Below are 57,155 nucleotides of genomic sequence, written 5' to 3' on the forward strand. Positions count from 1 at the left end.
AATTATGCCACATACATCCTTAAAGATATGCTATGACCTTGTAGTTTTATTTCTATTTTATTTTATTCTATTGCAAGTTTGTGTGAAATGTAGCACATGCTGGGCTGCTGGCAAAGTTGTTAGCTGTGTTGCTATGCAACAAGGAGCTCCTGGGATTGAATCCCAGCAGGATTATTACACACAGAAAACTGTTACAATAATCTGGTCAACTTACTTACCTCACAGAAACTCATTTTTACTCATTCGTAAGAAAACAATTCATATTTTTTGGCTTCCATCTTTAATTTTGTCATTAGCAAGTTGTGGTGAATTTACAGTGAGTGGAGTTTTAATATTTTATGCATCACATTTTCAGAATCAGGGCTGCACAGTGGCGCAGTTGGTAGAGCTGTTGCCTTGCAGCAAGAAGGTCCTGGGTTCGATTCCCGGCCCGGGGTCTTTCTGCATGGAGTTTGCATGTTCTCCCTGTGCATGGTGGGTTCTCTCTGGGTTCTCCGGCTTCCTCCCACAGTCCAAAAACATGACTGTCAGGTTAATTGGTTTCTCTAAATTCTCCCTAGGTGTGAGTGTGTGTGTGAATGCTTGTATGTCTCTGTGTTGCCCTGCGACAGACTGGCGACCTGTCCAGGGTGACCCCGCCTCTCGCCTGGAATATTAGCTGGGGATTGGCACCAGCAACCCTCCCGACCCCATTAGGGACGAACGGTGTAAGAAAATGGATGGATTTTCAGAATCTGATTTGTTTTACCCACATCACATATGTGTAACAATGCTGCTAAAATGGTGTTCAATGGAAACACAATAATCTTCATCTCATCTAAAATGGAGTCCAACATCTAAATCTTAAAATTTAAACGTTGTAAAACAGTTAAATTACGTGTTTGAGTCTAATCTTTTTATATTATTATTATTTGTTTATGTGTGAATATTGGAGTGTTTTAGATACAGAAAAACAGAACGTTGTGCTCCGAAGCAGAAATCTCATCTCTTCATCTCCTCCTGCAGTTATTAGTTGGTACAAACATTAAATCTTCCACTAAAATCCTGGTTAAAAACCAGCAAGTGAGTCTGGAGCTCATTATCAGCCAGTTACTTTGTATTGCTTTGGTGTGGAGTTCTTTAGAAAGTAGCTGGGTTTTTTTAAAGTTTTTTTTTAAATGAAACTAGTGATGAATTCAGATTGAGGTTTGAAGTTAGAATTTCACGGTTGGAATATTGAAATAAAACAATCTGATTTTGTTGATGCCAGAACAGTTCTTGAGTTCAAACTGACCTTTAGGAGCCTTTTCTGTATAAAACCAGTCGTTAAGTGACATCCTACTGGTCAGAATGGATAAATGTGTCCACACACTTCTAGCAATCAGTTTCTAATTAAAACATGAAGCTGGATAAAAGTTACAAATGTGTATTTTTATTAACTTCTGTGCCTGATGTTTCTCTGAAGTTGTGCTCTTGATGTTTTCGCCTTGGCAAAGCCATAATTAGCGGCTCCTGGTGGGAAACATCAATTAGCTTTTTTAGCAGGTTTGCATGGAGCTGTAAAAAGAAAACTGGACATATACACGGCTTTTAAGTGTAAAGGGGCATTACAGAGGTGAGCAAATTAGCCCCAGGTCTCAGTGTGACGGTGAAAAAACCGTTACAAGCTGCTTTTGGAAGAAAATGGAGGGAAATACGAAGAGGAGGAGGAGGAGACAGGGAGGGCAAATCACTTTCCCTGCTGACTTCTCGGGAGGGAGGAGGCAAAGATCACAGCTCCAGCAGCCGTCCGCCTCTCCTCCCGGCCTTTTGAAAGAGGACCTGGGGTGCCTGGTTCCCTCCTTTAACCCTCTGGCTGTTAAAGGCACTGATGGATGGCTTAATAAAACCAAATCCATCCTTCATTCACTCTACTCCTCATTTCTTGAAGGAGTTTAGTTTATCTGCCGGTATCTCTTTAAAATAAGAATGCCAATTTGATTTTTTTGGTTCTGATGTTTTCTGTCTCTGTGTCCATCAGGGGACAGATGTGGAGGCCTTCCTTTCCCAGGATTCCCCAGGGAGGGCGTGGACAGGTTTTACACCCTGCAGCAGAAGGGAGGAGGCAGAGGGACGGGCGGCTCGCTGTCCAAAGGGTCAAGTATTAGGAGTTAAGTGATGCATAAGTAACGCTTTGTTTGGACTGATCTGAGGGAAGGAAATTTACTTCGTTATTCTGTAATGAAGTTATTTTTTTTTCCTTTGAAACTGAATTTTTAAATAAAGATTAAAGGCAGAAAAGGCTGAAGGTTCATGGGAAACGAGCTGAGAGTCATAAAGACAAAAAAAATCTCCAGATGAAGAGAAATAATCAGCAGATTAATGCAGAACATTGTTTTAATGACTGAAACTGAGAGAGTGAGAAGATCTTCGGGAGGCTGGAGAAACCAGGTCAGACAGAAACATCAGACATCAGGTCATTAGTCAAACATAAACCTGATTTTTGGACACGTTGTTGTCCGTCTTTATGTGTCAGTCATGCAGATTTCTAAAGGTTTACTTTCTGCTCAGGAGCTTTATTCAATATTCCTCACAAAATAACACATTTTTACTGGAAGTTAAGTGGAAAGTCCATCTAAATAAATTCACAACATTTATGTTTATTGTAGAAATAAAAATATTAGTTTTATTTTTAAGTTGAAATCAGCCGAACATACAGTACTTAAAATATACTTTTTTTTTTGTCTAGCTCTCTGAAGGTTCATTACCCAAATATTTTTAACTATATTTGAAGCATTTTACTCTGAGTCACTCAGAGAAACAATCTGATTCTATTTTTATGCTCGTCTATTTGCTGTTTGTAAAATACAAAATGATTCCTAAAGGAAAATGTTCAGCATCTCTTCCAGCTCTGTCTTTCATTTCTTTGCTCTTTGTGAGACTTTTACACGGTTTGTCCACTGTAAATAGATTTATTGCCCCGATTTTCATTTTTGTTGCTACTTTCAACACAGTGTTGTCATGGTAACAGGTAAACTCTAGACTTTGGCCTTTTCTGGACTGCCAGCTTACCTACAGTGTCCCTCACTGGTACGCACGTTTTTATTAGACTCAGGTCACATTTTGGACGTTTCTTTACTGTTCAAATATTATGTCTTGATTCCTGTCTCTTTGCTGCCGATACACCTGAATTTTCCTCCCACTTTGTGGGACAACAAAGGGTATTTGTACTATATTTTATTATATTTGTTTGTTTTAAGTACAAACAATCTATTGCAGTTTTTCCATGATGGAAAATGTCACTTGGTCTTTGATTCTTCAGTCAAAACCAGGTGGAAGGAAAAAGCCTGGTGGACATTAATTTTGGAGAAAACTTTCCAAATATAATCTCAAATTCAGAGATGCTGGTTGGACTTGTAGTGATAAAAATTACAAACTTATGCTGCTGCAACAAAATGTCACAATGAATGTTTATAAACGTCTTCCAGGATTGGTGATAGATTCCCCAGTTGATCACTTTTTATTTTTCCTGCACCCACTTCCAGTCAGCTTGTCTTTTGTTTTGGACAGAAATTTCCCGGTCTTCATAAGGAGTTTAAAATATTTACCTCCCAGCTGCTAAACTCAGAGAAACCTGCTGGTCATTAGCTCTTTCCCTCGTCAGCCGGCTGCACTGGCAGCTCTCTGTGGTCGCGCTCACAGAGGCCTTTCAGACCTTTTGGCTTCCATAGCACAGGCGTGAAAATCGGCTACATTTAATCAGCCATGGTGGAGAATTTAAAGAAAAGGATCAAGAGAGCTTTGTCCTAATGGATTGGCTACAGTTTGGGGGACCAGCACACCAACTCATACCTTGTTAAAGGCACATCACTGCGACAGTGTAACTCAAAACACATGGTGTTGCCTTTAAGCGTTCCCTCTCTCTCTCTGGATAAAGGAAGAAATTGATTTTGATATGTTTTTGTGGTTCTTTTTGACATTTGAGGGCCAAATTTGTGCAACAGTGATTTCGATTGACTGTCAAGGGAACCACTTCAACTGCACTCCAAAAAAACAGAAAATTAAAGAATAAGTCTGCTTTTGTTTTTAGGAAGTACATAAGTGACTCACGTATACAGAGGGTCAATTCTTTCAGGCTGTCTGTACATTAAAATTTCAAGCTTACGGCCATGGCAATTCTTACCAATACAGTAAGGCCATAGAAGACGTAGGCGACATTCAGAAAGGACCCGCGCAGTCAAACAAAGCAGTAAATCAAGTGCCTTGACACATGCTCACCAGACAGTTTGCCGTTTGTCACAGAGGCTGAATGGAACTAAAAGCAAAGTTGTGGACGCATCGGGGTGATCGGCATTGCTCAGATACAGCACAAGGGGCCTTTTCAGACAGCTGCAACACTGATTACATTGTGTGAAGGCCAATCAAAAGGGGAAAATGACGAGAGCAGCCATGCCGGACACACACAATGCACAAATGGTGGCAGGGAGAGGAACATTTTGGGATGCAGAGTCTCACAAATGGGAAACTCTCAGGAAGCGTTAGCAGCTTTGTAAAGTTGAAATCAACATGTTTTTTTTTTTAAAAAGGTGACAAATAACAACCTCTTGCTGCCACAAAAAGAAATAAATCAATCAATTACATCATAAATTAAACTCAATAATTTCTACCAAAAACAATCTTTTTACAGAGACTTTATTATTAATCTTATTTGTTGCTTCGATTATTTGTTTATCTATTATTGGAAATATTCAGTGTTAAATGTTCATTTGAATTTAAAGTTTATTGATCTTTGAGAATGTTCTTGCATTTTTATGCCATCACCACAAAATCAGCTTAAAACAACAATATTATTATTTTTTGCAATGACTTCTGCACAATTTATCATCCAGGAAAATTTGTTTTTGTTCCTTTTTATCAGCAAAAACAATCCCTACTGCTTAATAAAAAATATTCTCATGTGCACTTGTCATTATTTTTAACGGTTTTTATCAATCAGTCTGCTGTACTACAAAAGAAAGACAAAATCTTGATTTGCATGGAAATTATAGTTTAAAAAAGGCGCCAGAATAAGTGAGAATTGTTATTTACATGTGTAAAACATAAAACAGTGGAGAACCTTTCTTTGAGCGACTGGCCAACTAAAATTACTCCAAGAGAGCATCAGTGCCTCATGCTGGAGGTCACAGGAGCCCAGATAGTATTATCTAAGCTACAACAGCTCTCAGGTGACTCAGTTAGGGTCAAAGTTCATGCTTTAACAGAAAGAGAGAGAACACAATGGCACATCTCACACCCATCAAAAAACATCTCGATAATCCTTCACGACTTTTGGTGAAGGTGGAACATTCAGAAGCTGTAACATCTGGCGTAAAACTAGTGGAGCATTTCAGATAAAGAGCATCAGACCAGCAGTCAAACATGGAGAAAACGGTGAAATGGTCTGGAGCCGGTTTGTTCCTTCAGCACTCAGATCAGCATCAGGTTGAATCAGTGAAGCAGCAGCAGTGAGCAAGCAGAACAGAAAACAGGAAAAGTAATCGAAACCGATGTAAAGACAAAGAAAAATGTATTCAGTAGTTATCCAACCCAAACTAATAGCTTTGATACCTAAAACAAAGGACAGATAAATAAAAAGGAAATGAAATGAGTCTCAGTCTCTTCTTTAAAATCACTTTACTTTGGTATTTTAGGATTTTGAGATTACATTGTATGCAGATGACAAAGTCATTTATGTTTAAATATACAAGCACAGACCTCTGTTTGCCCAAAGACGTCATGTATTTTTTGATTAATACTTAAATGAGATGACATCTATCAGCATTTGGGGAGATTCTAGAGTCCTTAAACTTTCTGTTTAGTTTTTAAGGAATATAACATACTTACTGTCGCAGTCGGTTTGGAAATGACTCACTGCAGACTCGTCAACCTTAATTAGTAGACCATTAGTTATTGCCTGATGTTTACAGATTTACATTTTTAATTTCTTTCTGTTAATTTCTGACATTTCTTTCTCTACTTGGAACAAAGTGGAGCTGAGCAGTCAAAGTGAACTGATTAGTCCTGAAAATATTTTAAGAAAATTGGAGAAAGCGTCGCTGCATGTCTGTTCCTGTTCTTCGTGGTTTGCTGCTATTGTCTTTTTCAGTTGTAATTTTCAGTTTATATGTTAGTGAACCAGAAGTTAACATGGAGAATCAGCATCCAGTTTTTGTGTTTTAATCTGGGACAAACTTCCAGAAAACTGCAAAACAGCTGGAAGGATAAAAACCCACCTGTGTTGAGTTCCCTTTGACTAATAATAATCAGAATATTGATCAATATATTTGATCTTTATTTAATGATTATTGTTGATGACTTTAATAATAGTTTTTGACTAAATGTAATGTTTATTTCTGTTTCATAATTGATTACTATATTATGATTTTACTGTTTAAAGCACTTTGAAATTCTAAAATGTGCTTTACAGATAAACTATTTTACACTTGTATAAAATGACTACGGTCTCTTTTAGCATATTATTGTTTTGCATATTTCAGCAGGTTGCTCTTGAAAATGATACCTGTTGTCTCAATGAGGTGAAATAAAATCAAAAGTTGCATAAATAAGCATAATTCATGAGTTTCTGATGAGAAACTAGCAGCGTGTTTTGCTGTGTTGTGATTTATCGGCGTTGAGGAAATTAGCCAGTGGCTAAATCTGCCGCAGGGCTTTTCTAATGAGATTGATGTTCCTACATGTTACTCAAGATAAACTCAAACTTTGATCAAATAAGTCTTAAACACTCTGAGTTGGTTTGACTGTCTGCACCAAAAACAAAATCTGTTTTCTATGAAACAATTTTTAAACCCAGTAAAATTTTGGTTAAAATGTTCCAGCAACAAAAGCCAAAGCAAAACTTCAGGGAGTGATAAAATGCACACAACCATGAGAAAATCTACAAAAGGGAAGACAAAACATCCTTAATGGTTGGTAATGAGGACCAGACATCAGATTGTCACTGAAACATTTCAGCCCCCTTTCAATGGTGCAGAATTAAAGCGAGTGTTATTTACAGAGATGCCAAACACACGCTGACACCACATTAAACGGAGTCAAGGGGCAAACGACAAAAACACATGGCACTGACAATCTGTCACTGTCACACTCTTCCGTCTCTTCTTTTCTGCCGCTGACGATGATGATGACGACAACGCTGACAAAAGCAGCTTGCAGCTTTCTGAGGCCGAACAGAGGCTGTGAAAGCTTCGCCAGCTGGGACGGCTCTCTGCAAGCGTCCGGCGAAGGGCTTTTAAAAGTCAGAGTTCCTCTGCAGAACTCACCGTCTCTCTGTGTGGGTCTCACTGTAACACAAAAACATGCACACGTATCTGGTACCTACGTATCAAAGATCACTTTGATTATGTGCCCCACGAGAACCGGAGAGAGTGTTTGGCCTCAAGGCGTCCTAAATGTGAGTCAGTGTGTGGGTGTGTGTGTGCGTGTGTGTGTGTGTGTGTGTGTGTGTGCGCCCGTCCGTGTGTGGGAGGGCTGCTGGAACAGGGGATTTTTTGTGTTGGGGAAGAGAGAGGCTTGGGCACTTCATCTTCTCTTCTGTGCACTGCCAAAAAGGCCAGAGGTCAAAAGTCAGGGCGATTGGAGAATTCCGTGCTGCATGCCGACAGATCGGGTTTCAGAGCGGGGGGAGGGTCGCGGAACACCCTGGAGGGTTAGGTGCTTGTGTGTGCATGTGTACATGAATGCATTGGTGCATGCTTGGCCTGCATGCGCATGTAAGCGTGTTTATGTGCAAAGCTTGTTTGGGCAAACTTTTTTTTAACATCTCGTTGCAGGTTTAACACTTGGAGACATTTGGAGCTTTTTATTGATGTTTGGAGACGTTTGGAACCCAAAGGGCCCGGCGGCCGCAGCTGTAAGACGTCTAGCTGGAAAGTTTTAGCTCCAATTTTGGTTGATTGTCTTTAAGAGGATTTAAATCCTTTCACGAGGGTGGAAAATAAAAGTTGCTTTTTACTTTTTTACAATGACAAATAGATTGGATAGACAATCCTGTATTGTTTGTGACTAAACAGAATGATACTTAATGCAGATTAAACCTCCTGTCTAAATTTGCACAAAGATTCTTTTTTACATCAAAGTTGATAGAATAAAACCTCCAAAGCTTTCCTGTCAATAGAAAGCAACAAAGAACCTGCAGAGGAATCCCTGGCTGCAGAAGTCTCTTTATAACTAACTGGGACCTTTAAAGCTTCGCTCTGTAAAGGTTTAACTGTCAACTCTGCTGCAATCAATCCACAGCTCCAGCTTAAACATTTAGCAGAAGGTGAAGTGGTTCCAGCGCAGACCTCAGCAAGTGGCAGCTCCCATTGTAGCCTTTTGTAAGTGATCATTAACGAACATGTGCTCCGGGGCCTCCGGTGGCTCCCTGGGAGCCCAGACTGATCACCACAGCTGTGTATCCATTGTGCTCGCCCGCAGAGGCAAAAAATAACACAGGACCTGGCTATGTGCTGGAATTTATTGTATTTATTTTCCGGGGCGTAAACATGCAAAGGTTGAACTGAACAGCAGGGTGAGGCGGCAGAAGGAGGCGCGATGAGAGAGACTTTTTAAATCTGAAAAACAGGTTTCTGGTTCTTTAAAGATTCTTTTAAACTGAGGCATGAAAAATGAATCAGCTCAGAGAGAATATGTTGTCTTCATCAGGTCATAAAAGGACTAAAGTTTAACCCTAAATGTACAAAACACACAGCAGACTCCACAAGTGGTTTACTAATCAATGAAATTGGTATTTACAGTTTTAAAAAATACTTTATTTACCAATATATTGGTGTATGAAATTTCTCTCTTATGTAAAGTTTTTTTAAAAATACACCCCACTAAAATGTCCCCCTATTTTAATAGTTCACTGACTAATAATACCTCAATATACATTAATTGATTACAGTAAAAACGGTCTTGGCATTAGCCCAGAAGCTGATGGTCTTTGTCATCTTCACTCTGAGAAGATCAACAGATTTACATTCAGGCACAGAGAATTACGGCTTCGCTGTAACGCTCCACTTGATATATAAAAATAAAACATTTCGCTACAAATTGATTTGGGTTTATTTGAAATATAATGGGCAGAGGTGGAAAAGAAAGGAAAAAGTAAAACAAAAACAAAAAAGGAAAAAGTTAAAGGGAAAGAAGGAGACCAGAGTGGAGGAGAGAAAGAAAGATAAAAAGAATACAAACACACAAGTATAGTCTGCACCTGCAGAAACAGAGGGAAAAACCAAAGTATTGAGAAACCACAGCGACAAACAACATATTGATAAATAACAACAACAACAACATCACAGAAAAGTGCAACTGGTTCAAACAACCAGCAGCAAGAAAACGCATCGCTCTGCAAACGCCAGCAGACAACAGAAACGCCAAGCAGCATTTCAACTTCCAAGTCACATTTTCTACAGATTACATCACATATGCTCTAAGAAACAAAGAACATTTTCTTTGAATAATTTAGAGTTACATTCAAAAATCTGTAAGTACCGAACGGCGGACAGGTGAGGATGGACACATCAGAACTACCTTTGACAGACATAACCCTCAGCAGCTGTTTTCTGTTTGTCTTTATGGTTTTAAGGTCCTACCACAACTTCTCAGTCAGGTTAATGTTTGGCCTTTGACTAGACCATTGCAAAACCTAATCTACTTGTAGTTAGAGCCAGATTACATTTATAGATTCATATTAGGACTCAAAGTTACAAAGCATTTAGTTATTGCTGGTAAATCACTGAGATCTGAACCAGATTTGCTCCTAGTTGTCTTGTGGTTATTTTTTCTGTTGGTACTTGCAGGACTCCATACATCCTCACACAAACAGATAAACTAAAGCAAACAACAGAGATTCAAAGCTAAATGACATTTAGCTTTCAGTTAGTTCTAACGGAGATTTTTTCTTCCCAGTGACTTCGGTCATGTTTAAAGACCCCATCTCTAACTCGTTGTGCAGAATCTCATGCTGTCGTCCTTTTCATGCTCCGCTGCAGCTTCTTTTGCTTTCACATGCCAAGGCATCATGAAAGAGGGCAAACAAGTCATTGATGGATCGGATGGAGCACACTAAACGTGAGGGTTGACCTCCCTGCCCCTCCCCTTCTCGGCTCCCCAGGCTGTTTGAGCAGAGCGTTCGGATCAAAACCGCAGTTCTGTCACTAATGGAAGCGACTAACTTTCAAGGGGTCGTGTATCTTTGACGGCGGACCCGCCAACAATGTGTTCATTCTGCGGCTGCGTAAGAATTGGCCAGCAGGGTTCCAGCAAGGAGGGAAAATGTAAACGGGGGGATTAGCTGGACTAATGGCCCCAACTTGTCGTTGATGTTAATTAGCGTTAATTAGGAACGCCTTCATTTTGCAGATTGGACCAAAAAGATGTGGGCAGTTTCCGGCCTCATGGTCAGATTCTCTTGCAGACTTTTTACACTTCCAAACACAAGCCAGAACTCTCTCTCATTATTTTCAGCTTCTCAACAGTGTGGCTCTCATACCCTGACGGCTTTCCTCTGTTTGTTCTTCACTGGTTGTCAGAGGCCGTTTGCTCTTCGTCACAATGACTCCTTTTCACTGGGTTTGATCTCCGCAGTGATCAATCCTCCTCTTCTTCAGTGATCAGGAAAAGAAGGAGAAAAACCTTTTTGCGCAGCTTTAGAGCTCCTTCCCCCACTGACATGTTTGCTGGTCCGTCCACTGATCCAGGAAAACAACAGTAGAAGGATTTGGAATCTTTTTGGCTCCTGAGGTTCCTGAACTCAGACATGATCGGCACTTTGTTGGGTCGGTTAACCCCGCATTGTTCCACTGGCAGCTTTGTGCAACATGTTCATGTTCTCACAGCGTTCCTCCTTCCTGTAGCTTTTCACTGTTTTATGCTCAGTCAGTTTTCCGTGAGGCTCGATGTCCCTGCAGGGTCCAATGGTGTGAAATCTCAGAGAAAAAGGTGGAGGGCTGCATGATGTTCCTCTCTGGTCAACACCTGGTATCACTTTATTAACCCTCGACTGTCTTGACCCCTCAGAGCCAAGAAACAGCGGGGCCAAAGGGCGCCTCAAGGGAGTGTGATGCAGGAGGGGGTATGCAGGAGAACGGGTGCAAGGAGTGTAGGACATCAGCGATGCCCAGCGATGACTTTACCAGTATGGTGACCCCCTTGACCCTGACACCCCAAACCAGAGCCGTCCCTCCTTGCAGCTGCTGATTCCCATTGGTCTGCCATGTGCTGCTGCAGACGCAGGAAGAAGGCACGGATAGCGATGAACGGCGAAGAGAGGTCAACTGCTGGTCAGAGGTTTTTATTGGCAGTCCAGGAGGGAGGGAGCTGCAGTGGGAGAATGCATTAAAGACCACCGTCTGAGATTTTAACTACAGGGAGGGGAATTCAGCTTTTTTTCCATCCCTGCAGACATTTAACATTCAGAACGAAGAAATGAAGCGAAGTTACGATTCAAATTTCAGCTGCTCTAACGGAGGATTTTAAGAACTACAGTCTGGATTCATCCCTTTGATTGTTTACATGTTACGTTTTCTGTAATCATTTAGTGGACATATTATGTGAAATTCACATTTTGCACCTTTTGTTCTTCCATTTTGGTTTCTGCTTATTCTATAAAATCCCACATGCTTAATAAAAACACTTTTTTGACAATAAGTTAATGTTTTAATAAGCTGTTTCAAGAAGCTATTCAATGTAACATCACAAATCAACAGGCATTTTCTGTTACCTAGCAACCCCTAGTAAACCCAGCCAGTAACCTAGCAACCAAAGTTGATGTCCAGCACGATTGGTCAGCTGGTTTTACAGTTGCATGCCCACAAACCACTTGCTGCATTCTTGATGGTTGTGCAGGAGGTTCCACTTCTGCTTTTCAAAGATGTACGGTTCTATAATTGCGCATCTGTTTGCAGCCATTTTTATGGAGGTGTGTAAATGAGTTATGGGGTTGCGATCAGCAGCAGCTTACTTGGATTTAAAGTGACAAGACTCCCTAAAACTAATCAGAACTGACCAGAGTGAAATCTCATTCCCTTAAAATGAGATTTCAGATTTTACCTAGAACATAGATTTATCCTAACCTGTTTAAGGGAGCAGAAAAGGTCAGTTCCTGGAGTGTTTTTCTTACTGATCACAGTAACACTTACCTCATATTAAAGTGGTACTCATCAATAGTTCTGGTGTTTCTTCAGATTTTGGACGCCTTTTGGTTTTGGTCAGCATTTTTTCTCTTTAAATGTTAAGCCACTCAAAGCTGAACTATAAATCATTCAGGCATAAAAACACTAATGGGTGAGTCATTGTTGTCTCTGTCCAAAGAACTCATTTTAAATTTGATCTTGTGCCACTTTGTTCCCTGTACTATAGCACAGATACATGTTCCCATCTCCTTCCCTAATTCTGTGAAATAAAAAAATAATAATAACAGTGTTTGAGTGACAGTTAACACAACAATGATCCTCATTAGCTTAAAGAGCATCCTCACAGTAGATGCATTACTCGTTCATGGTACTGATGATCTCTTGGGTCGTGTAATTATCAAGCCAGTGGAAATTCCTTCAAAGAGACGTCATTCTGGGAGATTAGGGTTGATCCAATCCGGGGTTACAACCGCTCCGAGTTAAGGCTCCAAACTCTAGTTGAGCCTCTGATTAAGTCAACAGGGATTCAGAGTCCGAAAATAGAACCAGTAGGAAAAGGTTTCATCCTCTGACTTTCTGTGAACAGAATTTTTCTAAAATCCTCAAAATTCTCGAGCTCCAGTGATTATCACACTTCAGTTTCAATACAGGGGAAGAGAAGTTTCCCTTTTACTTTAAAATGCATTTTATGACTGAAAGAGCGCGACATTGTTAGTTATGATGCAGTTTTATCTTTTAATGTTTAGTGGAGAGCAATCTTGGGAGGAGATAACAGAAATGTGATTAAACTGAAACTGTGAACTCAAATGTTTTACCATGATACTTTTTGTTGGGATTATAACGATAAAAAGTGATGATGATTGTTTTTTATGTCACTGCATGACAGCAATCATAACCCCACAAAAACAAATACTGCTCTGGAAAAACTTGTAATTTACTTCTTTATTAAACTGCAGACAGTAACTGTATGCAATCATATTTTCAAATTTAGAGATTTTTATTGAGCAAACAGTGGAGATAATTCTAACAATCCCAACAATACAGACAATAATTTTAATTTATCATGACAAATTTATTATGATAAGAAAAATTATCACAATAAATGATAAAAAAGGATCATTCCTGGATCTCAACATCACAATTGTCCACCGAATGAGAAGTGACACATTCACGGCTCGGCGCTGAGCTGCGTAACCGTCATCATGTCAGGGCTTCTCTCTCCAGACGGGACACATTTCAGCCTTTCTTTGCTTTTAGTCAGGCACACACTCAGACTCCTGCGCAGCAGTCAGGAACACGTTGTGGAAAACAAGGTTATGTTCTGACCCAACCCCTGCAGTGCAGAGTCATCGATGTTCTGCTGCTGGAGACCGGAGAGTCACATGGGCGCAGCCTTCAGCCGCCGTCCGCAGGTTCATTTATTGAACATACATGTCCCCAGTATGATAAGTTATTCTAAATATGACCTGGAGGCCAAAGAAATTTAAAGTTCAATTTAATAGAGTTTACATGACTGTGAAGATGTTTTGATTGGGCTGATGGTGCAGATAGTGGTTCAGAAAGTATTTGAACAAAATGTCTCATAAGCTGCATTTTTTTTCTCTGCAAGTGTGAGCAAAACTTTGTTTGTAAAGCACTAACCTTGAAGAAACACAATTTTGCAATTGCTGTGTTTCCATTAAATAAGAAACAATTAAAATCACACAGGAATAATATGATGCTCTCAGCGCTTTTCCACAAAACCTTTTTACTCAGTACATTTTAATGTGTAATCATAAATGTATTATAAATAATTTCTAATTTTTATATTTTTTTTGCTGTGCTAGTTAACACTGAGCTAAGTGTCATTAAACAAACAAGTGTTGCAGATTACAGACAACTTTACAACATGGTCTCTAGCCATGCTGCTACCAGTAGCTTGTCACAAAGACACCATTTGTTTTCACTCCTTTTAGTAAATTTATAAAATGCCTCAAATATGGCGCAGCCTGACTGCAAAAACCTAGAAATCTAGGTCCAATAAAAAGATATTTTAATACTTAAATATAATTTGTCTGACAGCATAAAGTTAGCTAAAAGATGACCAAAGGCCATCATGTTCCAAAAAGATGAGAAACAAATCTCAGTGTTTGAGTTACTCAGCAGTAAGAAAGACTCTGGACCAAAACAAAGGTGTTAGTACAACAAACCATCTTGTTGAGTGTTAAAACTTTTGGGATGTAGAGTGAAGAGAAAATGACAAACCAACACAAACTGACACGACATTAAAAAAAGAACATCATATTAAGAATCAAACATGGTGGTGGCAGTGTCATGGTCTGGGCTGTGTAACATGACATATAGATGCTGCCAGTTCTGATGTTTGTCAAGTGGTGACTGTGCAAGTAAACATGATTGACTGATTGATTGATTGATTGATTGATTGATTGATTGATTGATTGATTGATTGATTGATTGATTGATTGATTGATTGATTGATTGATTGATTGATTGATTGATTGATTGATTGGTAGTGTTGGCCAGAATTCTCTTGCATATGAGATTCTTAATTTTGATGGAATTTTCTTGTTGAAATAAATGTAAAATAAAATAAAATAAAATAAAATAAAATAAAATAAAATAAAATAAAATAAAATAAAATAAAATAAAAAAATCACAATCAATTCTCAACCCTGAAGTAAATCTCCTTATAAATGACTTTAATAATAATAATAATAATAATAATAATAATAATAATAATAATAATAATAATAATAATAATAATAATAATAATAATAATAATAATAATAATAATAATAATAATAATAATAATAATAATAATAATAATAATAATATAACTGTTTAAAGTGACCTAATCAAAGTTTGGACTTTAATCTGTTTAAAATAAGCAGATCAGATATGCTAAACAAAAAAACCTGAGATAGATAGATAGATAGATAGATAGATAGATAGATAGATAGATAGATAGATAGATAGATAGATAGATAGATAGATAGATAGATAGATAGATAGATAGATAGATAGATAGATAGATAGATAGATAGATAGATAGATAGATAGATAGATAGATAGATAGATAGATAGATAGATAGATAGATAGATAGATAGATAGATAGATAGATAGATAGATGTTTTCCTCTTTTTTCTCTCTCTGTCGGCATCTTTTTATGGAAGTGACATTCCTGCAGCGGTCCAAACAGAAGCCCTTGTTTAGAGGCGAAACCCTCCCGCCCCGTCCCCTTTTTTCATCTTCCTAGTTTTGGAGCCCTGGGTCAAAGGTCAAGACCCCCTCCAGCTTCAGAGACATGTCAGGTCATGCAAGCCACATAGCATTCCCTGTATAGCCCCCACCAGCCCACCTCACTGCCCTCCCCCAGCCACCAAAAAGGCCTGTTGCCTCTTAACTCCAACAAGCAGCTCACAGCAGAGGTGTGTGAATGTGTGAGTCCTTGAAGCTGCAGAGATCTCGTCTGATTTGAACAAACATGTAAATATGATTGAAGATGGAGTGAGGGCTAAAGAGCAAACCTCATTAGATGGAGAAACATTTCTCTCCTGTGATGAATCTCAACACTAAAATAAATAAACACCCAGATTTCCTGTTCAAAAATAAATTGGTGATGTATATGCTTCATGTTTTAAAAAAATCTTTTCCTGTGTGAAATGAGCAGCATATGCATTTATTTCTTTTATTAATCTTTGCTTGCCTTCAAGTAAAATACGCAAGTCCTGCATTGAAATCAGACAAAAATAGGAAATAAGCTGCCATAAATTCATGCAGGGTTGAATCAAAACTGTCAGGAAACAATTAGGAAAACACCATAACTCCTTCAAATGGGGTCAAAGTTGAACTGATAGCAAAATGTGTTAAGTGAAAATAACCAATTTTACTCGGATGTAAAGGGTCGCGAGACTCGTCGGGGCCTTCGCTTGCGTCCTCTTCGCTGAGTCAGCAAACGGAGCCACAGTCCCACCAAGAAACGGGATGAAAAATGGGTTTGAGACACACAAACAGGCCTGGGATGTAGTGCAGAGAAAAAGGCTGACCCCTTCCAACAGATAAACAAATAACTAAATAAATCCTGGGGACACTGGGGGTGAGGGAAGCTACCCCCGAGGGGTCAGAGCAGGAACAGATAAATCTCCCTTAAAGACGCCATGCCTCTGCATGGTTAACCTCTTAATCAACCCCAATCGGCCAAAGGAAACAGTGCTGACTCTCCAAAACGCAGCTCTGTCCTCCAATCCACACGTTCTGTTTGCTTCGTGGGAAAGATTTGGATTTTATTCATATTTAGTTACAATAATTTGACTGCTTTTTATCTAATGCAACAATTTTGATAAAAAATTATTGAAATTGTTCTTTAGCAACACGCCTCTTCAGTGCTTCACTCATCTTTTCAGCATGAGACGACATTGATCCATGTTTTCACACCTTACACGTTTGGTCCACTGTAATTAAATCAAAATTCACTTCAACTGGTTGGTCCAGATCGTTTGTCCAGGTTCAAATCCACTAAAAAGATTCCTGGTGTGGGCCAAACAACCCGACTGAGACACTTTTTCAGGTGGTCTTAGTTCGCTTCCAAACAAATTTTGGTGCATTTTGCTTCTGATGTGAATCCAGACCGGGTTCAACAAGAACAGACTACAGGAAATGTACTTTTTTTGGACTTTTAAACCACCGTTACTGGGGATTATGCTAAAATGAGCCATTCAGTGTTGCTAAGTCTACTTTTGCATGTACAAACTTATTGTGAAATCGTATCTGTTCCAACATCTGATGCCATTCCCAAATTTAGTCTGGAGCAAACAAGCAGACCGAAGGACTTTCCTGGCATAGATACACCCTTCAGTGTCTGTTTGTGTTGAATATCTGCTATCAGGTTCAGCTCTTGCTTGGCTTGCTGGGACTACTTTGTGTCATTTGGCAAATCTAAGCAAACAAAAATCACATATGGTGTTCCTCAAGGTTCCATTCTTGGGCAACTTTTATTCAATATCTGTAAGGTCTCCCTTCCTACTGCAATATAGATGTCATAAATATACTATTGACACACATAAACACAAGTTTATTACAATTACTCAAATTGGCCATAATGTGGAGTAAAAATGTTCAGTGAGTATCACGACTCTCTGATAGGGGGCAGTGCTGAGCGCCATGGAGACAACGAGCAGCAGGTGCTCTTCTTCTACACATCGAAACGATTGAAAACAGTCCAGGGAGAAAATACAGACGGACCAGAACCGTTCAGTCAGTGCAACTCTCTCTGGCTGCCAGATTTTTGAAAATGAGAAACAAGGACGTTTTTTTTTAACATCAGAATGACGGAGATATTCGTGGAGAAGGACACGAATTCAGGTAAGGTCATACACAATTTTCAATATTCATCAGGCAAAAGAGGTCAGCCAGAGGAAACATTCAAATAATTAAAAATAAAGGACCTTATTAAATATTAATTTCTCTTTCAATCATATTGTTAGACACTTTAATCAGTTTAATCAGTAAAAAATAAAATGCAGCTTTTATATCGGATTTTGGATTTCTACATCCAGCAGTCATGAACCTCACAACATGTCACGGCTGAAGAACAACCTGAAGCTGCTGCTGCCAGCGTCCTGACCAACACCACTAATATAGATCATTGCACAGCAGTTTAGAGTCAACATATTTTATAAGGATAATTTTGTTAATCTTTTTTGTTTATAAGGTTATGAATGATACTTGGCTTAGGAACAACCAAGAGGAGGAAGACTTTATATTTTATGCTCTTCAGCTCTTGAAAAAAACTCCCTGAAAACCTGAAATGTGTAGAAAATGTTAGATTCTGTGGTCTTAAATCTAAAATGTGCAGTGCAGCTTTAACATAAAAGTAAAACATTGTCATTCCTCAGCTGTTTGTGTATAATTTCTTTATCTTTTACTTTTAATCATCTTGTCTACGAATGGGGATAGACAGATGAGCTTGTTTTGCCTTTTTGCCCACAGCTGACACAGATCTTTTTGATTTAGGGAGAGAGGTGGGGACATGATGATGACGGAAAGAAAAGGGAGTAGTGATGAAAACCCGGGTTAATCACAGTCCATGTTGCTGTTGAGATATGCAATCGTATTATTTTACAGTGTAATATTTGTGCAGCCCTAGTTTTTGCTGATATTCAAGAGTTTTTTGGTCTTTCAGTCGAATCCTAGGAAACTTACTGCGGCTCAGCCAGAGTGAGAGTCATATTGAACATGAAGTCAGCCTTTATGCTTAAAAAAAGAGAAAATCTCATTGTTGTTCTTTTTAATGTCCTTATTGTCAGAATTTACAAAGTTTGGTTACTTTTTCACATTTTCCATCTCTGCTCTGTTTTTAGTTTGCAATGATGTTTCAAAGAATTTCAGACATAAATCCTCTTGATGCTTATCATCGGTTTCTCTGGGGAAAACTCAGAGTAAACTCATCGTAAATTTACCTCCACTCATTATTTTCACATCCTTCTGCTGAACAAACACTGAGGCAAACTAATTCTTCTTCTTCTTTCTGTCTTTGTCTGTCCATCAGCAGTCTTTTCTGAAACACTAAAGAGCCAATTAGCCTCCTGTGAGTGTGGAGCATCCAGATAACATCAACTCAGAGCTCATGCAAGACATGGGAACTTTTTCCACAAACAAGAGTTTCTATTTCCGTATCATGCTCATGCTCAGGTTGCATACCTGCTCAGCTGGCGGCCTCTTCCTCAATGAGACACATTTAGCACCAGCTGAAGCGGAGCGCCAGATTGTTGGCGGTGTCAAGACGTATATAAATTTACACGTAACCGTGGCCCCTGCGTTTCCTAGGCCATACGATGCGGTCATGCTCACCACCCCTTGGCCCCGCTGTGACACCCTCGTGTGCCTGGACCTCCTGCAACAGTTGGTTCCATCATCCATCACTGAGCGTCACACGCATGGCTCAAGATACTCTGCATGTTACCCGTCCGGGTTTTCAGAATCAACGGGGCAAAAGCTCAGCATGAACAACATGATCAAATAGCACAGTTCTGGTGAAGATGCATAATTTATGGAGCAGAGGTCGAACTGTGTGTGTTTGGACATGTTAGCTTTGCTATTTGGTCCTCTGCTCCCTGGCTGGAGGATGAAACAGAAATTGCTTGTGCATGCATGAACAGGTTGCAGGTATTAAGCTGAAAAGGATTGTGTTCAAAAAAACAAATCCTAACATAACATTTATGTTGGGATCCAAACTGACCTGAGATCAGTTTGGGGCTGTTCATCGATGTTTGTGGGAAAAACAGATAAATGGGTTGTGAGAAGCTTAAGATAAATGTATTTTTTATGATTCTAATTGGTACAGAGAATTTTAAGTGTGAGACAAACAAAAAGTTGTAAATTTTTCTTGATGTGCAGCATGTTTTATAATGGCTTCAGATCCCCTGAACTTGCTATATTACAGTATTACAAACACATTCTTCATTTTTTTTTATTTTATTGCTTATTTATTGCTTTTATCACCCTCCTGGGCTGATAAACCAAATTTATGAACTCAGTTTCTGAATTCTTATCAAGATCCGAACAAAATCATTTTGAGGACTGTGAATGGCCCCCGGGCCACACTTTGGACACCCCCTGATGTAAACACTTCCTTTGCAGCTCTGGATTTCTGCTGCGGCTCGATGACCTGAACCTCAGCGCTTTAGCCAACAGCGTCCTGCAGCCTGATCAATGCGGCTCACAGGCGGACCTCCATCTTGGTCCGTCTGCAGTCGGTCCATCCTGTTTCTACGTTCAGATGATGGATTGAACTGCGTGCTGTGGGTGGTTCAAAGCTCGGGATGTTGTTTTAGAAACTAACGCTGCCTTAAACCTCTCCACCACTTCCTCGCTGACCTTTCTGCTGGGTTCCCTGGTTTTCATGGCGCTGGTTGTTCCATAATGTTCTCTAACGAACCAAAGAGGCCAGAAACGGAGCAGCTGCATTATAATGAGGTCACACTGCACACATGTGCACAGTGGATTTTATTTAGAGGTATTGGAGTAAAGTGGACAAGCCCAGTTTGTTCATTCTTATTTGTACAATTAAGAAAACGTTTAATTTTGTTTAATTCCACTTTGCAAATATGTTGATTCAAAACAAAATCCCCTCAAATAAATCATTTTTTTCAAACCTTTGTGTCCTGAAGATATTTGTCTGGACGGTTATTGTCCGTATTTGAAGATTAATGGGTGAACATCACGCTGATCCTCATTTAATTAGCCTCCTCTGGGTGAAGTCCTGGTCAAATTGATCATAAGCCTCGGCTGGATTGAATTACACTCTAATTACCCCCCAAACCCCGAGGAGCCCGGGTTGCTGGGCCTATACGCAGCTCGCAGAAACCTCCTAATAGCAAAGCGCGGGCTAATTGGGGGACAGGTAAGGTTACATGTGACAGCAATTAAGCCGAGCGCGGGGCCAACTTTATGGCCTCCGGCGAGAAAGGCGCCCCGCTCGGGACCCCTGAGTGAAGTTTGGCTCTTAGCGCTTTGCTGCCCAACTAAGACAAGCAAAACTATTGAGCTTAATGTCATCATAGATAGATGGATGGATGGATAGATGGAGAGAAAGAGAGGGAGAGGCGGGAAGGGATGAGGGGTGCACCCCATTCACCCTCCCGCCTCTCCGTCCCGTCCGCCGGCATCAAGCCTTGGTGGAGTTTCCCTCACATGACAAATCAGGAGCATATCTGGGAAAATAATCAGGCTCCCGCTGCTTTCAGTGTTAAACCCTCAGTCAGAACACAACACTGTCGCCGTTAATTACCGCAGAGCCGCGTTTTCCGGGTAGCCACTGAAGTCCCGGAGCATCAGACCCGCAAAAACCGGTTTTTTCCCCCCACCAGTGAATTCCTTGTGTCGCGCTTTGAACTGTTGTCTTATCACCCCGTATTTATTTGTTTAGTGTATTTATTTATTTCTGTTTCGTTTGAAACAAAGCAACAGGTTCCGTGGGCTTAATTGTGGTTCCGTGCGCAGAAGTTTCCGTGGAGATTGGACAGATTTTCTGTTACGCGCTGCATGGCAAATAAGAGTAAAATATGCAAAACGTATACCTAAAAAATTTATAGACAAGTAAACAAACAAATACATTAATTAATAATAACTTTATAAAATAAAATAAAATAAGGAGAATAACTTCCACCACCGAGAAAAAAAGTCGATTTAATTTCCGTCCAGGATCAGGTGTGATTGCAGAAATTGAACTTTTATCGTTCTGTGTATAAATTTCATTTCTTCCTGAATTTTCCCCTCATTTAAAATCTGATCTTTTAAGTCAAAGGAGCTGGAATTCATCCTCGGGGAGTTTTTTCATCTATTTCGTGCGAAATCCGATCTGAGCGGAAATTTCAGTTAAAATAAGAGTTAAAAACACTAAACCGGGACCCATTTTTATATACAGACAGATATATATATAAATAATATATATATTTAAATTCTAGTCCTTTTACTCTGAAACCCCTAGAAAAACCTTCCCGTTCTGAAGGTTTATTGTTTAAACTCCTGACTCATGAACAAGCTGGGCAGCGAAAGTTTCATCTGTTTTCAAGTTAAGAGTTTTAACTAGGAACTTATTAGAATAAAACCAAACAATCTGCGCATTTTGTTCTGAATGAGCGGTTCGGAGTGTCCCACTAAAGCCACTCCTGTCAGTCAAATCAGACCCAATCGCTCATCTCCCAATCAGAGAGCTTCTGGCCGTTTTTACTAGACTTTTCGGGCCAATCCCGGCCGGCCTCTCACGTCGCTCTCCTCACACGGAGGGGAGGAGAAGCGGCCTTATTTGGCATTTATTGCCTTATATGGTGCGCCGGCAGGGGAGGTCTCCTGTCTCTGACACTTTCCCCCAACTGGAGCTTTGACTCTGGAAGACGGGACACCCAGTCTGAGGGCGACCCGGCGAGCAGCGCTGCTGTTTGGATCTGTTGTTTGGTTTGGTTGTCCTCAGCGGACCGTCATCCTGAATTCTCGGAGGGAATCCCGTCTGTCTGTGGTAAAGACAAAACTTGTGCGCAAACTGAAATCGTTTTCCAGTTCGCTCCGCTGCGCGCAGGACGGAGAGGATCCAGGAATCCCCTCTCCTCTCCTTCCTCTCCTCTGGACTCGTACTCTGTGCCGCTGGGACGAAACGAATCCTGCTCTGAAAGTCGCAAACACGTGGTCAGAATTAGTTTAAATTTGTGTTTGAAGAATCGATAGCACCCGAACAGAACCGAGCCGGAGGGTGTGAGCTGCGGGATAATTGCCGCCTGCGCAGTTTGTGCAGCTTTCTCCCAGTTTAGGATAAAAACACCCGACAGGATTCCTGACAGTGTTTTCACTCTGACAGCCAAGCTGCTCACTTGTTGGACTGACTTTCCCGAGAGGTTCCGCTCTGAAGAACAACGTGTTTATGGATCGCTGCGCAGAGAGGAACTCCGGGAGTTGTTGGCTCTGCAGTTCGACATCGATCATGTTGATTCCCCGCGGTTGCTTTGTACTATAATAGATGTTTACACAAAGTATTAAGTCATATTTTAAAAGTGACTCTGTTCAGCTCAGACTAGCTCGCTTTGACCCCTGAGGACAGACGGAAGCGCCTTTTCGCCCTTCCTGTTTTCTGTTTTTCTTCAAGACATCAGGACGGATCTCTACCGCGCACTCCGACTTCTTCTCTGATTTAAACAGAGGCAAAGTGTTTGGGGATAGCATGGCAATGGTAGTAAACCAGTGGCCAGAGAACATTTCTGCAGATCCGGGCTCCCAGCTGCAGATGTGCGGCCAGGAGCCCGGCGGGGGACCGGGGACTCCTAACGGTTCCACACCGGGGAACGACGCGCTTTCCGGGGATAAGCTCCCCAACGTGGACTGCATGGTGTGCGGGGACAAGTCCAGCGGGAAGCACTACGGCCAGTTCACCTGCGAGGGATGCAAAAGCTTCTTTAAGCGCTCGGTGAGGCGGAATCTGACGTACACATGCCGGGGGAACCGGGACTGTCCCATCGACCAGCACCACCGGAACCAGTGCCAGTACTGCCGGCTCAAGAAGTGTCTCAAAGTCGGCATGAGGAGAGAAGGTAATCCGGTGTTCTCTTTCATTTTTGGGGCACAAAGGATTGTGTTTCTATGCGTAAAGTTGTGCGTATTGTTCATTAGTCACTAGGTCGAGAACTTAAAAAGAGAACAAAGACAAGTGGCGCTTTCTGCGGTTTAATTTGCACATTTGCAGCAACGCTTTCAGACAGATCTGACCATTTTCACGTTTTTAATGCTAAACTCAGACATTTCTAGAGCAGCTGCCAATCCGAACTGACATATCGGTCCAATTTAGTCCAACCATGACGCATTTCCAGTTTTCAGGAGACGCATGTCATTTTGGAGGAGCAGCAGGCAGATCTCCGGTGCGTAAAGGTGCGCAGCGCCTTCAAAGTTCCGCGCGTCCAACCGTTTCTGTGGGTAAATAATCGGTCCCACCTGCGGCTCCTCAAACATTCTCCAAATCCGACGCATTCATGGCGCTCTGTAAAATCCTCCCTTTGTTTCTGCGCGTTAATTATGCTTTGTTCAGTGACACCGGGAGCAGCTATAAGAGGATGCCGCAACATTTGTTGCATTGTGTTGGATTAACAACGGGTCAGTTGATCCCAAAGAGGTTCAGTGGAAACGTGTTGGTGAAGAGGAGCGCTTCGCCTTATTAATTATCATCAAGCAGCGACACCCAGCCCACCAGGCGCGCGCTGGCGCGTATTTAACCAAAATGAGACCAAAGTGATCTCTGCTAATTGCTGGTTGGTTGAATTTTTGGCACATATTTCCCACTAAATCTCAAAATTCTAAACCTTGAATTTACATTTTTCTGCCTAAATATGAGAAAAGTTTTTATGTTAAGAAAAAAGATGGAATCGCGCACAGATTTCCGCAGAAATCTAAGTAAAACATGCGAGCTGTGCGTAATTTATGTGCATTCTGCTGCTTTTAAGACTCAGTTCATTAAAATATCTCTGTATTTAATGGAGATGTTACACTTCAGTCTAATCAGGAGACAGGATAAGGTCAACAGCAGCCGATCCCTCTGAAGGACACTAAGCCAGTGGACGCTGAAGGACAGATCGTGTCCTCTCCGCCCTTTGTTCTTTACTGAAGTAAAAAACAAACAAAGAAAGAAAGAAACACCTCCGGACAGGTTAGGAACACCCGCCCTGCTCACATCTGAGCGGATCCCTCAAGGCTTCCTGCGTGTGGACTGTAGGCTGCTGCACTCTGGCATCTAAAGAAACCCGCAAGCCACACCGAGTCGGTCATGCTCCTTTCCGACTGGATGAACCCGAGGAAATCTCCTGATGCGCCGCATGCGTGTTTATGGCTGCAGAAGTTGCTCATGCTCCTGATTTAGTTTAATAACGAGGCGTAAAATGTAACATTTTAGATTATGACAAAGAGTTCTGCAGGAAGAGGAGCTGTTTGTGCAAATCCTCCCTCTGAGATTCGCTTTTTGTTCTTATTTTATCTCTGGAATCTAAACGGAACTTCATTTCTCAAATTCTTAGTCAGCTGTTTTATTAGTGATTAATTATTTATCGGTTTGCGGCATTGGGCTGAGGAGTTACGCACGCCCAGGTTTTAAAAAGTAATGATTTAAAATGTTCTACAATAAATTCTCTCAAATACATTTAGAATATTTTAATAAAATGTCAGAGGAAAAACTGCCTGTGGAGTTTTCTCACCTTGTATGGAATTTACCGTAAAACTGTACTGTCCCTCCCCAACCTGTTGCTGCCAGATAGCTGGCTGAAAGGATGAATAACATTTTCACTCCTTCAGTCTAAATGCATTCTGCAAAGCAAGCAGCTGATCATGACTTCATTAGCAAGAGTTCATTCAATGTCTTTGGTTTAGTCTTTACACCAAAAGCAAAAATAATAAATAAATGTTACACATAACATCACACCACCATAATCTACTTATATTAGCAGCTGCTGTTATTGCTTTTCTGTTTTGAATAAAAGCATTAAGTTCATGTTTAGACCTGTGCAACATGTTCATCATCATTACAGCCTCTACAGGTTCAGTGTCGTAACGGACCGATTGCTCTGGCAGCATCTGGATGTCACATCCACCTCCTGAATGTAAGGATGGGAGATTCTCGTATGTTTTCACATCCTTACAAAACATTTTAAGATCAGTGAGTTTTGTTGTGGATGTTATTTATTTTTCCAGATCTCATGCGTTTGACTCCACTTACAGATTTTCACTCGCAGAAAGTAAGTGAGTGAGTCTCTCTTGTACGACTCTGGCTCGGAGTAAATTAATATTTATCTGCCTAAGAAGACTTTTTAAAGGTTTCACAAGTGGCAGATTTAAAAGTCGCTCTCTCCAGAGGGGACATCTGACCTCTTTTCCGTGTTGAACATCATATCATTTGTCGAAGAGTTTGTTGACGGGAAGACCCTTCGGTTGGAATCAAACGTCTGGAGCGCTGGCAGCAGTGGAGTCGTTGTTTCGCCAGGCGGCTACGTGGAAGCTGCAGTTGTTTCTGTCGGCAAAGAGAATCAACATGACACTTCCTTTGAACTGCATGTTTTAATTCTGAAAGGACGAATCACTGAAGACAGAAGATGCATTTATACTCGGTGATAAGGTCACACTGTCTGCTGTGTGTGTCCTGAATTAGCTGTGAGCGCCCACAGACACGGCGATGGTGGAATTAGCAGCGTGTTCTGATGATAAACAGACCCAACATCTGTTTATAGCGCAGAAATCTGTAATTCCCACTCTGAACACTCCTGACCCACTTTGCACCCTGACAGAACGTTACAGTGGCGGCAAATGTAGGTCAACCTAAACTAAAACATAACCAGAGGACGGACTGAAGTCAAAGTCCAAATGTGTGGAGCGTTGAGGAGGCGGGGGGGAATATCCCAGGGGAGCGTTCAAGTCCAGCAGTGTGTGTTGGCTAATCCGACTTCCCATCAAGTGCTCCCGATTGAGCTGCTTCTGCTTCGGTTGATAAAAACCTGTTTCTCCCAGAAATGTCTTATTTGGGAGGTTCTAATAGTTAAACCGTGAGCACATTGCTGCAGAGTTAATGATTAAATTCCTCTCAGCTGAAAATGCTTCTGGTTAGAGAGTAGAAGCAACATGTGGGGGAGGGGGGAGGGAGAGTTTCATTGTAAAGTTCTGAGCTGCTAATGTGACAAAGTAAACATTGGACCTTTCTTTGTTTCTCAGCCTGTTTTTACGTGTCAACTCGTTCAACTCAGTACAGAATGTGTTTCTGTATAAATTAGGATTTTACATTTAAAAAGATGCTTGGATTGAAACTGCTGGTGTAGATTATTTATTATTTATGGGACTTTTTAATCTGAATCAAAAGGTGTAAACGAGCTTCAGGGTGAGATTGTTTGCAGGTTGTTCAGAAGTTCCCAGACGTGAAGTCCTGCCGTCGGTTTCTGTCGTACTGCGTCCAGCAGCGCCTCCGGACGGCTCCACTTACGCTCTGTCGCGTCTCTGGCGGCCATTGCTCCTTCATGTCTGACAGATAACTCAGGACAGACCACTTTTACTGAGCAGGTGCTTCATTTTTAAGATTTGTCTTCAAACAACAGGAAAGCTGGTTGTAAAATTGTACAGAAAACTTTCTTTCTGAAATATTCGTTAGATTTTAAGACTGCTGGTTTGCACAAACCCTGAATTCTCTACAAGTAACCAAAACATTTAACCATCTTTAACACAGCTGGTTTAATTTGGACCATATAATGTCTGGAAGCTCTGTAAATTATTACATATTTGCATCATTCATATTTGCTGGGACCGAGCAACATTTTCATATTTGCTGTAATAAATTTGATGCTGACAGAATCTCAAAACGTCCTTCTTGATTTTTGAGGGAAGCTGTGAGGAATAAAACCAGCTTAGACTTTGGAAACTGAGATGGAAACTGTGAAATTTTTATGGTGTGAAAAAAATAAAATATAAAATTGATATTAAAAGGAGTATTAAAACTTTAAAATAAGAATAAAAAGACATAAAAAGTAACAATTACTCCTGCAGCTGTAAGATATTACAGTATATTAATTATTACAGTTATAATAAAGTGAACAATGTAGAATAAATACTTACTAAATACAGTGGTCTTAATGTGGGTTTTATGTACAATATTTCATAGTTAAGTATTTGTGGATTTTAACTCTGAGCATATTTAAAATATTTGAAAGAAAATGAATCTTAGGAAGCTGAAATGCTGCTTGACATCCCATTGGCTTCTTTCTGCAATGCAGCCAATCCAAGAGCACCGTTGATTTTCCTCTGTGCTGATTGGCTGGAGTCCTGGAAGCAGAAATAAGGAGGCTGTAGATGTTAGCTGCTGCTGTAGTGACAGTATGGGGTCCGCCGTGTGTCTTAATGCATATTCAGATATATTTAGTGTTTGAACTGACAAAACGGGCAGTTAGAAGAGATGTAGTGGATTTTATTTATTCGTGGGCAGCTGCTCATCAGACATGCTGCTGCTAAATCTGAAATGATTCATGCTGCTGTCAGTTAGATTAAAAATGGTCTCATTCCTTTAAGAAGCTTGATGCAGGCGTTTCTCAACAGACGACAAAAGGTTGCAATGAAAATAATTTACCTGTTTTCATCTACATTTTATAAAAATTCTGATTTTCTGAATCAATACCGGGAAACTCTTATTGGCATTAGAGTAATCAAAGTTTTGCATACTTCCTCTGGTATTTTGAGGATTTCTTTTTGACAAAGAGCTCAAAGTCTTTGAGTTTGGTAGACCTCTGTGCCATCGCCCTAATCTACGGTGGTAGTTTAAAACCAGTGGATGCAGCTACAAGTTTCATCATGGTGATTTTTCATTCTGTTCCCGATTAAAAGGAAAGGAAGTGTGTTTCTGAGCAGCAGGATGTCGGATCGGCTCGGCTCGGCTCGGCTCGGCGTGACTGAGAAAACTTCACTCACTGGCATTTCTAAAGCATCTGATAAAAAACATTTTAAACTGTGAAAACTACTTTAAAACCACAACTTTTTAAATATCCAGTCTCGGCTCCTAAAGCTGGGGTGTCCAAACATTTTTGCCAAAATCGTCAAATCAAAACAACAAAAGGGAAAAAAAGGGACCTGAAAATTTTTTAAAAAGAAACAAAATACGGACGTCTTTCACCTGCTCAACAATAAACTGTACGATGCTCGAGCTACTTTAATTAAATGAGTAAAATTGTCTTTTTGTCGGGTAGGTTTGTGTAAATTATTGTAGATTAAAAAACCTTAAAAGTGTTTTGCTGGTTTTGGTCCATTTTGTGAATTTCTAAAGAACACAATAAAACATTGTGTATTAATTCTGAGCAATTAAAACAAGATTTCTGCTAATTGTATTGAACGTATGTAGCCAAGTTGAATAAATTAATTAAGAGCAGATCTGTATAGATGTGTTTCTCACCAGAAGATGCAAAACTTTTGGGTTTTGTATGCTTTATACTTTAGCCAATATTTTCTATTGTTGATTTTAATTTGTAATAATGCTTCCACTTCCTGGTTAGTCCTTCATGCGTAGCTTAAACATCTGATTAAAATCATATTTTGCATATCCTGGTTGATTCTCTCCAGTAGAAAGAAACACACTGAATTCACTTTTTCTTTTCAAAGTAAAAATGAAAAGTTTCCGTCTGCATAAACTGCCTGCGCCATACAAAGACAGACCAGGGGCCACAAACGGCCCCCAGGCTGCATCCTGGACACCTCTGTCCTGAAGTGAATTTTATTTTAAAAAGAACTGTTACGTCTTTAAGCGTATCGGTGGAAAGAAACGTTTGTATAAAATCAACAGTGACCATGTAGGAGTCTGTTCTTGCACAGTTTGAAACATTTTGTTTCAACAGAAGTAAATTTAGTTTCTGGCTTCCAGTTTCCTGCTGTGGTTCTGATAAGATGCTCATTTTTCAGTAAAATTTGCATAAATCTAAAAGACAGACTTTAATAGAAGCAGCTGACATAAACAGAGAAAACTGGGATTATTTGCACCAAAGCTTTAATGTGATGTGTCTGTGTCAGCTCCTTTGACACACTGGCTCCTTTCTGCTGCGCTCTGCCTCTCGTTGCCCCGCTGCACTGACCTGCAGGTCAAAGTTCAGGGCCAAAATAAAACTATGAGAGCCGTGGGGATATCACCTCGGTGTCACATCACAGGCTGCCCTCTCAGCTGGATCACACATGTGCATTCACACACACTGCAGGCAGATAGAGTTACTTTTCTGTCTTTTTCCTGCAGAATATTTTTTATTCTTTTATCTCAGGATGTTAAAGATTTCTCACATTGTTTCTCTTTGCATCCTGCAGTCACTGTATCTTATCATTCAGCTTTAGCTTTGCTCACAAGCCGAGGCTTTAGAGCTGAAAAAAGCCACTTTATTAAACCCGACTCCGAGAATAATCCAAATCCATAATGCGTCTGTTTTCCTCCATCTGCGCTGACCTTTCGGACCAAATGTTGATAGGCCTTAATTGTATTTAGCTGCTGTAATTCCGGTGACTGACTGACCCAGAGGCTAACCCAGCAGCGCTGCGCCAGCTGCCATGTGCTGAAGCGCCGTTTTAAAAGTCACAGCTGAAACGCACTGCAAAAAGCCTTACCAAGTATTTATGGTCTAGTTTCTGGTCTGAATATCTTAGTACACTTTAAATAAGACAAAACTAACCTAAAAGTAACTTTTTAGTAACATATAGGCGGTTTATATAAGCAAACAATTCCTTAATATTCATGAAGAAGTTTTTGTTCCATTGGTGGATTATTTCACTTATAACAAGATATTATTTTTACAAAGTTTTAAGTTAAAAACCTTTTTTATTATTAAGGAATGCTTTACTTAAAACAAGTGCCCATATCTTGCTGGAAAGTTACTTTAAAGTCAGTTTGTCTTATGTCAAATGTGCTAAAATATCTGAAACTAGAAGAAAAATACTTTGTCAGGTTTTGTGTTGCTGCAGTTCGTCCCAAAGCGTCTCCATGTTCACTTTCCCTCCTGATTCCGCATCCCGGACATGTTTCTGGATTAAACTGCTTGTTTCAACTTCACAAACCCAGTAACTTTTGTCTAATTGCAGAGAATTTAGTTATTCCAAAGCAGCATACAGATTATGGTCCCATCCCCCCTGCTTCCCTGTTTCCCTCTCCTCTGGCATCTGCTTCTAATCTCGTTTCTGTCTCTTTCTGCCTCTGTCATGTCATCGTCCCCTCCCTTCTTTCTCCATCACCCAGTTTTTCCTGCTTCCTTTCCCTCTTTCCCTGTGTTTTGGTCCATCTCTGTAGGCGAGGAATAACAGAGAGCGATGTGTTTCAGTGAGACGTACTCGAGCGCTCTGCCTCTCAGGCAAGAGTGACCCCCACAATGAGGCTTTTGAAGAGTCAAGTGGCTCCAGCAGAAACGCAGCCGACCGCAGAATTAACATCCTGACACCAGAGCAGATTAATATCTGTGAATGTTTGAATCAGGAGCGAGTCCTCTAAGACTTCTCCTCTGAAGGAGACTCAGTCCCTTCAGAATGTGTTTACGTCCGTTTGACAGCGCCCTCTAGTGGCATGAGGACATTAGGAGACAAAGTCCACTAAGAAATACATTCAAAGTGTCCTGAAGAGTTACTGGTCCTTAACTGGGCTACAGCAGAGGGGGCTTTGTTTAAATTACACTAAAATGTTGCATCATGAGAATCCAATGAGATTCAGATGTGGTTTTTATGCAACAAAAATACAATAGCGCACACAAAACGTGCATTTTATTGTTGTAGATGTGGAAATCATGCAGGTTTAACTGCCAAACAACATTTTAATAAGTCATAATAAATACACTTATACTTATTTTAACTTAGTACATTTATTTACATCCATTTGTTTTATCAATTAGTTATTTTATTCACTCAAATCAATGAGTTACTTTTCATAATATTCTGTTTTATGACTCTATGCTCAACAAAAGGCAATATTTGTTAATTGACATTTCCAAAATCGAATGGAAATACAATCAATCAGCAGCTCATAAATAACAGGATAACGGCATTTAGTTCATATTTCTTTGTCCAATTTCTTCCTAATTATAGATTTCAGACGTGAGAGCTCAGATAAATCAGAATAATTTAAGGAGACAGATTCCCAGCCGCAGTCTTTCCAGACAAACATGTTTTATGGATGCAGACGAGAGAGTTCTGCTGGGCTCATGACGAACAGCTTGTTTCATGCAGACGTCCGGTTTGTTAACAAGGAACAAAAAGGAAGATTTTATTGATTTTTTAAAAAAAGGCATAAGATGTTTTTGGGTCAGTGTTTCCAATGCCAAAGAAGGAAAGCCGCTATTGGCTGTCCTAAACGTTGCATCATCACCCAATTTGCACAACTGGCCATGTGTTGTAATGCAGGGAGGAGGAAAGAGAGACACAAAGTGAGTAAAATTACCTTGAATGGGTTGCAACAACAAGCAAACCTTCTTCTGATGCTTCCTCTATTTTTTATCTGTTTTTAACACTGGAAAAAGAAACTATTAAGACACTCTTAAACATAGTTGCTCAAGATTTTTAAAAATGAGATATATAAATAAATATATTTTCATTTCTTTAATAATCTGCATAATTTCACTCCTTCAGTTTTTAGTTAAATTTTTTAAAGTGTGGTTTGGTTTGTAATCTTCTGGAGATATTTATCTGTGATAAAGAACATTTAAAGTTTCAAACCCATTAGACACTGACATCGTTGTTTTGGTGCCGGTGGAAGCGGCCATCTTGCTGTGCGACTGTTTCTCATGTCATAAAAGGCTTCAGGATCACTAGAAAAAGATGCTACATTTGTTTCTAGCTGCTTACTAGCAATAAAACAATGCTAGAGGAGCGAGAATTATTGTTAAACATAAAGACAAAGTTGATAAATTGGTAACATTTGCCTCCAGGTGAAGAAGTTCAGATTGTTAGCTTTTTTTGCTAAATTCTGACCTTAGCGTTAGCTCTGGTGCTAAACTAGCTCAAGCTGGACACAAAGTTAAATCCTTACTTCAACACAGAAACTTTCTCAGACACACATTTTATCACAGCTAGTCACTTTTACTGATATTATACATTTAAGGGAACCCATGAAAACTTGTTGTTTGGTGGCTGCTGCTGCACACAAACCACCGACCGAACCGTACCGGGTCCAATCCGTTACACACCATCAGCCTCTTCCTCATGCAGACAAAAACAACAATCCTGTTGCATTTTGTAAAACCTGAGACCATCTATTGTTTGAACTTGCTCCATAAAAATATTATTTTCCTAGCATCACATTATAACAGAAACTTTAATGTTAACATGGCTAACAACCAGAAAGTAATTACAAAGTTAGCACATATGAACCTAACTGACTTCAGAGATAAACATGAATTGGGATTTACATATTAATGCAACTTATAAGAAAATTTACCTTTTTGATAAATACCTGAACTTCCCGTTCTTACAGTCTGACACTGACTGAGTTTAGTATTTTTATAGGTGTTACTGTTGTATTACCAATATTAAAAATGCAGATTTTTCTTTCTATGCTGTATTATTTTATAAAACGTGACATTGCAGCAGTTGCAGGGAGCCCCCTGCTGGTGTGGACCAGCCAACCTTCCTCCTGGTTCTGTTCATCTCTACAGATGGATGCAGGTGGTAAAAACTGTTGTTCTTAGGGAGGAAATTAGATGTATTTAGGTTGTGGTTTCCTTTTTCTGGTGATATATTGCATCTGAAGAAAGCAGAGCAAGACATTTTTCCATAAAACTGCAAAGTTTTGGAAAAATGTGAAATTCATCCAGGTTTTTCAACTTCTTTGTACTTTAATGTATTCTTGCATTCAACCTCTTCCACAGACACCATCAGTTCTGTAAATACCAGTACTTTACAAGACAAGCAGGTTCAATTCACAATGAAAATCTGCAGCTGTCCCTCTGAAGTGACTGAAAACATCTGATGTAAAACTAAATGCAGCCATTTCGCTCAGAGTTTTGTTTCTATCGCTGTTGGAGTGAGATCAAGTGGAAAATAGTTCTTTTTGTGTGACAAGCGGCATCTTCTCATAGCTTCAGCTCCCAGGAGGAGAGTGCATTCCTCCTGATTACCACAGGTTAAACAGTTCATAGAGGTATTTCTCGTCAGGCTCAAATTAAAGGCATTTTCAGCTCCGGAGTGAGTTGACCTCCAGATGCGTCACGGTGCATTCGATTGCTGCAGCAGCTGTGGGTGAGGCTGCAGGTGACATTTAAAAAGCATTTTCCAAACCCCCATCCACTCACTCACTCTCCAGCCTTCACCTGTCTCCCTCCATATTTCACCTTTCTCTCTTCGCCCTCAATCTCTCGTTTCTCGACTTATCACCTTTTTTTCTACCTTATCTCACTATTCCAGCCTTTTACCTAATTTTTCACTCTCCTCACACATGGCTCCTCTTTGCATTTTCATTGCCTTTCTCCCCTCTCACACTTGCTCTGTGTAACAGTAGATGGAGTTATTAGTCAGACAGTGGGGATGGCTGAACAGGTGTTTTCCAAATGGGCCTTTGAGCGCTCACCGCATCATCATCACTCCTCGCCTGCGGGGGGTTGGGACGTGTGTTTGTTGGAGAGCTTGACCTCTGTGTGCCCTGTTCGCTTCAGGCTCAGCCATTTGCCAATACAGGGGGACCGTGTGCATGTTTGTGTGTGTGTTACATGTATTCATGTGCGGGTGCATAACATATGTAGGTGTGAAGAAGTGTTATATCTTTAACAGCTGCTGCTCGTCATTACTCATTGATGCACAACAGCAGTGGGGAATGGCCTTGGCTCGGCCGCTGAAGAGACGAGCACTGACACATTTAAGATTTGGAGAAATGTTTTTCGCCCCTCGACCTCCTTCTGCAGCCCGACACATTTTGCATGCCCAATTTGCTGCTTTTTTCCTCTGCTTCTACCTTCGCTTAGGCTTTCAGGGCTCACTTCGTTTTGCAGATACTCCCTTTCACGTGTTCTCTGCAAAAAGTATACTCTGACAGAGTATTTTTATCTAGTTTCTGGAACAAATATCTTGGCACAGTCAAAATAAAAAACTAAACTAACTTACAAGTAACTTTTCAGCTAGGTGTAGAAGTTAGATTTATAATAACTACCCTAACCCTAACCTCAAAACATTGTCCTGAGCCGTATGCAACAAAATTTCATTCTGTATACACCCCTGTGCATACAAAATACAATAAAGTCAGTCTAAGTCTAAGTCTAAGTCTAGATTTAGCTCAATAATTCCTTAATTTTGATGGAGCAGTAGCAGTTCCACTGGCACATTATTGCACTAAAAAGACAATTTTTCTGTTATAAGTCAAGTACACTGAAAAAATGCTCTCTTGAACCAACTTTAAAAATTGACTCCAATTTGTTACAACTAATTTCATGAGTTTCTCAATCTATAACTGTGATTTAAAAAATTCAGAAATCAGAATAATCGTTTTTTCAGTGTAATCTACTGATAGAACTGGAACATTTTCCTCAATATGAAGGAAACAAACTCCAATATGCTGCTGAAGAGTTAGTTGGAAGTTAGTTTTGTAATCTGGGAAACGTTTGTAAAACTCATGCAGCCTCCTGTCTTTGTGTGTTTTTGGACAGCTGTACAGAGAGGACGCACGTCGAACTCCCAGAGCAGCCCGGGTCAGTACCTGACCAACGGTTCCGACCCGTACAACAGCCAGCCTTACCTGTCGGGCTTCATCTCCCTGCTGCTGCGCGCCGAGCCCTACCCCACGTCCCGCTACGGGGCCCAGTGCATGCAGGGAAACAACCTGATGGGCATCGAGAACATCTGTGAGCTGGCGGCTCGGCTGCTATTCAGCGCCGTGGAGTGGGCCAAGAACATCCCCTTCTTCCCCGACCTGCAGCTCATGGATCAGGTGAGCCTGATGAGGGAAAGAAAAACGATCGGACACAGCCTGTTCTCATTGCTGAGCCGCTTCCAGCTTTTATTCTCGTCATTCAGACGGAAAATGCCTCGGAGATTCCAGGAAGAAATCATTAGATCTCACCTTCTCAAGAAGAAATCTGACAACTCATTTCTCTCCCGCCACTTTGAAAAAGAAATGAGCCGATAAATAAATGAAAAGATAATATTTTCCTCTACATCTGCGTTGAGTGTCACTTAGCAGCGTGTAAAAAGGATTCTGTTTGGCAGAACCTCGCGGCGCTGAGCGTGGACCGACCTGAAATTGATCCTCCTCATGCAGATTTATGCTGCTGGCTCAGAGTAACTGTTGTACCTATAAATATTCACTTGGACATTTGGAAGTCATGTTATGATGAATTCATCCTGCTGCTGCAGCAGAACCTTAATGAAACCATTTAACATTACGACAGTAACAACGTTTGCCTTCGCTCAGGGTGAATGTTTCTGTTCTCTTCCTCTTTCAAGAAGCTGATAACAGTTTCATTTAGACCAGTTTACAACCTGGAACGTCTTAGACTGTCTGTTTGGATTCAATTTTCAGTTCATATTTTGTCTTTTGTGAACATCAATGTGTTCCAAAAACTGTTGTCAGGAACTTTGGCAACTCTTAGAGGTCAGTTTTAATAAAGCTACACTGCAGAAAAGAGTTAACATTTTAGGTTTTATGAATGAATTAATGAATTTATTGTCACTATATTCATGTAGAGTGAGATTATAGTCAAAAAGAGCCAATTACAGTGTAATCTAATTAATACAATATAAATACAATAAAAATATAAATATGATGATGTTTACAACACACAGACACACATATAACCACCATGAAATCTTTTAATTTATTCATATTTATTTATTTCCTTTGAATAAATCCACTCAGTGGTGGACAAACTTCTGGTAAACTGAAAGACCGCTAATAGCAGCGCTAGTTCTTCTTTTAGCACTTTTGCTGACTTTGAAAACACTTAGTGCACTTAGCTTCCCCAAAAGTAATTTTTCCCAATAAATCTGGGAATCCAGATAAAATGCTAATCTCCTATTCCTATTTTGCAAACGTTTTGTTTACGAGCTGATTGAAAGATCTGTCTGTGAATCCGGCTGATAAAAACCAACAACAACATTTAAGATGAGATCTATAGCAGACAGAAGTGACTGCAGGGAAATAAAACCTCAAACTATTTGGGGTTCAGCAGGTGGGAAGGGATGAGTCTGTTCTCCTCTAGCGCTGTTTGGACTGCAGTGTACATTCAAACCGGAGAATCCTGAGAAAACGGGATTCAGATATTATCTTAGTTTATGGTGGGTTTAAGTACCAGGGCTGTCTGAAAGTATCTCAGTCTCAGCCCTGATTAAAGCTGGATGAATGAACCTCAGCTTGTCTTTTATTGTACCGGATCATCGCTCATGAAAAGAAGAAATGAATATCAGCTTTCTCAGTTGGTTAGTTTAAGACCTTTGCGTGTCGAGGCTCTTCCACATGCTGCTGATGTTATCTGCACTGCAGAAATCAGCACCACAGTCACGGGTCAGATCGCAGTCATCAATTCCCATTTTTAACAAATTTAAATTCGACTGAGGACGTGACAGCAGCTGCTTCAGTTCAGAGTTTAAATGGATCAAGTTGCAGTTTTTCTATCTGAGTTCTTCTTTGCTGTTTACCTTCAACGTGAAGGTGAGCAACGTTTTGGCTAATTGATGCTTTTATAATCAGCATTGAAGTTATGCTCATAGTTTATGAATAAAAGAATAAAGCTCACAGGGTTAGACTAAATCTGGTCTGAATTTTCAGAACCTTCCCATCCATTCTGTGTTCCTGTACTAGGTGGCGCTGCTGCGCATGTCGTGGAGCGAGCTCTTCGTCCTGAACGCCGCCCAGTGCTCCATGCCGCTCCATGTGGCGCCCCTGCTGGCGGCCGCCGGCCTCCACGCCTCGCCCATGTCGGCCGAGCGCGTCGTGGCCTTCATGGACCACATCCGGGTCTTCCAGGAGCAGGTGGAGAAGCTGAAGGCCCTGCAGGTCGACACGGCCGAATACTCCTGCCTCAAGTCCATCGTGCTCTTCACGTCAGGTGAGTTCGGATTGGATGCCCAGATTTTAGTGGCAAGATTTTAGGTCAGTAGGTTTGAAAACATCAGAAAACTTCTTAATTGGAGGGGAAAGAAACTAAATGTCTTCCACTTTGGTGGAATACCGAAATACTGAAATCATGTAAGATTGTTTTACTCCAACATCCTTGAGTTGCTTCACTTTAAAAGGTTGAAGTCGTCCATTAGGATCTTCATCACTGATTTCCTGACATTTTACTGGACAGATTAGATTTAGATGAAGGTAGAGTTACTTTCTAATCAAGATTTTAGCTCCCATGTCCCAGATATGAAGACGATGATTCACATTTACATGATTTAATGTGAAATGCAAAAAAGTTGTCATTTAATGATTTGCAGTCATTACTTGACCTGCCGCACTAAGAAATAAACCAATTAATTGCATGATTAATTAAAATGAACTCAATCATTTTCATCAACATGATTTATTATTTTTCTCTTTTCTCTCTTTCTACCAAAAACTGGACAAAAGTCCAGACTCTGGATTATTGGTCTCAACTGGTTCCTTTTTTCAAGGACAGTTTTATTTACAGAAGTTTTTTAATTTATTTTATTTGTTGTTTCTGTTGTTTTATTTTTCTAGATTGGATATTTTGAATGTTTTCCAGAATCCAGAGTTAAATGAATTTAAAGTTATTGATATTTGAGAATATTTTCTTGCATTATTATGTAACTACCGTTATGTTACTTCAAAATGGTCTCAAAACAAAAATATTATCGTTCATCGCAAAAAACCTCTGGGACAATTTATCGTCCAGCAGGATTTGTTATGGTGAACTTCACCAGGGCCTCATCAGTACCCTGGTGAAGTTCTTCACACTCTCATTTTAAAAAGTGCAAAAGCAATTTGTTTAATAAGATAAAAAACAGAAACAGAACGGGCATCAGTTCCTGATGAATCCAGTCCTGTTGACATGTAGATTAAAATTTCACTCAATTTATGCAAATCAGTCTCCAATTCAACACAGCTCATCCCAGTTTATTGAAACTAATCATAGTTATGATTGATCCATTAAAGTATAAATTTTAAAATATCTCTAACTATAAATAATAGTTTTGCACCATTAAAACACCATTTCATTTATAAAATTGTAGCTGCATGTCAGATATAATAAATCTGTTTCGTCTCTGCAGATAAAGTTTGATCTTGTTTTAAGAACATGACTGGAAACCCAGAAACACACTGTAAATATCTGAATGTTGTGCAATGAATGAAAGCTTCACATCCAGGACATTTGGAGGAGATTAAACATCCAGATGGTGTCGGCTGGAAATGCAAAGATTACCATATTCCACCACCCCATCGTTTAAATAAAAAGGCTGCGTGTCGTCGCTGCGAGTTCATAACATTCTTGTTTTACAGTGATGCAACGCCTGGTTTTAATGCCACATTGCCAGCCAGATGGCTGAACTCACGCCGTGTTTCGTGCCATCTTTCACGGCTGTCACCATATGGCTCGGATTTGTTTGTGGTTCACAGGCTCACGGAGGGTTAAAGGTCGATTCCGATGTCAACAAAAACACAACCTTTCTAGTGTAAGTAAGTTTAGAGGGAATTAGCGGCTGGCTAATGGGAATGCTTTGGAGCAGGTCCTGCTGATCGGTTTATTCGTGTCTTAATAAGAACGACTTAACGTGAGTTTGAGAACCGGCCAGTCTGGAGCGTTTCTGCAGGTTAAACTTAGCAAGAAGGAAACTCTTTGTGAAAGGCAGTTTAACGATGCAGTTTAGGGACAAGAACTTATCGCCCCAAAGGTTTTTATAAAAAACTAAATGTGACATTTAATAGCAATTCATCATGGATCATTAAATATAGTTCTGTTCTTGACGATGGTGAATTTGGGCCATTATGAATAGAAAAAGAAAGGAATGCATTTCCAACAAAAACCTTAAATTTAAATCAGAAATTTTCTAGAAAAATCATGGAAATTTTGGAGTTTCAAAAGTTTTCACTTTTGAAACTCCATAATTTCTACATTCTTTCTAGAACATTTCTAAAATTAGTCTGAAAGTTTTTTCAACCAATTTTTTGACTTTTTAAACTCAGAAATGTTCTTGTACTCATTTTTTTCTATCTATTTTGGCCCTAATCCATCGTTTTAACTGCATTAAGTCATCAACCCTTCTTTAATCAGAGGGCTGTCTTTGATTAAAGAACATCACAGAACAACCAACATCATGAAGATCAAGCAAACAGTCCAGAGTTCTGGTTCCATTTAAAACTGGGTTTGGCTCTGAAACAACATCCCAAGATGTGAACGTGTCCCAGAGCTCAGTTTAATCCATCATGTGAACACGGAGAGAGGATGGACCACCTGCAGACCGACCAAGACCTGGACGTCCACCTGCACCGACAAGAACAGCATCAATCAGAGGAGCAGCCATGGCAACTCCAAATCACACTTAAAGTTATGCAAAACTGAGCTAACCCAAACGACTTGCAGCTGCATTGTACAAAATCCCATTTTAATGGATGAAACTTTCTGCTTTCAATGTGTGAAAATGTGCAGAAGTGGAACAGGTTATTTTGTAATGTCTTGTAAAAGAACAATAAATACACCACAATGTTTTAGATATGCAGCACATTGTCAACAAACTAGTAAAGATTAATTACATGGTAATTAATTAGGGAGATTCCAGTGGCTCTCAGAACTAATTTGGATTTAGTAAATAAAATTAATTGAACTGAAACTTGCATCCAATCCAACTTTTCTATGTTCCAGGTTAAAGTTGGAAATCCTGTAATCATGTCCGAACTGAGACATATTTATAAAACATAATCACAGAACGTTCTATGTGTGTGCATTACCTCAACATTATTGACATATTTCAAAAAATATGCATGGTAAAAAAGTGTCGATCTGTTTTTCTCTATCCCTAAAAGTCCTTTATTATGTAATACTAAAATATGCAAACCATCAAATATTTGTTTTGAGCTACAGTGGAAACGGTTGTAGCAGAGGACGGGAAACGCGGTGAGAAAAAAAAGCTTCCAAAGCAGACAGCAGTGCTTAAACTGTGGAAAAAAGCTGCACTTAATCCACAACCTCTTCACCTCCACGGAGGCTGACCGGGAGCTGACCTGCAGCGCTGCAGCACACACCATCTTATTGGCTCCATATGTAAATGCAGCTGGTACAGTGTTGGTCTCTGCCCTCGTTGGATTTGGTTGTAATTTGATCACAGTAAAGCTTCATCTATGCAGTATTTTCAAACCCCCAGTGTTTTACTTTATGTCCCAAACATGATCCAGTTAGAAAGCAAAGTAAGCTTTGAATTCAAATTGCATTAGGAGGTTGTGACTTCCCACATTTTCCACTGTAAAACTGCAAACATCCAACATCATTTATTTCTCAGGCTGCATCACTTTCTTTGCTGACTCACACCACTGAGCTACTGAGGGGGACAACAGCCTTACGTCTCGACAAAGCCCCTGAGATGTTCGTTGTTTTGATGGCGCTTTCATACAAAGCCTGTTGTGGTTTATCCCTCCAGTCACAGGGATCCAGGACAAGCCAGAATCCTGTCACATCTGGGATTCCTCACTGCAGGATCATGCTTTGTGACCCTGGAGGAAACGGGTGGTGAACGAGCCAACACTGAGATGTTTCTGATTTTAATTGCATTTTCCCTGTTTTGTTTTTTTTTTTTTGTTGCGTCTTGCACGACTTGTCAGATCCATTCCTGATGCGTGCTGCGTCTCCTCCAAACCTTGGAACCTGTTTGTGTACGTGGGTGGCTACAGATCCATCTCTCCGCTATCTTCCCTGCTTTCATCAGTTCTTTCTCCTTTATGATCCCATCTATTATTGAAAACAGCCGTCCACAAACCCACCCCCCAAACCTCCCATGCTCCCCAAACTCCAAGCTGAGTCCAAGCCCCAAGACCCCTGCCCCCACCGCAGGACTTGAATTATGCATGCCGTGTTTCAGTTAGACGCAGGATTCGCCGTGACCTACATAACCCCAATAGCCTTGAGCATCTTGTGTGACTTTCCTCTGTTGGCAGATGCAAGTGCACACACGTTTTGATTTAAAAAAGCTGTCAAAAGACATCAAAAATTGCAAAATGGTAATAAACCTGACTCGTAGGATATCTTAACAAACTCAGACAATCACCAATTGTCTGTTTGTTTCCATTGAGGCAACTCCCTCCGCTCCCCTGTGGAGTCCCGACCCATCAAGCCACATCAGGGAGGGGATATTTTATTCCTGCCACCCTGATCCTTGGCCCCCTCCCATCCGCTGCGTGCCCAAGGATGAGACAAAAGAACACGTTGGTGCTTGGCGTGGAAGGGCACCCACAGAGCTGTCGCTTTGGCACGCGAAGTGGTCTCAGTCGCGCAGACAGCTCCGCTAATCCTGACCAGGCGCTGGCCGTTTTGTCACGCAGGACCCCAAATAAAAATCCTGACTACAACGCCGTCCAGCAGCCTCCCGTGTGGAGGGAAATATAGCCAAAGAGGGGGCAATTATTCTCAGAGAATGATAAGAATAGAGTCCGCTGGGGGTGGGGAGGCATTGACACGCTTGATTAAAATGTGGAGTAAATTAAATACTTTCCAGAGTGGAACCGAGGCGCAGCAGGACAGGGTTTACACGGGGGACAGATCAAAGCCTGCGATGACGAAGCGGACCTGTGATGCAAGGCGACGGGTTAAAGCTTACAGGCCAGTGCTTTCACGTAAAAAGCTTGAGAATAAATTGCCCTCATCGAGAACCTGTCTGCCGAATGTGGGTTCACTCAGGGGCCAGAGTGTACAAAATGTACAGTATGCGGCACAGTACAGTAAAATGCGTCTTTGTTTAGACTTCACACTTTTCTGACCTCCTTTGCTTTAATCCCTTTGCTCTCCTCTCCGTGCTGAGGGTGCAAAAAATATCTCACGGTGTTACGCACCCGCTGGAGGCGGGGCTGAATTAGAGGGAAGGTATGATGGGCTTGGAAGCAAAACAGGAGCCCAGGCTGGGAAGGAAGTGATTTCAGACTGCAGGGTTGAGGTAGATGAGTATCTGTGAAGTAAGGACTGGATGTTTATCGTAAGGTTTGGGCCTCTCGGTTGAGGATGCCTTTGATACTAACTCTTATGTCCATTTGGTTAGTTTTGAATGGTGTGTCTTCTAATATCTCAAATGCTGATGGTGATGCATTTCTTTCACAGCTTCACATCCAAACAGACCAATAATGTGAACAAAAGTCTCACAGTCACATACAGTATCAATGAAAACCAAAGGAAAGCAAGCAAGATATTTACGTTTTTACGGGAACAAAAAGGAATCATCACGTTTCAACAAGAAAGGCCAGAACACTGTAGTGAAGCCATTTTCATCACAGTTGATGGAAAAGATGAAATAACCTAAAAAAAACTTACCACTTACTGTCATTCTTTTCTTTCGAGATGCCTGAGTTGACAAATTAGTAAAATTGCTACATATATGTAAAAATCATGTCATCCAAAAACAGAGCTTTGAGGTTCCTCTTGGTTATCTTGCACTGCAGATACAAATAGTTATTAGAAGGGATAAACTGTGTCCTGATTAGGACTAAAACCTTTAGGGAATTAACAATATCAGCATTGAAACAATAAATACGAAAATGAAATCCTGGTTTTCTTTTCAACAACTTGCACTGGCTTTGTCTGGTTGCCTAGCGCTTGCAAGTGGTGCTTTTTGAATTTGTGGGTAAACTGACCCACAAATTGGTGCCCAAGCCCAGTAGCCTCTAGAGCTACTTACCTGCAATTTTCAGATGCATCCTTTGATAACACACCTGAATCAGATGAATATCTCATTACTAGGCTTTTGCAGAGCTTGCAGATTGTGGATGATGTTGGAGAACGAATGCGCCTAAAAGTTGCATTCGTTCTTTTAGATGTATATCAATCAATCAATCAAATTTTATTTGTATAGCACATTTCAGCAGCAAGGCATTTCAAAGTGCTTTACATCAAATCAAACACAAAAATACAATGCAACATAGAATCAACAATAAAAACACAACATAGTCAGATTCCGTCAATAATTTGCAATTGATTACGTTTCAAATCCAACTCTAAACAAGTGGGTTTTTAGTTGAGATTTAAAGGAAGTCAGTGTTTCAGCTGTTTTACAGTTTTCTGGAAGTTTGTTCCAGATATAACAAACACTGCCATACTCAGTGTTTGTCATTAACATGAATGATTTTGTTCTTTCTTCAGCTCTTTTTCTGACCTCTGAACCCTCACGCCCAATCAAATCCCATTTGGAAGCTTTGAATCATTTCTGTTTTGTATGCTGCTCTTTGGTCAAACCAGTTAATCCAGAGTGGCTTCTTACTGTCATGAGGAGTTTGGTTCTCTCTTTAATCAAACTCTTATAAATGTTCCTTCCTTCCTTCCTTCCTTCCTCCAGATGCCATGGGGTTGTCTGATGTCGCCCATGTGGAGAGCATCCAGGAGAAGTCCCAGTGTGCTCTGGAGGAGTATGTGAGGAACCAGTATCCCAGCCAGCCGAACCGATTCGGACGCCTGCTCCTCCGCCTGCCCTCCCTGCGTATCGTCTCCTCGCCGGTCATCGAGCAGCTGTTTTTTGTGCGACTGGTGGGCAAGACGCCCATTGAGACATTGCTTCGAGATATGCTGCTCTCTGGCTCCAGCTACAACTGGCCCTACATGCCCACAGTGCAGCGCGAGCGGCCGCTCTCCCTCCACTACAATGAGAACGGACCCTGAGGCTGAGCAACAGAGGAGAAGCTCATCCTTCTTTCCTTCCCTTCCTTGCCCGCAGTCCACTTTTCAGCTTTCCCCGAGGAAGCATCTTCCTCACCATTCCACCCTTGAGACTCTTGCAACGTTACCATCCCGGTTACACAAGCCAGCCAATCGTTCGTCAATGCCGATACAGAGACTCAATGGCCTCTCAAAGTCCCTGAGCTGATAGAGTGCAGTCTCTCTTTTGGCATGAGCTGGACAAGTTGCTGCACAGTTCACCAGCAGGTCTGATGGACTCACTTCAGATGTCAGTTATAAAACTGTGCAAACATTTGCCTAATTCTTGGTGCTATGCCTGCATTTACAGAGCATGTCTGAACCTGAGCAGGGACTATGACATTCGAACTCTGCAGCCAAGAACGCGAGGTCTGAGTGTGTATTTACTAAATTTTGAAAAGTAAACCAGAAGCCATTAAAAGAAGACAAATGCCAAAATGTCTTGAACTTTTGCAGATGACGTTATATTGTGTGTTGTTTTAGCACTGTTTGTATGGAGAGATAACTCATGATTGTGTCCATATGTATAGTATATCATTGATTCATTGGCATCTAAGGCGTCTTTGGGTTCACTGAATTAAAAAGCTCAGGTTTCTAGGGGTGTGTGGGGGTTCAGACTAGCAGACATGTCAGTATTGGGTTCTGGTTGTTCTGCTCCGTTGTCACTTCGACCATTTCCAGTTTTGATCACATCGTACCCAGATTTTCATGGAGAAGGAAGGAAGTTATCTTCCACAGGCCTCTTCTTGTTTGTGTTTAGGTCTTTTGGTGCACACTTTGACCGTCATATATTTAAAGTAATCTACTGTATATTGGAGTTATGTGACTCCAATGAATAATTTCCATTAAGAGGTTGCAGATAGTTTATTTGGTTTGGTTAGATGACATATTCTTTCAAATGTTTTCAGAACCAATTCTGAAAATTTCAGAAAATGAAAATGTCTTTATTAAATTCAGGGATATTATGATATCATGTCCCAATATTTCTCGTAATATTGATCATTTTTTTATATTTGAGATCCTGTCAGGTTGCAGTCAGGAGGGGTTTATTTGAAAAGATATGCATGGTGACATTCCTGCTGCCACGCATACTGACTTGTTTTGGAAATATTGATTTGTTTGAAATATTGTAAATGGAGACAGAAGAAACAAGCTTGATCCACAGGTTCCTCGATGAAGTACTGAGAAACTATTGGTGACATTGGATTGCAATTTGCAGCTTACAGGTCACTATTTAGAAGTGATATACATTTAATTCGACCGACTTTAGCTAAAAATCTGAAATTCTTACAACCTGGATAATCCTCTTTAAACACAGGCACTGAATTACTTTAAAATCCATTTGTCGTTCTCAAAACTTTCACTGTATTTTTAACTACTATTCTTCATCATGACCACCTTCAATTGGTTCCTGCATGAAAACTTTACATAGAGAAGTTGTTTTAACCCAGTTTTCTCATAAATGTTGGTAAAATCTCATCTCAGAATGTTCCTGTAATCTAAATACAGAGTATTACCTCAGTGTTTGGTCATTTACAGTGTTATTTACCCACATTTTGATTCTTGCCTTGGTAAGAAAAACTAATATTTTATCATCATCCTTTGATGCATCTGATTCAGTTTGATAACCAGATTGCCAGGTATTTTTGGACATGACAACAAAATGGAGCACCATTTCTAAGATAGTCACAAATACAGCATAGATGTGCTACTTTTACTAAATTTAAGCATCCATTTGGAAACTTTAATCTCACTTTAAACTTTGCAGATTTTCTGTCAACATTGATGTTTCTCTCACCTGGCCTGGTGAACACTTGGAGTGGCTCCAACTGACTGCAACCTGACCAATTTTTTTGATTAATTCAGCTGTTAAATCTTTGGCCCACTCATAAACGTGTCCACATTTTATCCTCAAATATGGAAAAATGCACAGAACGCTGTGATTTCTACACAAAAGTCCGCACCAAAACCTACAACAAATCTATATTTATGTAAGCATTTTTTTTACAAACTGAGCTCCCACAAGGAACAGTAAAAATATGCAAAAGTAACTGAACGAGTGATAAGTGGAAGTAGGCATGGATGAATAGGGAAAACCTAGGAGAGGGTTGGCATCAGGGAGTCAGCAGAACAGCCAGAGCCCTCAGCGTTAGCGCAAGAACAAAAACAAACCCAACAAATTCTACACTTAGGAGCAACCTGTGCCAAAGCAGACATACATTTAGTTTGGAATAGATTTATGTCAGTTAAAAAAGCAAATGTAACTTTTTGGTTGGTCTTTAATTTGACTACAATTGTTTGGATCCTCAGGTTAAGCGGATCATTTTATAAAATAAAAAAAAAAAAATAAAAAACAACATCATACATTAAAGCTTTGGCACTTGCATTGAGATCTTGTCAGACTGGATACTTATTCACACTTGTTAAATCTCAGCACTGGTGGAATATTTCTGCCCTGTACCCATTTGATGAAAGTACATATTTACTTTTTTAAAAGATTCACTAGAACTCCCTCATTGATGCTGCCACTGGAGGCAGCCACGCCACTGATCATCATAGATGTGTGTGTTTCTTTTTTGTAATGATTGTCAGTATTGGACCTTTTAGACTTTAGGCAGGAAGTGAGTGTCTGGGGGGGGGGCAATGTACAGAATTAGCTGTACTTGCCTTAGAACAAAGATTTGTCACTGAGCATTTATCTTATGACTGTGCCATAATCTCTCGTTACCTGTTATAACAGGTATTATGTTCTGTCAGGAGTGGAAAGAAGCTCACATGATGCAGAAATGGAACGTGCATTTTCAAAAAAGACATGTATATGTGGATTATCTTTATGCAATAATTAGACATTAAAAAAAGAACTACTCACGATAGAATTTTTTTTTGCTTCGACATCAACAGCACTTTTAGTTTTTAGACATCATGCAAGTTATTTTTCCACTTCCGGGTGATATTGTTGTGTAGGGAAAAGCCCCTAAACTCATGTCATTTGAGCTTATCATGTGGAGTAATGTATCACTAACCTCTGAAAACCTCAGTCTGTGTTGCAACACTATCCCTGTGGGACTTAGGACTGTGTTAATGTAGGAATACTTTAAGTTTTTATTATTTTTCCTTTGTCCTTTTGTTGGAAAAATTTTGTTTATGTCACATTTCCAACGCCACACCGTAGTATCGACGTCGAGCATCAGTATTGGAAAAGCCATCAGGGACCTGAGAAAGTTGTGTTGGTAAATAAATCCACAGAAAGTTTCTAAGAGTTTGTTTTTATCCCTTTTGCTTTTGTTTGGAAATATTGATTATCCAATAATTGAAATAAAGTTTTGTTCACACTAACTGTTCTGTACTCTCTTTTCAGTCACTTTCCAGGCCTGGAAAGAAAACAGTTTGGGTTTTATCTGTCAGGTCGTACTAACATGAACTGATCTTCACCTGAATGCTAAATTAAAAAACTAAAAACGCAACGTTGAAGACTAACTGATCATCAGCAGTCTGACCTGTCAAGAACAAATGTTATTGTTGCAGCAGCACAAAACGGATGAAACAACTAAACGTGATGAATCTTATGTCGAAATAATTATCAATTAATTTAATAATCGATTAATCACAGACTAAAAAAGCCATTTGCTGAAAGAACATCAGTCAGAGCAGTAATTAGACTGAAACTGTACAAAAATATCTACACTTTACATTTAAGAGGAAAAACCTTCTTTGTCTGTAAACAAGTTCAACCCAGAATCCAGGTGGTGGTTTCAGCTTCACCTGCTTCAAGTTCTGCAAATTATATTTGGCACTTTTAGTATCCAGATATTAATTGGTTAATCCAACAATTAATCACCAAATCAGCCCCACACTGAATTGATGCCGAGTCAATCAGAAAGGACTGAACTTTTCACATGTTGTTAGAAGTACGTTTTAGCTGCAGATGCATCCTTTACTATAAATGATCAATGTCTTTTATGTAAAAGTAATGGGGGTTTGAATTAGTGACAGATGTGCAGGAAGCTGAGAGCTAATGGCATTTACTCAGTGATTAATGAGGGAATATGAACTAAACCAAAGAACAAGATGTCTAGTTTTAATTTATGACCTTTCCTCCTTCTGCAGACATTATGCAGTGGATGCATGCTCCTGTGTTTTCATTTCAATGTTACATAAAGGATTATCAGCTGTGCTACTACAGCTAATCAAAAACAAACAAACTCATTTATTAGATTCTGCTGTATTGACATAAAAATCTGTGTAAAAAAAAGTAGAAAAAGCCAAAAGTGTCTCTGCTTCTGTTTTTTGCAAGGTGTATCAGTGGTTGTATTCTGTAAAACAACTAAAGTCAAAAATGTAATCATGTTTATTAACTGCTAACCAGAGCGAGGGAAAACCCTTTTTTATTTAATAATCCTCATTGATCTGTGGTATTGATTATTTCTCTTCCTCTGTTTGATTCAAGAGTTTTTCAATCTCTAAGGTGCCAGGAGATGATTTATTCTGAAAGATGTTCTGCAAGAGAAGCAGCCAGTAAAAGAGGTTGGGAGGGAACCTAAACGTCCCTTCATCTGTTTCAGAAAGTGAAAACCCAGGAACTAGTTGTTGTTTTAACGGAGAAACAACACACATGATCTTTGACCTCTGGCCATGTTGAGACATATGAGCTAGTTTGACTAAAAATTAAAATTGCAGTTAATGTTAAAAACACTGACCAAAATTTCATTGTTTCTTTTTTCTCCCGTTAATATTAAATTTGAAAATGTGATTGAAAGTCTCTGCAGTTTTGTGACATAAATCACATTTCTTTAAATATGTGTGAACCTTATATCAAATATGAATGAATGCTGTCCTGCATTTATCCAAAAAAGTAGAAATATGTAGTTTTAAATGATCATTTTTATCTTTATCACAGCAGTAGAACAGAATGTGGTGATAAAATGCTGAGCCCATATCACCCACCTCTACTAATAAATACTCAGAGCTCTGCTGATTCCTGGATAAATCGGTGATTGGTGTTTAACGGACAGATAAAGAAACAATTCCTCTGACTGACTTTTGATAGATTATGAAGCTGATTTATTTCTTAATCTTTCTTATGCACTTCTTGTTACTGTGCACTATTTTATTTTTATATTTGTATCATGTTTGAATAAATTTCATTTAATTTATTTCTGAAGTTTGATCAAGTTTCATGTTGCACACAAGAACAAACAAAAGCCACTTTCCCCCTGCTGGTAACCTCGCGCCCTTTAAATTCAGCCCCCCACCCCCAATCTGTCCCAGCCACCCACGGCCGTCCCGCCCCCCACCACCCCTCACACACACGCAGACATGTGTGTATGAAGAGTAGCCGACTGACTTACGCCTTCATTTCAGAGCTGTCACTCCTGGCCAAGCACCCTGACCCCTCAACCTCCATTTTGGAGCTGCACATTTCTCTCTCTTTTTTTTTTTTTTCTTTCTGGCCCTCACCACATGAATATAAAAACCACATGTGGCCCAAAGGAGTGTGTGCCTGCCTCTGTGTGTGTGTGTGTGCGTGTGTGTGTGAATGTTTATATGCACAGGTAAATCAAACTGACACGGCTCCTTTGAATGGCAGGAGCTGAATTACTTTTGCACTTCAATTTTGCACACCTGCCGTTTATGGCAACCACCGGGCTCAGCACAAACTATAAAAGCAAAATACGTCGTGTCAGGATACAAATGAGAGCCTGTAAATATCACAACCTACAAAGCCTGTGAAAGAAAAGCAGGTTTTCCCTTTGAAGGTAAATTACTTGTCTTTTTATTGGCAGTTGATCCAGATCATTAGCTGATATGGTAAATATATTGCTTTGTTTTGCAGCGTTTTCCTCCTCCGATGCAGTAATTACACATGCAGGGGTCATTTGTTTATTTTAGACTTTCACATTCACAATTCAAGGGCAGAAACGATGCGTCTGAACCATTCTGCAGGTAGACAGTCATAGCAATCAGGTCCCAGCCAAAGGTCGAAGTGACAAACACAATGAGGCTGCAGATTCATCACCTGAGCGCTCTGACAGTAATTGTCCTGGGTCCATGTCACAGTCGCTGCTCGCACTTTTAAAATACACGGGATGCTCCTTTGACAGAGAAGACATGGGCGTTAGTCACATGCATTTAAGCCAGACACCTGCACTATTTGTTATGACACACTTTCAATTTACTGTATCACAAAGACTCAACCCCCCATCCTACACACACACACACACACACACACACGCACACACACACACGCACACACACACACACACACACACACACACACACACACACACACACATCAACTCCCAGGGCTTCTAAAAGTGGAGCGTCGTGTTTGTAATTTGGTCTTGGGCAGAGGAGGAAACACATGGGAGGGATTTTTGTTTAATAAAACGAAGGTTTTCTTCTTGTTGCTAAATGTGAACGGTGGCGGCACAAGGGCAAGCCATCTCAGGGGGAGGGGGCCGAGATCGATAGGTGGCATGTCAGACTGAATTGAGGTCAGTCTTTGTCTCACCAAAGAGGTTCCACTTACCAGGCAGCATCAAAATAAAGAACGGTATTAAGTGAAGGGTTGGGGGTCCGGCCGTCTTGTCCTGGCTTGTTGCTCTGTAATGTGTTCATTCTCAGTGACAGTAGCTCAGATGAAAAAGGCTAAACATTTTCCAAATACAATTCATTCTGTTTTCCATCATTCTTTATACATTTTAGTATATTTACAACGACCTTAAAATGTGTGAATAGCCTGAAAATAAATGGATTAGTTTAACTAAATTCAACTAAATGTTGGACAATCCAAGACTTCCTGTAAAATGTATTTAACTGAAGCATGTTTAAATGTATAATTTCCATTTTTAACTTCGCAAGTGGAGCGTTACAGCTGCCATTCTTGCATAAATTGTTGCAGCAGAAACTGTTTTGGGTTTGTTTGTAATGCAATAGACATGGAGACGGAGAAGAAAAGGAAAAAGAGGAAAAACAAAGGAAGAGAGGAGGGCAAAAAGAGACAGATGAAAGGATAGAAGAGAGGGAAAATTATAGAGATTAAAAGACAAAACCCCAGAAGTATGTTTCTACACCTGCAGAAAGAGAGAAAATCACACAGAGAACCAATTCATATCTCTGTACAACAATTAGACGTTCATTTTGAAGCATGGTGGAGAATCTGTGATGCTGTGGGTCTGGTTATCTTTTTTTATCGGGATGGGAATCTTGTTAGAGTGCAAATCTTCAAGAACTTTTTGAAATATGAAAACTGGTGGAGTGGAACCAGGTCCTTACATATTTGATAACGATCCAAATATGTCGACAAATCAACAGTGAATAAATTCTGGTTCATTAGCTAAACGAGGCAGCAGGAGGTTTGTTGAAATGGCTCGTTCCATACCTGACGTGTCACTTTGAAGTATTCCTGAAGTAAATCTGGCGTTCATCTGTATTTTGCTGATAAACAATCCTCAGAAAGCTCGCTGGGTTTTTTTAATCCAGGCTCGTTAATGTGACAAATGAGGCTGAAGATCTCCACCAGCAGCAGAATGTTTCTGCCGAGACAAAGTCAAAGTTGATTCTAAGATTCATTTATTTCCCCCTGCTTTTCTTTTTCTTTCTATGATTAATGTTTAAAATGAACCAGACCCAAAACTTCATGAAGCACACCCTCTTGACACTTGATATCTGGAGCAATGAATCTCCAAAACTAATATAATGAATTGGATCTGTCTGGTCTGTGTGTGTGGTCCCGCTGCGGACTGTTTGTGAAGATGTCCTAAAAAGCAAAACCCCCATCCTCAGTATCAACAGGCTTCCATTTAACATTCCCAGATCCCCTGAAATGAAACGTTCTTTTTTCCCCTCTCACAACTATCATCGCCGCCAAAGCATTTCAGGGGAATTGGATACGTCTCAGATCTCATCAAGCGTGGGTCGGAGTCACCGCTTTCCAGCAGAAATTGCTCTGGACAGCAGCAAACTGTACATCACTGAGGCACCTACCAAAAACGGCTTTGGCTCCCTTCGTACAAAGACCCCACCCCCACCAGCGTTCCTCTTATAAATCCTTAAAAAGGGCCCCCAACGCCAATGTGTGGCAACACCATCAATATTGATGTGGGAGAAAGTTCTTTCAAAGCCTCCTCAGTCACAGAACATTAATATTGATAGTGTTGTGCAGCAGCCGGGACGCTCGGTGTGTCTCTAAAATGGTAATTGCATCTGGACTCAGGGTTAGAGGGCAATATCATTGCTGAATATGGACACAGCTGTTTAACTCAGGGCCGGCGCGTTTATCTGCGCCTGTTTGCCAATTTGACCAACAGAAGAAGGGCATGTCTCGAGTTCAGGAGGAACTTTAATGTTTGTTCGCTCAGTTTTATTCTTCCTGTCAACTTTCCCTTCTGATTATGATTTAAACAAGAATAAAGTAGTGATGAGCTGCATTACAGCAGAATTTACATAATGGTCAGAAAAAACATAAAAAATGGTCAAAGTTCTCTCCTAAGGTCCATCTGAGACATCACTGGATCTCACTGTTCCCCAACATGTAAAGATCCATGATTTATTTAAGTATTTCATATTTTTTATATATTATATTCTTTTATGTTTCTTTTACTCATTCCTGAACATTATTATTCAAGCCTCCAGTCACTAGGGGGCAGCAGTGCTGAACTGTCTGTTCATTGCAGTAGAAGAAGTTTGTGACCGTGAAAAGAAAAACAGAGGGATCACTTTAGGACAGTTGTGCAACAACGTTTGAGTCAAGTATAAAAGCGTGAATTTGTTGATAGAGTATTTTCTGAAAACACAGAGGCAGTAAAAGCTGCGACAGGCTCTGCAAGAACACTTGTTAATAAGCTAAATATTTAGCTTGATAATAAAATATTTAGTTTGAAACTCTGGCATTTATAAATGAATGATGAAAACATGACTCTGTGCATTTGTTTATTCTTATATGTCAAACTAAATGACCCAAATTATTGTTCATTTTTGACTGTAGCTTTACAAATATCCTAGGGTGATGCCTGATCATGAATATAATAATAATGTAGTTTTAGTGCTTTTAAACTCTGGTGAATTGTCCAAACAACCTTTTAATGAGCCACATTAGTTTAAACTTCTACTAAAACCTAAAGGATTTAGTTTCACGGCTGAATGAGAGACATGAGACCTTTACATTCCCATAACTTAGATCAGCATGAAATATGATGTAAACATGCAACTCTTCAGTTCTCTATAGATTCATGACAGGCGGCAGAATTAAATATATGGTGTGTTTTATGTCAAGGGGGAAAGAAATTATTGCACAACATCTAAATAGAAAGGTTTTCCAGTCTACGGGTAACCCAGCCATTCTGGAGGAAATCATGCAAAATCACTTTTAATGACGCCTGATGCCAAATGAGCTGCTTTCATTTGCATCGTCTTATCCATCCTACAGAAGAAAAATAAACCTGCACTCTGCTTCCCTCTTTATGCTAACAGTCAAATGCTCCTTATCAACTGTAACAGCCCATCGACTGCAATGATATCATGGCTCCATCGCCATGGCGTCCTCAGCTTGTTCCAACATTAGATGATGCCGGGGTTGTTTTCTGGGTCAGTTGGTTAAATATTTCAGATGGTTTTTATTTTTAGCTCCATCTGTTTCCACTGTGTGTATGCCCTGCATGGGTGTGTGTGTGTCTGTGTGTGTGTGTCTGTGTGTGTGTCTGTGTGTGTGTGTGGAGTGTGTGCACATTAGTGCATCTCATAGCCTGTCTGGAGGCGGCATTTGACCCACTAAGTCATCTTTATGTGCCCCGTGGGATTTATCAATTGAAAGTAGCATGCAGAAGGGGCCATCACAAATGGTTTCCAACTAATGTTCACACAGGACATGTTCAGAACTTCAGCTGCCTCTGACTCTGAGCAGGTTTTATACGAGACGTAAAGTTACAAAAAACCTTTTAGTCACTTGAGCTTGCAGCATAAAACTATGCAAATTCTTTGTGAAAATGTCTGTTGCCTATTTTGTTTCTCAGTTCACCTTTGTTGCTGTAATTAATACAACACAAACAGAATGTCCACAGGGCTCAACGCACTGTGAAATCCAAACAGCATTAGATCAGTAGTCCACATTATCGAACCGTCAGAGAGGAAAGAGGACATTCTAACAGAGATGAGCGCTCACTGAGCTGGAAAAAGCAGACAAGTTTTCCACAGATTATGAGAAACAAAACGACTGGAAAGTGCCTGAAGCCAAAGCTCCCATGATGCTTCCTGACCTCACCGCGTATGTGGAATCAATGCAGGGCTCTGATTTTGACCTTAGCTGCTCACGCCGACATGTCCGACCGCTCTCTGCACATCTCCGGGTTTGCTGCTAATCACTCCCACGTTTCTCCTCCTTCTCAGGTTCTGCTGAGCTTCAGCTGCTTGAAAAGCTTCATGGAAAACTTTTTACAGTGCAAAGATTGAGGAATCTGTATTAGTCTCTGTTACTTATTTCTACTTTTCATGAGAAAATGTTGTAATTTTGTGACTATGCATTTTCTAGTTTCTTTTAAAACTCCTACTTTTGGACAAATATTGTCTCTGGTTCTGGATGTTGTGCAGCTGTGAAGATTTTTGCTTTAAGTTTTTAACTTTTGAACAGTTGCTATAATCCATAACCATAGCAGCAAGGTAGTGTTTGCCACAGTACCTTGTTGAGATGTGCTCTCTCAAAAGGGACTCCGCTATTGAAATGCTAAATTTGAGCATAGCTGAACTATGACCCCGAATCCCAGAGGAGCTGAAATGGAAACGTTAGGGAACTTCAAACCATCTCTTTCATCCATCCTGATGGGAAAGGATCGGATCCCCGACTCCAACATCTCTCTGCCCAGCTCAAGATCAAACAGAGATATAAAGAGGAGCAGCAAAAGCAAATGAGGTTGATTAGCAGTGGTTGCTAACAACTGATTATCCAGGACATTTTATTGAGGTGCTAGCAGGCCATGATGCTCAGGCAACAGTCTTCAGTCAGAGGCTTCTTCTGATTCGTTGCAGGACTGACTGCTACTGAAATCCAATCACCGTCCACAACAATTCTCTGAATACTTGATTAATATGAGTTATGAGAATATTTGATTTTCTTTTGGGAGGCATAAAGTATCTTGACCTGTAATAGAAAATGTAATAAAGCATCAATCATCAATAAGACAGATGTGTTCATCTGTCTTATTGATGAAACTGCATCACTACAGATGGCCTCCACAGCAATGAAACTGAAACTGTAAACTGAATCCCAGTAAAATAAATTCAGCCACAATGAATATTAATTTCAAAGTGCAGAGAGGCTGTGAGTGCTGCACTGATGTGAAGAGGGTTGTTGTTATTTTTGTTTTATCTGATTTGTAGTGTAATAAAATGAACTAAATCTGGTTTTAGGGATTCCTTAATGCCATCATCTTACTCAGCAAAAACAGAAGATTTGTCCCTTCTACGAGGACTCTAAGAGTTGTGGCAAGTTGATTTTGAAGGATATTCCAGGCAGTTTGTTTGCATTGTGAAATATAAAGCAGGCTTGTTTACAGTGGAACAAACTCAAACATTTCCTAGGAGTCCTGAACTTAAGTTTTTGTGATTGTAACTGATCTCTAGTTTGTGTTTCACATAAAGCATTCCAGGACTTAACTATCATCTCTAAAAGCTGCTGCTGCTTCTGTCCTGGAGCAAAAATACAAGGCAGTTTGTGCAGCTCATTCAAATTTTTAAAAGAATAAATTAGTTTATTCAACTGAAGAATGTTTTATACACCACACAGTCAGAGCTTTAATTCTGCAGAAGATTAAAAATGTGTGGAATACAGAGTGAGAAATATCTTCTGCAGAACAATTCGATGTGATTCAGCATCTTTTCCTCATGAGTTTCAGCCTGCAGGACGGTTAAGATGGCGACCATTAATAAACAAATTATTGATCGCAGTTATGGGGAAAAGCAAAAAAGTCTTCAGATTTTTTCTTAAAATATGACATGAAGCCACCAGCTGAAAATGTTTGTTTCTGTCTCTGTGTTGTCCAGATTGCATCTCTTCATTTTGCAAAGACTTGTTTTGTACAAACATTTTCCTACACATCACTCTCTAATGACTGAAACATGAGTGCTTTTAAATGTCCGTACTTTCCAGTGTCTTCAAATAAACCTGTTCATAACATCCAAATCTGTAGTTATCTTGTCCAACTGAGCTTAAATCAAACATTGAATAAGAAATTAAACCACTGAGATAGTGTATATTACAATGGACTCAGACTGTACTCAATATTAACAATTTACTAAATTGTAATATTTAAGGACTTCAGCACTTAAATCTTGATTTTACTTTCACTCTGGGAAAAGTCTCACTTTAGCAGCTAAAGATATTTTTTATCAGATTCATGATATAGATTTATAATTCTATGGTAATTAGTTTGCTGGGATGCATCCATCTTAGATAGAAAAAAAGGAAGAGGCAAATTCAGCCAAAAAGAAAATCTCAGAATAAACAAAATAATCTGCAAACCTTAAATAATTAACCTTGGAATAATTGACACACTTTACAAAATTTCTCCTTAACACTTATTTCTTTGCAATTAGTTATCACACTGAATAAAACACATAACATAGCTTCACAAAGTTCTGCTAGTGTGGGGGAAACCAATCTGTTCCACAGTTCAACCTGGCGTCATGCCTTCAAGACAATACGCAGGGCCAATCTGACCCACCTCTGCAGGCGGCCCCCTGTCAGACACTGAGAAGGGCAAATTAACCCAAGAGCTTAGCCTGCCGACATCGGCGGAGTGAAACAGACTTTCTAACTTTATAAAGCTGTTTATAGGTCATATTATGACCTTGGTTGACCTTTAACCTGATCTGTGAACCGCGGCGGGGCTCATGCCATGAATGCCTGCAAAATGCCGCCCTCGGCTTTTGCCCATGTCGCCCAGAAACCACCACTGGCAGCAGAATCTAACTAAATATTGTGTTCCGAAAACCCTGAGACCCAACTGGGTGTAATTGGACTAATGTTCATCTGAAATAAATAAATCCAGATGCACAAAGAACCGAACCCAGAATCTGTTTGTAATCCTGGTTTATCACTAACATGAACGAACTGGAATCTGTCCCACTTCATGGTTTAAGCCAGTCTAGTGTGCTCCCTTGATCCTTATATCATGTTAAAGCCTCTGTGAGAGAATACTGTTTTTGATT

At 40.1% G+C, this 57,155-nt stretch overlaps 1 protein-coding gene across 2 annotated transcripts; it reads left to right on the forward strand.

Annotated features, from left to right (window-relative positions):
• Positions 1 to 17,365: 17,365 nt before the first annotated feature.
• On the forward strand, positions 17,366 to 47,291 carry nr2f5 (nuclear receptor subfamily 2, group F, member 5). 2 transcript variants are annotated; one of them, XM_044117306.1, is made up of 4 exons: positions 17,366 to 17,496; positions 34,776 to 35,056; positions 36,926 to 37,172; positions 43,600 to 47,281. In XM_044117306.1, the coding sequence occupies exons 1-4, from the start codon at positions 17,460 to 17,462 to the stop codon at positions 43,917 to 43,919; spliced, it is 885 nt and encodes a 294-aa protein (XP_043973241.1). In that variant the 5' UTR covers positions 17,366 to 17,459; the 3' UTR covers positions 43,920 to 47,281. The 2 variants fall into 2 exon arrangements, with proteins under 2 accessions (XP_043973241.1, XP_043973240.1); XM_044117305.1 differs by lacking the exon at positions 17,366 to 17,496 and adding an exon at positions 22,017 to 23,213 and having other exon boundaries at positions 43,600 to 47,291.
• The last annotated feature ends 9,864 nt before the right edge of the window (positions 47,292 to 57,155 follow it).

This window comes from Gambusia affinis, linkage group LG05, assembly GCF_019740435.1.
Source record: "Gambusia affinis linkage group LG05, SWU_Gaff_1.0, whole genome shotgun sequence".
Lineage (NCBI taxonomy): Eukaryota > Metazoa > Chordata > Actinopteri > Cyprinodontiformes > Poeciliidae > Gambusia > Gambusia affinis.

Excerpts from the sequence above, each read along its gene's own strand:
- nr2f5 (XM_044117305.1), top strand. The coding sequence starts at position 22,847 with ATGGCAATGGTAGTAAACCAGTGGCCAGAGAACATTTCTGCAGATCCG. Across the intron at positions 23,214-34,775 it reads AGTCGGCATGAGGAGAGAAG|CTGTACAGAGAGGACGCACG; the intron begins GTAATCCGGTGT and ends GTTTTTGGACAG. Across the intron at positions 37,173-43,599 it reads CATCGTGCTCTTCACGTCAG|ATGCCATGGGGTTGTCTGAT; the intron begins GTGAGTTCGGAT and ends TCCTTCCTCCAG.